The sequence below is a fragment of the Chelon labrosus genome (genome assembly GCF_963514085.1).
Source record: "Chelon labrosus genome assembly, chromosome: 10".
Lineage (NCBI taxonomy): Eukaryota > Metazoa > Chordata > Actinopteri > Mugiliformes > Mugilidae > Chelon > Chelon labrosus.
In genome coordinates, this window is record NC_140360.1 from 19,380,142 (window position 1) to 19,452,230 (window position 72,089).

General features: G+C 39.6%; 2 protein-coding genes across 3 annotated transcripts; both read left to right on the forward strand.

Moving 5' to 3' along the window:
- Positions 1–17,615: 17,615 nt before the first annotated feature.
- LOC311493811 (immunoglobulin-like and fibronectin type III domain-containing protein 1) lies at positions 17,616–36,334 on the forward strand (the record flags this gene model as incomplete). Its single annotated transcript, XM_084552595.1, has 24 exons — positions 17,616–17,646; positions 18,717–18,776; positions 20,006–20,128; positions 20,294–20,433; positions 20,566–20,693; positions 22,246–22,417; positions 23,476–23,695; positions 24,319–24,591; positions 24,714–25,199; positions 25,610–25,723; positions 25,814–25,966; positions 26,298–26,420; positions 26,559–26,675; positions 27,589–27,713; positions 29,662–29,803; positions 29,897–30,190; positions 30,849–31,145; positions 33,749–33,928; positions 34,014–34,142; positions 34,287–34,595; positions 34,774–34,859; positions 34,979–35,171; positions 35,272–35,568; positions 35,647–36,334. 24 exons carry the CDS (start codon positions 17,616–17,618, stop codon positions 35,979–35,981), a joined length of 4,527 nt encoding a protein of 1,508 aa, XP_084408721.1. The 3' UTR covers positions 35,982–36,334.
- Positions 36,335–37,123: 789 nt separating this feature from the next.
- On the forward strand, positions 37,124–44,539 carry LOC311494530 (uncharacterized protein). Of its 2 annotated transcripts, none has more exons than XM_084553617.1 (5): positions 37,124–37,970; positions 39,310–39,797; positions 40,327–40,393; positions 41,262–42,171; positions 42,281–44,539. In XM_084553617.1, coding segments are annotated over exons 1-5 (1,746 nt in total). In that variant the 5' UTR covers positions 37,124–37,691; the 3' UTR covers positions 42,283–44,539. The 2 variants fall into 2 exon arrangements, with proteins under 2 accessions (XP_084409743.1, XP_084409744.1); XM_084553618.1 differs by having other exon boundaries at positions 37,125–37,970; positions 39,313–39,797.
- The last annotated feature ends 27,550 nt before the right edge of the window (positions 44,540–72,089 follow it).

Below are 72,089 nucleotides of genomic sequence, written 5' to 3' on the forward strand. Positions count from 1 at the left end.
TGGTAATTTCCCATTGCCTGTGATTGTGTGTTCACTATCAGCAAGCCCTGCAAATTTAATGACAAACTACATTGTTTTCTGATTTGAGTCCCCAGCAGGAAGAATGACATGATCTATCTGGGACCACTAAAACCATGACACATCACAGCTGTGACAACATTATACTTCAGTTTTGGTTTGTTTTAAGAAAAAATCAACTTTGCAAAATTTTACAGAAAAAACGACTCATTGGTTAAGATTATGAGCCGTTAGTCAACACAATAACCATAAGAAAATGCTGTTGACACATGGAGAAACAGCTGCTGTTGCCATAATAAGATGTTTTCTTGATCCAGCTGTCCTCCAGCTCCTAATTGTTTTGACATTGTTCCCTTACGTTAATGTCACTTCCTTACTTTGTTGCTCCACTCATAGTCACTGTGGCCTCGAGCTGTCTTTTGAAGTAAACATGCCATTATTTTAGGGTGCTTAATGAAATGACTGATTTTCTATTATTCTTGGAAGGTCCATATATGGCCCAGGTTGAAGAGTAAAAGTATCCTGTAATAGCCGTCAATTAAATAGATAGATGGGTAACTGTATCATTTGTGACTTTGTTCAAACTCCTGGCTTTTGTCGTAAAAGTTAATATACAGTGTGAGACACTTTTTTTTTTTTTTTTTTTTACAGATTTGTGCCAAAACCTTCAGTTATATTAGACTCATCTCATCCTGCCAAGATATTAAGGATCACAGTTCACCCACTGAGACTTATCAGGTCTCATTTATGCCCACACTCTCCTGCCTGTCAGTTCAGTTAGAGAGGCATCTCTCAGTGTTTGGATGAAAAGCAAAACTCCCATGGGAATGCAGCAAAGAAAAGCAGGGAATATATTGTGCATTGTTGTTAAGTGTATTCTCGATGCAGTTGCAGCAAGAAATATGGAGCCCTGACATTACTGTAAATCACTTTCACCCACATTTTGTTTACATGTGTGAAGGTGGCACCTTTGAGGCACTTCTCTCTTCTTTCATTTTCAACTCTGATCAGCAGGGCATACTAAAGAAGGCGCCTCACAGGGCTAAGGCATCTTTTCACTTCCTAAACTGCATTTCAACTGGAGGTAATCCACTTTCTTATAAGATCCTCATTCAAAGCACTTTAACTTATGACCTATGGAATATACACAGTAGTGGTACAACACAATCTCCTTGAACATCCAAATTTCTAAGTTTCATAAAACTGCATCACAACTCCAACAAAACTATATGCCATATCACTATTTAACGTTTGCTTTGATTTGTGCACAACAAAAACACTTGGTTAAGGTTGACTGTTCATAGAAAAAGGAAACAAATGTCTCTCAAATTACACTCCAATGCTTTTTTGACCATCTACCACAAACCCATTGGACTCTATGATAATGTCAAAATACCTCCACACCTGAAAGATGAGAGTTATATTTACTATGCTGCTTCAGAGCTTTTCCCTTTGAATATGAAAACATGTAAACTGGGACATCTCAAACAACTGAATTGTCACAAATCACCACAAAGGGCACTAATCATCATCAGTATGACTGTTGATGTTATCTGAAGCTGAAAAAGTTTTTGACTTCTTGCGTTCAGCTGCTCATAAACTTGAACCTCTTTCTGGACTATGGACTCACAGGTTATGTGGAGAAAAAAAAAAAAGTTTGGGGTTGTGAAAGCCTTCATTGTTGGTCTGAATTAAATTGCACTTTTACTTCCCTTCCGTTTTCCCTTTGCTTGTCTTTTCTTGTTAAAAGATTAGATCTGTGAGTCCTGACCACGCTACACGTTACATGCTTTATCTTCATGTCTTCATTGTGCATTTTCGGTAATTGCTAAGTTCTTTTTAGTTGGTGTTTGGGATGTTATAGAGTTGTTTTTCCTCCGTTATGTTTTTTTTTGTTACAAGTTCCTGTTTTCTAAAGGCAACATGGTCAGTTCAAATGTATTGTTTGAATTTTCTTTAATGCTTGAAATGTTGTTTTTTTAAAATACTTTAAGGAAACAGATTTTCTTTTAATTATGTTATAATGTCAAGGAGATTTTTTTTTTAATTATTTTTGGTTTAAAGTATTTTGTGTGTGTTTGTGCATCTAGCCAAAGAAAGGAAAGAGAAGGAGAGACAGAGGCACTGAGGTTAAACACTTCTTAACTGCTTCTGGGTCCTTGTTCAAGCTGTTGTCACATCTGCAGGATGCTTTCCTGACTACAGATATTGGTCTTTAGTAGTCACCAGTGCTTCGTCCAAAAAATAAAAAATTATTTTCCCTGCGGGTCCCTTTTAAGGTTACAGCTGAGAAATTAGTGGGCATGTGATTATGTGTTGGTGAACAATGACAGACACATATTTCCCTCATGATTGGCTGCTGACACATAGAAGTCTCTTTCGTTTTTATCACCATCAAATATTTTTACAACATGCTCATCTATAATGAATAAACTACAGACCAAATGATCAGCATGATTCAGGAGAGGCCAGCTCTACAAAACAGTCTGTAGCTCTTCCTAGTATCCTAGCCTGCCAGCTAATAACAGCTCTTCCAGTTTTTTCCTTCTATGTACGATGTCCGTTTGGTGTATCTGAACCTCAAGATGTGTTGCAAAAATATATACAACACACTATATGATGCAATCCACAAGAATCCTACCAGCAGTCATTGACAAACAAATATTAAGAACCAACGTTTTCTTGTGCAGCAGTAATTATCTTGTTCTAAATTAGAAATTCTGTTCAGAATCGGATTGTTCTGGTTCGCAATGTTTTATAATAGGGGTTACATGACCTTTAGTTTTTTCCACTATTATGTGGTGAAAGTCAAGTCGAAACTGACTAGTTGATCATGATATCACTAATAAAAACACAGTAGAAAGTAATGCTTTGCAACAATGAAATCTATATTATTGAGCTGAATACATATGCTGAGGACTGACAGCTCATGCACTACATATTGTGTACTGCAGATATGTATAGCCTGTATAAATCGGCACCGTCAATAGCATTTAATAGTACTCCACAGCGCGTTGTAAGGTGGGATTGTGTAGCTGGTTTAAAAAAAATGCAGTATTTCTCTGAAGCTTTCTCGATGTACTGCAGCTAAAGGCCTAATAACTTGGGAAATGACAATGAAATTCACCAATACATTGTTGATTTACAGCCTCCCTCTCTCTGCTACCACAGGGCGTTTAGAGAAGTTGTTAATTGACTGCTGTCCAGAGGATTTGGACCGTTCCTCTGTTAGCCTTAACGGATGCCTTTTCAGATGAGTGTGCACTGCATTCGTACTTTTGTCGTATTTCAGGACTGACGTACATATTCTGCATGTCAGGTTAGTATGAGCTTCATCGTTGGTGAATTATTTCCACACACCTGATGAACCGCTGCTGGTTTGCTGCAATGACCCACTGGGCTCCTCATCTGTGTTCTCGGAGGTGTCTGTGTCGTTATCACTATGTGATCAGTGACTCCTTGACATGATGCTTAATGCGTCATGGCACAGCAGTGAAGTTGACTAGTATGTACAACCCCTATTTTACATGTGATAATGGAAGGTAATAAGATACTGCTGTGATAATAACAGAAACTGTCACATGTGGTTCAGTATTTTGCAGTATTCCCGTAATTGAATACCTTTTACACAGCAATAATCACTGAAGAAGCACTGATTGAATTAAATATGTCCATATGTCAAAGTGCATTGACTATCAAATAAAATCCATTATGCTGCCCTTTATTGGTGATAAAATATTGCAAGGGATATTCCTTAATCAAAAGCTGCTGTATGTCTGAATTTAGGGATGCAGGTGGTGGTAAGATAATAATACAATTTTTACCTACATAAGCAGTATAAAATCTTCAAATCAGAAAAATAATAATAATGGAATTTGTAGAAATTTCTCCAGAAAAGCACAAGGTGACACATTAAATGTAATTATGTCTGCAGGCTGGAAATTTCCCACAGCAGCCCACCGCAAAATAAATTCTGTGATGCTAATGGAAGTTGTTCAATCAAATGAAAGCTTAAAAATGCACTTTTATGAGGGGGTTTCTTTCATCATCATTGAGGAGCAGGGGCCCATTATTATCACAGGATTATTTATTTCCATCATTCCTCAGCATTGCCTACTTAAGGAAGGAGCTGTAAAGAAGAGCTATGGTCTCTAAACGGGGAGATATACAGCAAGCAGGGCTTCACATGACAAATGAGAAGCTTGGCCCACGCTTATTTATGGCTACTTAAAGCTGTCAGTTGGAGATGATAAAGGGTGACCGCTTGATTAGAAAGTGTTAGATCGGTTCAGTCCTTGTGACCCATGACAAGAACAGATGAGCAGGGGAAACGTGGCGATAGAGGTGGTGAAACTGTTTTTTTCTTGACAGGTTCACTGGTTTGAGATTTCGGTAGAACAGAAAGGGATGACAGAGGAGGATGCGGATGACAGGCTGTCTTGAGAGGTGTGCCTGTGTCTGTGTGTTTTTTTTCAGTCTAACATTTACAATGAATGACATCAAGAGAAGAGCTGAATCGAGTGTCATAGAGTCATTGTCAAGCTAAATGATTTTATGGTAAAAAACAGAAATTGCGAGATAAAATGGAAGAGTGCAGAATGTAATAGGAGGGTGGCTGTAGTTCTCCTGGGTGACAGGTGAAGAAATCGATTTAAAAAAAAAAAAAAATCAATTTTGCAATCACCTTCATTACTGTATTATGACCTTTGCTTGAACATTTCAAACACGGTCCTTGGGGCATACAGTTGGAGTGACATGGTGGGGTAGTGTAGTTTACCTATTCAGTTCCCTTTGCCTTGAAAGAAATCAACCCCAAAAATAAAAACACTATGCAATCCGGTGTTTATTCATAACACCGTTGTCTACATCTACTGAAGATTACACTTAACAGGCCAGTTTAATTCCATTCACATGGCTATACCAACAACCTCAACCTACATACTCCAAGAGAGCTTTGAAATCTGAGACTATAAGCACATCATGAAGAATACAGAAGATGGCTTATCTGCCATCTTCTGTATTAAGTGGGTCTCCTGCTGCAATGCAGTTAAGCAGCAGTTCTGACTGATAGGCACTCTCAGCCCTTTTTTTCTAAATCGCTGCTGCTGTGCCATCTTGTTAAGTGGATGGTTAAGTATCATGGTCTCGCTGAAGCGTGTTCTGTTGGCTGATGGACCAGGATTTGCTGAGAGATAGGGAGCCACAGATACCACACATTACCAGCAACAATCTCACCAGTGTGATCACAACTTAAACTGCCACATGAGTCTTCACACCGAGCCGTTAAAGAAAGATTCAACCTGTTGTTTCTTTCTTGTTGTGGGGAAACCGTGCCAGTCTTTAAGTTCAAGAGGAGGATGTTTGCAGAGACGTAAAATAATGTGTTATTTGGTCTGCAGTTAATTAGTAAGCCATCTACCCTTGCCATCTATTTAAATGGTTCCAATATATCAAGAGTTAAAGTTCATAGTCTCTGTCGTTTATGAGTCTGTAATAAATAGTTAACAGCATCCATTTCAATGTAACTAATAAGAAGAAAATAGCCCACTGTTTTATAACAATAAACCTTTTTTTTTTTTTTACTTGCATGACTTCATTTCAAGATGACTGACATTGAGACACAGCAAAATACTGGTGGGATGTGGTTAAGTAACAAATACAGGATGCCCTTGAACAGCATACGGCAGATACCTGTGGCTGCTGCTTTGAGTGGATTACCAGTAATAACCTGCTCTCTGGCTAATATCAGAGTATCTACTTCAGCGAATATCAGCCTTATGTACACTGCTCTCGCCATGTCAGTGAAATTGTCCAGTGTTTCCCCTACCATTATATTGAGGGGCGCGCCCCACCCCCCCAACGGGATCCCGTGCCCCCTCTGAAAGTCAAGTTAATTTCATTTATACCACCAAATCACAGCAGAAGTTAATTCAGGTCATTTTTCCTAAGAACACATCTGGACCGTGTTCTTTTAATAAATAATGATGTTGCTGATCTAATTTAAGCAATTTAAGTTCATTTCATTTTCTTCATCGTCAGGCATCTACGCTTCTCCTCTGCTCTCTGTTTTACAATGGACGGAGCTCTGCACCGACGTACACACAAACAAGCACGTGAACACACACCTATAGCCAGACAGAAAGAGAAGAGGACAACATCTCGCGTCAACCCCCACTGCCTGAAAACCAGGCAAAAATATCCACGTTTTTTACGCACACCATAAGTGATTCTGGCAAGGCAAACATTAGCTCTGCTACTCGTAGTAGCCAGAGTACCTCTGCTGCTACTGGTTCAAGCACAGAGTAGAGCAGTGGATGGATGGATGGATGGATGGATAGATAGATAATGATAAAGATGGATAAATAAATAAACAAAAGCAAGTAAGCAGATAGATAGATACAACACATAGAGAATGAATGGGAAATTGTTTCAGTTTTCTTTAAACAGCTGGGCCAGATGAGACCAATGTTGCATATCAAGAGGCACTGGAAATGTTCTTCCAGAAGCCGAGAAAGATTCACTGTAGCAACAAAAGATGCACACTTTGTGGATAAAACCATTGCAAATAGTTGTAATTGTATCTGTAATTTGTACATAAAAGAAGGATTTTGTAAAAGTTGTTGTAATTGTTGGAGAGTGTTCTAAAGCCGTATATCGAGGGGAAACACTGTTGTCATTTAACTAATGAAATACAGAAAACATTGACGACATACTTCTTTCCTGTCAAACGAAATATTTTGTATAAGCATTTAAAATAGTGTGTTTATGATATTGAGCTTTAAATAAGTGTTGGACTGCGACTAGTTATGATTTTTGTTGACCAACTTTTGTTTTGGTCTATAAAATGTTGGAAAATTCATGGGTTTCATCAGGTCCCTTTCCACAGGTGTTTTAATCAAGCACCATGCAGTCTACATTCATAATCTAGGTGCTTGATTTTAAACACCTGTGGAAAGGGACCTGGTGAAACCCATGAATAATCAAATAAAAGCTGATTACAGTTTCCCAGAACATAAGTTAATGTCTTAACTTGTACAACCAAAAGTACAATATTAAGTTTACAACATCCAAAGGCTTCAAATACCACATGTGAAGCTAAAAAATAAAATAAATTAAATAAAATAAAGACTTGAATGGCTTATCATTCACTGTCATTTAAAGTAAAGGTTATGAAACTAAAGAAAGATGGTAAAAATCTGTTTTATATTTTGTTATATCAACATTAGATTAAATTTGCACTGTCCTTATTATCAGTGTGGGTCAAAGCTGGTGACCATAAAAGCGGCGCAGATGTCATTGGGGACAGGAGGCAGACAGAGCTCTGCATGGCTGCTGGGTAAGGAAGCAACAGTATTTTTATTTCATATGTTGAGTTTTAACCCTGCTCCTTGAGAAAGACAGACAGTGACAGCGACTGTTCCTGAGGGGCAATGCTATGCAAATGTTTTCGTTTTCCAACACACAAAAATAAATGCGGACCAATGAGGGTCAATGGGGGTCTAGGAGCCTCAAACATAAACATTTTAAAGATGAGTTAACAGGATGTCAACAGACCAGATAATCGCGTGTTCTCTTTAAAACCTTCATCTTTCATTTGACTGATTATTTTTTAACACAACTAAATTCAATATAAATTGGTGTTAAAATTCAACAGTAATTAATATTGACCAGCCAGAAAACACTGTTACATTGGATAATACTGCACATCAGAGGTGAATATGGCTTTAGCTCAGCTACACAGTCCCCCAAGAACCCTTTTCCATTTATCTCGGTGAAATAGCCATGGCATATAATCATATAGTGCCTTTCTCATATCCAGCAAAATGAATCCATTCACTGGATTGAAAATAGCCTAAAAATCCATGAAGAAAATTACTGAATTAAACCTGGATTTCATACACAATATAATTATATGTCTACTTTCTTTTTTGCAGTGGCTCAGGTGAATTTATTTTCAGTTTCACCCGGTGGAGTAAAAAGCACTGAACCCACACAAAGAAGAAAATAGGTTTTACCACAAGACATTGATCAGAAAGCCTCATGTCACAAAAATATGGAAGCATCACAGTTTGGTTGATAAATACAATAAAAATGCCAAGAAAAAGTCACAGTATAGAAATAACAGACATGGTTAGTTAAAATGTTTCATACAATGCTATAAAGACTGCATTCATTCATTCATTCATTCATTCATTCATTTTCTGTAACCGCTGATCCTGTGGAGGGTTGCAAGGGGCTGGAGCCTATCCCAGCTGTAATTGCGTGAGAGGTGGGGTACACCCTGGACAAGTCGCCAGTCTATTGCGTCGCTAACACAGAGAGACAGACACTAACACTGACACTAATTCCCCTAACAAGCATGTCTTTGGACGGTGGGAGGAAGCCAGACTACCTGGAGAGAACCCACGGAGACACAGGGAGAACATGCAAACTCCACACAGAAAGGCCGATGAATTCGAACCCTTCTTGCTGTGAGGAATCAGTACTACCCACCTCACCACTGTGCCACCCACAAAGACTGCAAACCAAGGAAATTTACTGCCATCTTGTGGAATCAATAGGGAAAAGGCCAACCAGAAATTAAATTGCAAAAAAGTCAAATCCTATAAAATAAAATCTGTCAAATGATTAACACAACAACCTTAAGCAAAGATAACCTGCTAATTGGAGTTTAATTAGGCATGAGCAACAGAATAAAGTAGCAGAAACCCAGCATTTAACTATGCTGCTCTGAGAGCATCTACTTCAGACTATTTATTCCTTTGCAAATTGTAAAACTGAGGCAGCGGCAGCCATTCACTGATGTCTAATATTTATACAGTCCAGACTGAAGTATGTAGTGAGACTACAAGCTCGATATTCTATCTGATGTTGAAGACTGCGTGGCATGTTTGTGTCAATCCCAGGCTCTTTGATATCACTGTGGCATGGTGTTGATCCTGGCTGGACAAAGAGAAATGCCTCCTCTTAGACACATGTTTAAAAATCCTAATATTTTTGCAGAGGAAAATTGCACTGAATGCCTCTCAGGCTAAGTATAAGCTCTCAAGTATGCAAAGCTTTGTTGTGATTGGTCAGCTCTTAATGGGACTAATTCAAATGTAGTTGTACTAAGGGAGCATGCAGGCAACGATCAGAACGCCAGAGTTAAAGTACACAGATTATTTGTCAGTGAGGGGAATTAATCAAGCTTGGAGCCTTAGGATCTGTGAGTAATGAGTATGGAGACGGGCCACTAGGAAGATGTGATGAGGATTTAGGAAGCAATTCATGGCAGGGAAGTACGCTTCGTCAAAGACAATGCTGCCTTTTGTCTTCTCCTTTTTTTAGACAGTGATAATTCAGTCAGATCCCTTTCCCATGTGACTGAAGTGAAACCAGTACTATTACCACAACTGTGAATGTACTTAATACAGAACATGACAAGACTAAAACCTTGGAGAAATACAGTGAGAGTTTATTTTGTGTTTCCATTTGCTGCACACAATCTAAATTTGAAGTTCTAATTTTTATCAAATTTAGCTTTTTAGGAATTATCTACAGTGGTACATAGCATCACGTAAGAACCACTGCATGTGATTATCATGATAAATAACAATAATAAAACCTTAACATGGGAATCTGCGGAAAGACCAGGGGGCTGATGATGTACAGTCTAAACACAAATGCACAAACTGAATTATGTTTGTCTAAGGATCGAATATCTGCAGTTTTGACCTTGCACTGTTGAAAATGGAAAAAAAAATGAATTTTCTGAACAATAAAGAATGGGTTTTATTAATTTTTATTTGCTTTAAACTAAACATCTGGTGTCACTGTTTCTAAACAACAACAATAAACTGATAGCAGAATTGAAAATGCTCCAGAATAACAATAATCACTCTTCTACTTGGTGAGACACATCAGGTGGAAACCATTATTATAAAATGGAGATTCCAACAGCTTTACATTCATATTGTAAAGTTTTACTTGCACCAACAAACTGATACTCCACCTGCATCATTTTAATGCAAAATATAAACTGACACAGCATTGGACATGTCGTTATTTACAAGCATGTTTTGGGCTGAATTTCTTTGACTGGATTCTGAAAATATTTTTGCTACAGCTATGTTACGTATAAATACAGGGTTAAACAAAAAAGTAGCACTTGTTTAATTTCTTGAAAATAATAAAAGTTAAATAAAAAGAGCTACAATGCATTCAAATCCACCTAGTTAATATACAACCAGGCTTAGTATTAAAGCTACATATTTCCACAATCATCTGAAGATGAAACAAGAGAAGTCACTGCTCAGTGAAGAAACAGTTGAGTTAGCTAAATCTATTAAAGCTGCTGGTTGTTTTTTAATTTTTCTTTTAACAATTTGACCAAGCCAAGACAGATATTTCTCCAGTTTCCAGTCTTTAAGCTATGATGAGCCAGCAGCAAACAAGCTTCTGGCTCACATTTAGCATGCAGACATGAGCTGGTTGTTGAATGTATTGATCTTCTTGCAAATGTTTCCCATGATGTCAAACTATTGATTCTAGTGACACATTAATGTATAAATAATCACCAGTGACACATGTTACAAATTCAGACTGGGATTAAATTTGTATGTCTCATTCCTGATGCATTATTTCTCAAAATTCCTTGCTAAGCTACACCAACACACTATAGATCTGTGTCCCAATTTCAGCTGCATAAGCCATTCAAATCAAAGCTGCATTTGCCAGGTCTGTTCTGCTGTGGACAGCACATCACCTCTTGTTGTTAGTAATCTCATCAAAAATAGCTCTTCATTACTGAGCAAAGATGCCTGGAGTGTTCTGGTCTGAAGCCCAGAATTGATGGACCCAAAATACATTTGTACAAATTTTATTCACCACCTCTCTAAGAAAAAAAGCCTAAAAAGTGCAGTACATGCCATAAATATGGCAATTCTTATCTTGAGGATCTACAACAAATGCAAGTGTCTCAATCACAACACCTTCATTGCTTTCTTCTACACATGGTATCATGAGTTCACTGTGATTTATCGGCGTCTGTGCTCCATCAGTATTGCATGGCCATGTAAGAGGCACCTGACATTTCGAAGCAATCACAGCTCTTTGAGTAGACATGTTAGGTTACCATATAGAGTAAAAAACAAGACGTGTCAGGCAGCTGCGATAAGAGCCGATCACTCAAACAGCGGTGGATTGGTTATCAGTAAGGTATCCAAAATTGTTATTTCTCAGGAGCAAGAACATATTTTTGTTTTTTCGACTGCTATCCAAGCCATCCATTTGGCTCAAAGAATCAATTAATGAGCTGTAAAACAGCCATGAAAACTTATTAAAAAGTAATTCTACCAAATAATTTACTCCTGGGATAACCCTGATGTAAATGTGATATATTATATATCCAAGTATGAGAGTTTTGCCCTAATTTCTTGTTTGAAATATCGGATCTCGGAGTCAAGTGGTCATGGCTTCATAGCGTTATATTAGGAATGAAAATGTACCATCTTCTGCCAATGAATTCCAGCAACTCAGTGCCTTATCAATAAATATGCTGCAATCATCTAGCAAGGAAGCTTATGCCCAATTCATTATTTTTAAGTATTTTATATTTTATTTTTTTAAGTATAACTAGTTGTGTGTCTCCACCAACCGGTCAAGTTACAATTTACTACAATGTCTGTTGTTTTTAAATTGTGATCACTTAATCTGTATTATGGCATGGTGGTGCAGTGGTTCACACTGTCTCACACCAAGAAGGTTCTTGGTTCGAGCCTTGCTTGTGCTCTGGCTTCCTCCCACAGTCCAAAGACATGCATGTTTAGATTGTCTCTGTGTATTGGCTCCGTGATAGTCTGGCGACCTGTCCAGGATGTCTATTTTTAAGTGACCCGGAGCAAATTCTAAACATATAATGGACTATGGCCCACACATGGAACTTGCACTTGACTGTAGTGTCTTGAACGCAGCAGATTTTCCACAAAACAAGATTAATCAAAGACTACTTTTGCCACACTTGACCAGAAATGGCAGTTCCAAAGGAGCAAGGTAGCAAGTAAGTGCAGACAATTTCAGTCAGTGGATTATGGAAAATATTTCTTCACAGAAAACAAGGGGAAGTGTGTGTGATTGATATGCAATGAAAGCATATGAAAGAGTATAATATACAACAACAGTATGAAACCCAACGACAGACCTACACTGGTGCTGAACGAGAGCAGAACGTTAAGCAAATGGAAGCTTGTCTGCTCTACCGAGTATCCAGTCCTCAGTGAGTTACCATAGACACTATAGGATTTGTACCCATATGCTGCCAACAGTCATTTGATGGCTTACGGCCGTGGGCCACGTCATCAGTGGGCAGACAAACCATCAGCAAAAGCATAAAAACTGCAAAACACTATTAATTTCAACTGATCCGATCATTCTCTAACCATTCCTACCAGTACCAATACTCAAAAACCTGATCTTGTCTAGATATATCAGTTCTGATTGTGTAGAAGCTAAGATCCTTTGCAGCCCAATTAGGAATAACTTCACTCCTTGTTGAAGAATGAGTGACAAGGTCTTAGCTGATGTACTGTTGAGGTTTCCGTCAAAAGAGAAGTCTACACTTCAGAGAGCCAGGCCAAGCTGTCTAGTTAGCACCTCAGCGGCAGCTTTCTGTGGTTCCCCATGACTGGAATGGAAGCTATGCGGCGTGACATTTCATCAATATAAGGAGGGTAGGCTGAGGGGGTTTAATTCCTAATCCAGCTGGTTTATGTGAGCTCTGGCCAATTCAAGAGCGTATTCAGATGCATTACTGCAAGTAGAAGGACAAGCATGACAGGACACTGGCACCGCTTGGACCTTGTGCTTGCCGATTCTATGTCTGTTGAGACACAGACATCCTACAAGTCGAAGGCTTGCACTTCCATCTATTATTCAGTCTATAAGTTGTTGCCATGGTGTACCATTTCACTGAAGCAGGTTTGCTGGAAATGCCCCTCATGTTTTCTTCAAAATCAGTATGCAGTGTAGTTAGTTACAACTAGGGTTGCAAAGGGGTGGAAAATTTCCGGTAAATTTCCGGTAAATTTCCAGAAACTTTCCATGGGAAGTTAAACTGGGGAATTTTGGAAATATTCCAAATTAGAAACTTTCCATGGGAATTATGGGAATTATGGGAATTATTGGGAATTAACTGGAAATTGGGGGTAATTTAAACAAACTGTATCATATCCAAACATAAATGTAAATATTTTTTGTCATAAGCAGACATCCATGCAAAATAATACAAAAACATGACATTTCAACAGCCGAGATTTCAACAATCTCTTCTCCAGAGAGAATGCTCCTGTCATATATAACAACCATTGGCTGTGCTGCCCATACTCTTAATCTTTCATTTAGCACCTAACTTACCAGATAGTTAGCTACTGTATTAATACATTTTTATTTAATATTTGCAAGTTAAACATTAATAACGTTATAGATCAAATATATTTACCCCATGATATTATCAAAACTTACTTGACTTTATATAGTCCGCGGGCTCAAATGTGTGGCTTCAATAGTCTTGTGCTTTGAGCTTAAAAGTGTGGCCTCCAGGCTTCAAGAAATCACCTGTCCATGTGATGGAGGAATGCACAGTGCATGTAGGGGGCGTGGCCTCAATAGCCCTGCAGTAAGCAGTGCTGTGTGCATGTGATTGAGGAGTGTACTTGCATTAAATCTGGTTGTTTTAGCCAAGACTATGCTACAATATATTCCCCCCAACTATATGTAAGTTCCCTGTTAAGGGCCAACCTTCAATTTTGTAAATTTCTTATTTATTGCTGTTTATTCCCGTTAATTCCCATGGAAAGTTTCCAACTTTGAAAATTCCCGGAATTTTGCAACCCTAGTTACAACAAATGGATGTATCGTCTGCACAGTATACATATTAAGGAACTTTGCATTAACAGACTTTATCAATTTAAACCAGAGGTCTTCAACAGGGGGTCGGTACTGCAGAAGGGTCGTGAAAGTTTTGGTTGATTAGACAGTTTTTTTATCCACAAATTTAAATGTCTTTAAATACACATATACATAAGTAGGGGGTCCCCGCTCCATCTCTCCATCAGTTTGGGGGCCCTTGGCCTGGAAAACGTTGAAAACCCCTGGTTTAAACTGTGCTATGTCAGCCATGACTGTTGAGCATAGAAGTATCATAATACTTGCGTGGTCACATGTTTACGACAGGTGTTGTGTTAGCGTGGTGAGATGCTAATAATGTATCTAGAATAGTGTTTACAAGCATAGTGTTTACTGCTCATGTTAGTATGTTATGTGACCATTAACCAACAAATGTGGCTTAAGTCAGCTCATTGGGTAAGAGGGTATTCTGTCATGAGCAAAAGTGAAAACTTTGAATTTTTGCTCACACTAAATCACCAGAGTCATTGGAAGTAATTTTCTGTGTTTATATGTGAATGTGTTTATCACACTTGATGGTAATCTGTTCAGTAGTTGTTTCTCCAGTACAGAGTGGTGAAACCAGAGAACCAACAGGCTGACAGACGGGACAACACTGCAATTCCTAGAGCCATGCTGCTAATGTGGCAAAAAAACAAACAGGTTTCCATGGAGAGAACATAACAGGAATTAAATATAGTTACCTCCAATTAGGGAAACAAAATCAGCAACTGCAAAAACAAAGTGTGTTAAAGTCAGCCACTGACGTTTCTCACCTTCAGTCGTGACATTTGTTTTAGGCAGTATTTTCCTATGAATTAGAAGCGGTGCCTATTTCACCTTTCAAAGACAGACATAGTTATACACAGTCGGAACTGTCGTCTGAACATGTGACGAATGTGACTGACCTTGAGAGCATTAATGGCTTGTTCTTCATTTGATGTTCTGTTTCCAAAGTCACAACTGTCTTCAAGGCACAAGAAGAAGAGCTTGTACCACATAAATGCCACAACCTTGATTATGTAATATATCGTAATATAAGAAGTACACTGAAGACAAGGGGATATGTTCCTTGTTTACTAGATGTGATCATCACTAATTCCAGACAAGGCTCAGGCTCAATCCAGAATCCAACGGAATTTGCTTCAGCATCAAATCAAATTAATAATAAAGCCTGTCTGTGCCTTGTTATCTGCCAGCCATCACTAAAATCACTATATTCTTTTCTCTTTTTCAATTCTGCACATTTTAAATGCAGCCTGTGGCAGCTCAAACTCTGATGTGTATTTTTTAATAGCATGCCAGCTATATGCATAAGCTATTAACACACCATACTGAACCGGAATTGAAATACCTACTAAAACAAACGTCTGCCTTACTCTTTCACACTGACAGTTATACGTGTTCGTAAAGTGATATCTGCAAGAATCAGGAACTACACAAACAAAATGAACTCACCAATCATTTTCTTGTCAGCAGCTGTTCTGTGAAAGATGAGTAGGCTGTCATCAGTAATTACTGCCGTGAGAGATAAACTTCACCACTAACTTGTCATTGGTAGCCCTTCCCTCTCCCCCTGGCTATTCATCCTGCCTTACCTCATCCAGTGACCCCTCCACCACTTCTCCCCCTCACAATAATAACCCACCCGCTTTGAGCATCCATCTGCCTAAACAGAAGAAGCCTCTCTTTGACAGACACTCTCAAGGCACAAGCTTGCAGGCAGCAAAATTACACTCATTTTCCTCAGGGATAGGGATTCATACCACACCTGTAAACGAGTGGAGTGAGAACAGAGCTGTAGACAGGTAAACCACTCTTCTCTCTATGTGTTTCTGTCTGTGTGATCAATAGTACATCCTAATCATGATTCAGCAATCACTTATTTAAGATACCCAAGTGGATTACAATTTAGGAATTGATAGAAACTGAACAACTTGGTGTTTACAGGATCCTCTTGAATGGAATCAGAGGTTTCTGCTTAAAAGAAGTTCAGATCAAGGTGCTGTTTTTTTTTAACCCTTTGCTTCTTCCGATGGTGACGCATGAAAGACAGATTCTGTCCTTTGGTCTTCTGTCCTTTCATTTCACTCTCTCAGACCATAATCAATGTCAAACTAGTGCATTGGGTACAAATATCACTGTGTAGATAGAGGTCAATCTACAGTACATAGCATTTAGTTACGCACAAGTACCACTGACAATTATGTGTGCTCGCAGCATCAGTGGTCTGTCTCTTTCTTCAAATAATATCAAGCATTTCATTGTAGATTGTTCCCTGTACAGGATTCTACACACATAATAAATACAACTGAGGGAACTCATTCAAATGACTCAGACAACATGTAGATCTGTACACTCTGTCCAATTTGTGGCAAGTGGGCATATTAATTAGATATTGTCCGGTCTAGAGAGCTTTAGCCACAGCATGGAATACTAGTTTATTGCTACTGAACCAGCCAAATGTCACAGTACCCGAGTCTCAAAAGATTATTTAACAAACACAATAACTGTCATCATGTTGTTTAACAGACCAACAGCAGCTAATGTTACGGGGTAAGCAAGTGGCAGAGGAAGAAGAAACATACACATACACGTAAGAAAAAGCTAACAGGAGTAAGAGATTTGTTTGTTACCCATGCAGACATCTGCATTAAATCTGTATATAAATGGTAAATGGTCTTGTTTTTATATAGTGCTTTTCTACCTATTGATACTCAAACCGCTGTAAAGTCATAGTGAGCCACTACTGAGCCACAGCCACCCCTTAAATGTTTTTTTCTGTATTTATTGTTGGCATTAAGTTATTTTTGAAAATTAAATGCATCTCATTACCATTACAAATAAACACTTAAATGAATAATAGATTATGAATCTTGTCCAAAAATGGTCTCTGGTTCAAAGCCAACTATAGCTTATGAGCTGTGCGTCATCCATATTTATCGTGAACTAAGTATGCCTCTCAATGATCATGGTCTTAATGTTTGTAAGCCCTCAAATCCATCCTAAATATATGCACAGACTTTCTTTAAGAAGCCTTTGCTCAATTATTATTATTTTTTTGTTACATCAAGTAACTGCTGCCATCCTTATATGAATACATTTGTGAAGGTATTCAATACTTCAGAGAGAGTAAAACTATTTACCAAACAGAGTACATGTATTCTTCACCACATGTGCTGCCAACTGGAAAGTCATAAAAACATTACAGTCAACCTTTTGACTGCATCCCATGAAAGCTGAAAATAATAAACAAGGGGGATGTAATAGGTTTGGCAGTTTTATATGAGACCCTGTTCTATGCTTACAAGCATTTTTTGGCTATTCTAGTACAAGCAGTTCCTGTAAAATGCAGCAAACAGTCTTTCGGTGCAGCAGCCTGAAGGCACTGTAGAAATCAGATTGAATGAGGCTTTGCTGAAAAACTACGAACTGAATAAAAATAGAAACAGAACTGTCTTGCCTTGTCACTGGATTAATGACATTGTTCTTTCTGTTTGCAGGTCACGGTTAACTCTCGCAAAAATGTGGAAAAGAGCGAAAAACACCGGTCCAATGGGGAACAGACAAAGTACAGTGCCACAATACCTATATTTCCTGCCTATTCCTTTGTACTGAATATGTTACAGACCTACAGTCTGCTGTGACGAACGGTGTCAAAGAAACTTACAAACATGACCAGTTATGTTGATTCAGAGAAGACATGTCAGTAGTGTCAGAGTGGTCTGTCCCGTTATTCTGAGACACATTTCTGACATTTTTTAATGTTAAAAATAGTTTTACTATGTTTTCAGTATGCATTTTATGGGAAAGGCTTATACAAATAGTACAAATGTTTGTTAAAGCCTGAAGGTCACATGTAATGGCTGAAACCTTAACACAGGTGGAAAATATATATAGTGAGTGAATATTTTAAACAAAAAAGGCTTCTAACTTTATTTTGCAGTCACCCCTCATACAAACCCTACATTAGTCTTTGAAACAAGCAAACTTGATTAATGTCTCACATACAGTAAAGTGTGTGCAACTTAATTCATCACCAAAAGCGGTGGGAAATGAGCTGCCATTAATCCTACCATAGTACAACATATTGCTGAAGTCAGCAAAACAATTATGAAGTTAGAAAACGACTCCTGGCTGTACACATTGATAGATGAACTACGCATTAAGACAGAGGTTGATGATGAACATAGTTGAAGATTCAGCTGCTAAAACAGAGCCAAACTAAAGCCGAGATTGGAAGTACACACATTTATGTTGCCACAAACAGGCCTTTATTTATCCTGTGTTTTTTCACGTGCAAAAAAGATCAACACAGCAACCTAATTTCTGCATTATTTTATAAAATTCATGAGAACTTTGAGAGTTTGCTCACTTGGACAGGCAGCTGAGTGAAGGTCTTCTCTCTCTTCAGTGATAAATTGAGGATGAGAATAAAATACCCTTGGATAAAGGGTGCCTGTCTTCTGCTCTTTACCCTTTTGGTGTTTCATTCAGGCCTCTACGTGCTTTCCTTTTCCACATTATGCCAGACTAGGTCTTCACTTCCAGCCTTTTCGCCCACAGTTTAATTCAGACTCTCAATTATGTTGCTGTGTTTCTCCCTCTCCCCCCTCATTCTGTTCACATCCATCTTTCACATACACAACTTGTAATTTCACGGAGGCAACCAACACCAAAGAGCTTCTGTCGTATACCACTTAATGTCCTATCGCCTTAGCACAGCCTTTCATCGTGTATTTCTGACTGATCTTATGTAATTTCTGTCCACACAGATTTCTCCATGGTTCATCGATATATTCAGCATTTTAATGAAGTGTCTGGCACCAAGTCAGGTGAGAGAAATATTTTATTTTCTAACAAATTAACAATGTTTTCTGTACATTATTCTGAATAACAGAGAAAATATTTTATACTACGTATTACTGAAGATTGTGACCCATCCTATATTTGTTGATAATCTGAAACATGTAATTACTACATTGTCAAAGCACTAACATGTTTGACACAATGGTGACTATTTCCATCCTTGTCAAAATAATCATTAATCCCAGGATTGACATTATTCTTTGCTGACTCGTGTGTGATCCTCTATCTTTCCACATTTAAAGCCTGACAAGAAAGAAGTACTCTGTTCAGCAGATAACCAGATTGGTAGAGGATCATAGAGTTGATTTCATGCACTACGGCGTATTTACATACCTTTATGTGCATGTTTTAAATGTGACTAATTATTGCAACCTTTTTGATGGTTAATTATTTGTGGTTGTTTTTTTTAAATTGCCACCTCAGGCTATTCTCATGTGATCAATGGTTGCTTTTCTCTAAATTATATCATGTTAAGGGGAATAAATTTGGCTTGTGGGAAGTTTGCTCTGCAAAACTAAAAGTTTATTCGGCTAACAATCAATGAATCACAATTCTTGAGCAAACAACAAAAATTCACCCTTACAATCAAAGATGTGTGTTTTATCAAAGCAAAATAAATCCAAATGGCAATTAAAGGGTGTTTATTTTCTACCATGCAACAATTCAACATTTCCAACAACTGAAAAAAATATCCTCATTCAAACTGACATTAATACGCAGTGTGTCTACAATTATTTGATTATAAAATAATAAAGCTGACCTAGACCTGGCACAAAAAGAAAACAACGGATCTGGAAGCAAACTCGAAAAACAGGCATATAATTGGCTTGTGTTGTTACTTTTCAAAGCATATATACTGTGCATATGTGTGCACAGTACTTCCCATTCATACAGATGCCAAAAAGTTAACATTGCTGTCAACACACAAGCAAAAGCATGAGCACACACACACAAACCTCATTAGAAATATATTTGACATTCCTGACATCTGCTGGTAGGAAAAAAAATAAATAAATAAAAATCTGCTCAGTTCCACCAAAAGCAGCACTAGGTGTTAAGATATATATATCAGATCATAGAGCACTGGGTTATTTTGTTGTTGTTTTTAGGTGATAATAATTTACTTACGCTCATGGTTAGTGTTTCTTGTTGTTTTGTTTGTTTGTTTTTGTTTTTAATTTCTGACTTTGTTTAGCAGCTATCCGGAGAAAATCTAAGACCCCTGGGGTGATCATCACGCAATATGTAGTGAACATGCCAGAGGGAAAAAGCACCCCAGACTTCCAGTGTAAACCAACTCCAGTAACTACAGAGGAAGGTTGGCTTTTCTATATTATAACAAAAACTGATGTGACTTATTGTGATTATTGTCAAGTAAACACAATCAACTGGTTATGTTTCCGCTGTATACTTCTAATTCTGAACTCCAACAGAAGACAAATTCATAGATGTGAATAAGTTTTGTTTTTTACATATGCTTTAGGAAAATTAGCAGTTTTCAAGGCTGTGGTTAACGGGGATCCCAAACCAGATGTGTCATGGAGACGGACTAAAGGAAATATTTCAGACAAAGAAAAGTTTCGTTGTAAATATGATGAGTCAACTGGGGAGCATATATTAGAAGTGAGTGAATAAATGATTATAAATGCTGTAAGGTATGCTCTAAATAGTTAATGATCATACTTCGAACATCAATGAAATGTACTAATCTATCCCACAAGTTGTAGGAGTTCATACAGTTATTTATGTTTCCAGATTCACAAAGTGTCTGCTGCAGAGACAGACACATACAAATGCTCTGCTGTGAATGAATATGGCAAAGCTGTCTGCACGGCAACATTAAATGTGATTGACGGTAAGAGTCATGCATGCAATAGACTTCTATGATTACAGGCATTTGTTGTTGAGCATGGAAGTGAGTCATACAGTCTGAGTGCCTGTGTATACTCTATCATTTACACTGGAGTGATAAAAAAAAAAAAAAGAAATATTCATTTCTGATTATTTTATTAGTAAACAAAATAATCCTAATTGAGTCCTAAGTGACTCAATTTGTATTTATAGCTTAATATAACTTACAATTTGTTGTTTAAATATGAACATTTGCAAAAATACCAACATGAATTGAATTTAATGTTTTCAGCTTCAACAAATCCAGCAGATTTCAGAAAACTGCTCAAGAAAAGGTAAGTATTGTAAACTTTTCATATTCTGCTCCAGCCAGTTCTACATGAGTGTGAGTATTTTACAACCAATTGTCTTATCACATACACTACCAGTCAAACGTTTGGACACACCCTCTCATTTAATGTTTTTTTTTTTATTTTAAAGATTATTTGCATTGTAGATTCTCACTGAAGGCACCAAAACTATGAATGAACACATATGGAATTATGTAGTAAACAAAAAAAAGTGTGAAATAACTAAATATGATTCATATTTTAGATTCTTCAAAATAGCCACCCTTTGCTTTGATTACTGCTTTGCACACTCTTGGCATTCTCTCGATATGTCACCAGAAATGGTTTTCCAACAGTCTTGAAGGAGTTGCCAGAAATGCTGAGCACTTGTTGGCCCTTTTGTCTTCACTCTGCAGTCCATCTAATCCCAAACCATCTCGATCGGGTTTAGGTCAGGTGACTGTGGAGGCCAGGTCATCTAGCGCAGCACTCCATCACTCTCCTTCTTGGTCAAATAGCCCTTACACAGCCTGGAGGTGTGTTTGGGGTCATTGTCCTGTTGAAAAATAAATGATGGTCCAACTAGACGCAAACCGGATGGGATGGTATGTTGCTGCAGGATGCTGTGGTAGCCATGCTGGTTCAGTGTGCCCTCAATTTTAAATAAATCCCCAACAGTGTCACCAGTAAGGCAACCCCACACCAACACACCTCCTCCTCCATGCTTCACGGTTGGAACCATGCATGTAGAGACCATCCGTTCACCTTTTCTGCATCGCACAAAGACACGGCGGTTGGAACCAAAGATTCTAACAGTTGTCAAATAGGGTTGTCAGCTGTGTACCAACCTGACTTCTGCACAATACAACTGATGGTCCCAACCCCATTAGGAAGACAAGAAATTCCACAAATGAACCCTGACAAGGCACACCTGTGAAAAAACAATTTCAGGTGACTCTATCATGAAGCTCATTGAAAGAAGTCCAAGGGTTTGCAGCGCTGTCAACAAAGCAAAGGGTGGATACTTTGAGGACTCTAAAATATGAATCATATTTGAAGTTATTTCACACTTTTTTGTTTACTACATAATTCCATATGTGTTCATTCATAGTTTTGATGTCTTCAGTGAGAATCTACAATGTAAATAGTCATGAAAATAAAGAAAAAACATTAAATGAGAGGGTGTGTCCAAAATTTTGACTGGTAGTGTAACTTACATTTAATTATTTTTTTTAATACCTTAAAATTATACCAGTAAGGCAGAGAAAGCAGGTGGAGAAACTGATGAACGATTCTGGGATGCAATGCTGAAGGCTGATAGGAGAGACTACGATAGAATCTGCTCTGAGTTTGGTGTTTCAGACTTACATTTGATTCTCAAGAAACTTGAGGAGAAGAAGAAGGAGAGAGCACAGAAAAACTATAAGGTAAGAAAACACTTCCACAGCTCCAACACTAGATACACTATTGTCTGCTAAGAAAGCAAGAGCAGTCATGTTTATTCATTACACTGACGAAGCCATTACTGTTTGTTTGTTCTACTGCGATTATCTGTTAAAATTAGCAGAGGATCTTCATTTGAAATATTCACTCACAGAAAATCATCATCTATTTCTGTTGCTCATTTAATTCATAATGTCTCTCTGACTCCCACCTTAATCAATCGTTTTCCTCTCATCAGTACAAAAAAAAGTAAAAATTGAGCTTAAAAGGTTGACAACATTATTTCTTCAACTGTTTGTTTGACTGTTCCCTATATTGCTATACTGTCTTTCCTATGTTTAGCCTTTGCAATATTATGGTAGGGTCCAAATTTGGTGACATTTTCTACAATGAAATTAAAAAAATAAAAATAATGTGAACTTTCTACTACAATTCCTTGAGCGTTAGCACTGACTTGGTAGTAATGATGCAATAGCAATAACCGATATAGTAAGATATAGTAAGTAACAGATCTTTTTTTACTGCTTACTAAGTACACTGTTGCAGCAGTAATGCAACCTCACTGGTTGTCATGACCTGCATGTGTCCAAATGGTTTAGTTTTACAATTATTCACTCTATGTATATTATAAGTTTGGAAAACACTCTACTGAACTACTAGAAAATACTAAACTCCACAGGTAGCCTTTCAAACCGTTCACAGGTTGCCCAACTTGACTGCTGTACATGGACCAGGGTGTGATCTAGTATAATTACCAAAAAGGAATGAGACAGGGTGTTGTAGATATAAAAGAGCAACTTTAAATGCAAATGTAATGAAGGGCCTTTAACGACAGGAACAGTATAAGAAAACCGTAAGAAAAATTAAATCCTTTTCTCGTCCACCTCTTATATAAGAAGCAGTCAGTGAGTGCTGTATGCATCTTTCAACCTTATTTCAGATTCAGATGATAATTTGAAAATAATAACTGGACAATGTTGATCAATTTCGATCTTTTTCCAAACAAAACAATCTTGCTTCGTTTTGTCTATGAATCCAGCAGGATGGTGCAATTCTCTATGATGAAGATCCAACACAGAAATATGGCCTTAAGAGTAGGCCAGGGGAGGACAAAGGGAGGACAAAGGATTTCATTATTAAGGACCTAGTGCAAAAGGACACAGAGCTGTATCACGGCGAGGTTGAAAAGGTCAACCTCCACAACACAGGGCTGAATCAAGCAGATGCAGAGGAAGGCCACCTCCTCCCTACAGAGTTTAAAAGTAAGTTCGAAAATGAAAACGTGGTAATCAAAACATTACTCTTTCACGATTTTTTTCAATCTTGGTGTATACCATGTGTGAGATACACTGAAAGCATTTCTAGGTAAGTGGTATATCATTTGAATGTTATACAGTCATAAAATATTTGTTTTTCCCCCAAAGACTCACTGCCTTCTTCACTGCATGGTCACCTCTTTGCTCCTCATATTCACATACAACTCCGCCTTAATCAAAATGCTCTCTAAACTCTAAGCAACATTGTTTTGTGCACATGAAAACAATACATCTGCCCCAGTCATTTCTAGTACCCACCTGTCTTATTTTAAAAACCTTGACAACCATTTTGGCACTATTCATTAAAATGTACATGTCTGATATCATATTAAAGATGAGATTTGACCTCTTTATGTAGTGCCCATTATTTTATTTTAAACTGAATGTCTTGCAGAAAAGAGCATCCATATCACAACATGTGTAACTGTGCAAATACAGTCTGGACGGTACATTGATGTCTAACAATTTCATAGAGTGGAAAAGGTGTGGAAGGGAAGAAAGTACAACAATTCCCATGCTATTTATTCATTTACAAATTTAATCAAATTAGTTTTTTGTTTTTTTTCCAGTTTCCAACGTGGACTTTGTTCTCAAAATTCAGGAGATTAAAGCCCAAGAGAGAGAGGATGCCCTCTTTGAGTGTGTGCTGACTCATCCACTACCTAAGATCACATGGATGTGCAAAGGCAGCATCCTGGAGGATGGAGAAAAATATGGTATAACTGTGTCAGACCACAAACTGATTCACAGGCTGCTGATCAAGGACTGCAAGCAGCTGGACAAAGGAATCTATTCAGCTGTGGCCGGCATCGCATCTTGCAGTGCCTGGCTAGTTTTGGAAGGTAACGCCTTATGGTACAACATTACAATAATAAAATAATTAATTTGTCAACAAGCATCTTAATGATTGCCATGATAATGAGTGTCTTAACGTGCATGTATTCTGTATGATATAACCTTTAAGCTGAGAATAACTCATCTGGTGAAAAGAAGACAGCCCGGAAAACTTCTGTTGCTGGTGGAGTACGAACTGACCTTGAGAAAGTGGCCAGAGAGCAACAAATAAAAAACCGAGAGGAGATGGAGAAGATTTTAACAGCTGTAAAAGCCAAACATGAAGCAAGACAACTGAAAGGCAATACGGCATTAACGACTAGTGGAGGAGACAGTAAAATAACTGAAATCACTGGACCGGGTAAAAATGCAAGAGCAGTAAAAGACAAGTTGGCTGCCTCAAAAGAAGTGGGGAGCAAAAGCAAAACAAAGAGCAAACCCTCAAAAAGTGATGGCACAGTATCTCAATTAGATGTTTCAGATTGTGTAACAAAAGCAGCAGCACAAGTGGGAGTGGATGAATCCAAGATCAAGAAACATATCAAAACTGGAGGAGTTGATTTTGACAAGCCAACAGGTAATGTCAATAAATGCCTAAAAATTTTATTCACACCTTGAGGATTTCAGTCAGTACCAATGGCTAAAATATGTGTTTATGTTTAAAACATGCAGACTTACTGCCTCTTAAGCTTTGAGAAACAACAGAGGAACATTTGGTTTACCATTACATAGTGTCTATCCATCAGTGCTCTGACAGAGTGTGAGATAGTAAGAACAGACATTTGATATCACTTTTTCTATAAGAACAAACAAGATTTTCTCAGCACTGTATATTGTATACAGAAGATGCTAGGTTACATGGCACTATGTCAGCCAGTAAGGATCAACAAAACAAACCTGATCACGTTTCTAAATAACTGTAATGTCTCCAGCTACAAAAACACAATACATATTAAGGAATTAAAATTGTTAGCTCTGAATATCTCTGACTTGAGGCTAAGTATGTTTATTGTTGACATACCACAGATGCAAGTGAAGGACAAGATTCTGAAGAGAATGAGGACTTCACTGGAAATGAGATTAATTCAATTAATTCAAGACGCATAAAGCAGGGTCAAGCCCCAGAACATATAAAAATGGGTAAGAAACATTATGTGTTGCCACATCCATTCAAATGTGCTGTAACAGAGCATTTGTCCTCAAAAATGATGATGTTTTGTGCCTGTCCAGAGTCTGGTGATGACTGTGCTGATGTGGACCAGCCTGGAGTGTTTACCATGAGTCAACATGAGGTGGTTGAATCCAGTGGATATAGAAACTCCACTGGGTCTGTGAGACACCAACAGAAAACAAAGAAGGTCCAATGGAAACAACAAATATCTGGTACTCTGAGAACATACTGTGATGACTGTGTGGAGATGTGGTCAAAATTAGACATAACTATATCAGATATACTACATGCTACAAACAAATACACTCCAGTTATCTAGCTGAAATATTTTTGGTTTCTGTGCAATGTCAAAGAGTGATTTTATGGATTCCCATAAAATCACTCTTTTGATTACATAGCTATCCTTGTCTGTGATACATCTGCCGTCTTTTTGGATGTTAAAATAATTTGTGGTGACACTGTTTTCTATCAGATAAAACTGCAATGCAAAAGTATTTAAAATGTATTAAAATTTTGAGTATAAAAATTTGTGGTTGTGCATAGGTTTAAATGAACTAGCAAGTGAAGGTGAAATTAGTGACACTGATGAGGACGAGGATTCTTCTGGCCAGGCCAAGCATCCACAATGTTCAAAGCAAAGCCAAAAGCTAGAGGATGCAGTAAATGGTAAGAGATCACAAGCAGTGCATGACTCTGTGAAAATGTTGTATGGGTTACGAGCTAAAGAATAACTTTTGGAAATCTTCTACTGCATGATAAAATCATATTGCTGCACTCTGTGTTCTCTTGTTTTGATTTAAAAAGGTGAAGGTATGTGCTCTGAAGACAACAGTGAGTGTGATAAGACTGAAGATGTCACCGACTCTTCCCCACACACAAGGCGTAAAAGACAAGGACCACTTATAGAAGATCTGGTGATTGGTATGTGATCAAATAAGTGTGACAGCTAAAATCACGGTAAAGGCACACAGTGTCAAAACACAATTAATGCAAAATTAGATAGTTATTTTTAAGTAGCAATAACTAGTGGTTGTGTCATTTTGTGTTACGGAGTGTAATCTAACTTTATTTTCAGGAGATACAATAGACCAAGTGTTAAATCATATAAGACTGGTCTACATAATTTGTATTAGAAAAATGACTTCTCAATTCCAAGTTAAGACTAAAAATGTCATTAAAAATATTTAAAAATAAATAAATAATAAGAACTACTTTAGAAAATCCTACATCATAGTGTTATTGTAATTCCCAGCATCTGTGTTACACTTCTAATATTGGGCATTGTAACATCAATTTTATATTCACAGTATCATTGAATTTTATATTACTTGTGACTTTTATATTATTAACTTAATGCGAAAAAGACAAACTAGTCTTATATTAACTCTATTATAATTCTAAATATCAAGCCTTTGTGCAAAAAAAATTACAAATCCATTTAGGAAGAAGTTGTTAAAATAAATAAATAAATAAAATAATAATGCCACCACTGCGATGACTTGCTTGTGGATGAGAATACCTCTCAAGTTACTCGTCTAGTGGCAATTACCTCTGCATGTTGTTTAATCTCGTTCTTGCTGATATGCTCTTTTACCACAGCAGGGAGCCTGCAGTGTTTAAGGGTTTAGTAATGCTCATTTTTTGCACCTGAGGGATCTGTGTTTTACTACATGGGTAGTCCATTTTCATTCAGCAAAGAATACCCATTTAACAAGATTATTTCAAAAGCATTAAACCAAAGAAGGTACAAACAGTAACACATACATTGTTATGAATTTGAGCTCAAAACACTGATAATGACGGATTATTAGTTTAAACTGCTCCCTGTTCTTAGATCCAGGAGTTCAGTTCATCTGTGGTTTGTCTGATGTCAACGCAATCATCAATGAGACTGCTGAGCTGACATGTAAGCTCAGCAGTGAAGACTGTGAGGGAGCCTGGTTCAGAGACGGCAAAAAGGTTAGTCATAAAGGTCAGACTAATCAATGCTTTTGTACGGTGCTGTTGTTGGTCAAAAAAAGCGCATCATCGTGGTGTACAATCGATTTCACACATGTAACCTGGTTCACGGAACAAGAAATACACAGTTTCCTCTTTACTATATAATTTGTGTTCACAGTAAAAAAAAATCTATTCATACCCTATGGACTGACAAGTAAATAATTTGCGTTTTGAGTTTTGTTGGCAGATATCATCCTGCACCATCACCAACGTGAGAAAAAATAATTCCTGTAAACTTTGCTGCTGCCTCACACACTTCATTTCACATGTGACCATAAAATGCTATAAATATTTTAATCAAATTTAATTTGCATTAACTGTTGCAAGGCCATCATGTTTTGCATGTGTTATGTTAAATGGCAGAAGCCCGGAGTTCAACACACAAACTTTTTGAGTTTTTAATATTTCGCAAGACATATTTCAGCTCAACATTGTGACATCTATGTGCGTTACCATGGTTACAAAATGATCCTGCGTAACATAGGCCATAAATTGCTTACAGACCTGGGGCCTCATGTACGAACGTTGCGTGCGTACAAAAACGTTACTCGCTCCCGTAAAAGTTCAGATGTATCAAGAGTGAAATGTCCGGGAATTTTGTACGTGCCTACGCCAACGACGTGGCTGGCGTAAGTAGGATTCTACAGATGTCGATCCTTTGGCGACACTTAGAGGTGATGCCGGGAAACTGTCATAAATGTGTAAACTATTACTCTGACCGATCGGGACTGTGCCCGTCGACCCTGAGCAGAGCCATGCCAGCCGTGTGGGATGGAATTATCGGCATGTCAGCCAGGTATATCAGATTCCCATACAATGCATCTGAACAGGTCAACATTAAAGAGCAATCTGCAGCGAGAGACGGTTTTCTGAATGTAATCAGAGCTATCGACTGCACACACATATAAAAGCGCCATCGCATGAATTTGTAAATGTCAACAGGAAACATTTTCATTCGATCAGTGTACAGATCATACGTGATGCGCAAATGCAGGTAAACATTGTGGCAGCGTGTCAATTTTTACGCATCTCCACTCCAGTGAGTAGCGTCTCCAATTCGCTTTCTATGAAGTTTTTCTTCTTTCCCGTCTTACTCATTCTTATGTTTTCGTTTTCTGATCGCACAGAGATGGGAATCTCAGGTGCAGGGTCAATTTAAATATAATTTGCATATTTAAAATGGGCGTGGACGGGGAGTTGCATATTTAAAAGGGGCGTGGACAGGGAGGAGTCGGGTACGCTCGATTGGGATGTACAAAGGAAATGTGCTTTCGAAATCTGAGCTTACGCCACGATTTAGAAGGAAATCTACGCAACTCTTCGTACAGGAGGCCCCTGGAGATTGGTTTCTTAACAGTTCACCATCGGTCAATGGATTTCACAGAAATGTAAATGTATGTGAAAATGACGCATCTACTCTCACACAGTTCTTAAGTTGGGCTACTTTGCTTTTACATTTCAAATGACTGCAGCATTTGCACGAAGGCAGACCATGACCCTCCTTTTCAGGGGATCTCAATTCAACAGCATCAGGTAATGCGTAAAAAATGCTTTAAAATCAGCCCAAAGAAACTGTATTAAAGGGGTAGTTGCTTTGGCACAGAAATTGAACCAAACTGCTAGTGGCTGGTGACAGCTCACAGAGACATGGGTTATGTAACCTAAATCCAAAAGTCCCAGTCACTTCCTTCAGGGACAATATGTTGGCACAGTTGGTGCCTGGAAATGATCACATATGTTTTGTCTTCATCCTTAATTCACTTTAAATGTTAAGCAGTTTTTGAAACTAGGCCCATGTGGGACATAACACAGCTGGACCCTGCAGTACTGCTCATTTGAATAAGTAATTACCAATTGTCGTAACCAAGTTTGTTTATTTTGATTTGTTTGATCGCTTTCCTATCAGATATCCCCAGATGACAATTTCTCTATCACCAAAGATGGCTCAGTGCATAGATTAGTCATAATCAAGTGCAGGGAAGAACACTCTGGGAAGTACCGCTTTGAGGCAGACGGTCGTAAAACAGAGGCAATGATCAGCGTCAAAGGTTTGAGAATTTACCATGACCATAATAGTGAACACTGAATCAAATTGCAGATCAAAGTCATATCAGCATTAACTAACCCTAACGCTTTTTCAGACCCCCCTAGGTTTGCCCCAGAAGACCTCAGTGCTTTCACTGAGCCAGTGACAGTTAAAGTGGGGCACAATGCCACTTTCAAACTCCATTTTGTTGGCCACAAACCCATAAAGATTCAGTGGTACAGAGAAGGAGATGAACTCCAAGATGACAACAATACAAAGATAGAGAAATCTGAGAGTCACAGCCGCCTGCTCCTGAGCAGGTGCCAGAGAAAAGACACAGGAGAAATCAAGATCAAACTCAGGAACGAACACGGCTTTACAGAGGCAGTCTCACATCTTATTGTTCTTGGTGAGTGAATGATGGACAATGCAGAAATTAAACGCAGTAACAATAAACATACCAGGCCAACAACTTCATCAACATTCTTATTTTATAGATATGAGTTGCACAGAAAGCTGTGTGGTAAGAACTTCTTCTTAATGCACAAATGAGGCCAGTGTGTCAGAGTGTCTTATTTCACTGAAGCCATCTGCGCCTGGGCAGATTTATGTACTGTGCATATTTTCCAAATCAAATTCTCCAACTAATGCACTAACGACTAAAAAAGTTGTTCTAATTGGCAATACTCCAACATTAAGCGTTCTACAATAAATACACAGTTTAAAAATGGTTTTGCATTTATCCAAACAGCAGGGTTTCAAAGACATTTAAAAATGGAAACTTGTGTCCATGATGTACATAATATATACGTATGTCCATTACTGACATATGCGCATTAACAAATTATACATGTTTAACAATAACCAAACATAATGTCTTACAAATGATTCCACCGACAATAAATATAATCATCATAAGTGAATATCATAATATTCACATGATTACGTAGTAATCCACTCATAAACTCCTCCATCCTCAAATTTACCTCATTCAAGATTTAACCATGATTATCTGTCAGTCAAAGTAGTGTTTCCCTTCTATAAATAAAACTTTTTTGATGTTTCAGACAAACCAACTCCACCCCTGGGTCCTGCGGAGGTAACCGAGAGCTCGGCTACATGTATCGAATTTAGGTGGCGGCCTCCAAAGGACGATGGTGGCTCGCCAGTGATTAACTACATAATGGAGCGACAGCAAGTGGGACGAAACACCTGGAGGAAAATAGGGGAAATCCCAGGTGTGCCCAGCTACCGTGACAGGGACGTGGACCGTGGACGAAAATATTGTTACCGCATTCAGGCAGTGACGACGGAGGGTATAAGCGAGGTGATGGAGACTGACGACATACAAGCTGGCACACTTGGTGAGCCAATCTGATGCTTAAGTGACACAGTCTGTCAGAGACGTTTGTAATCCATCTCACTTAAATACAAATTAATGGTTTTACCATCAAAAGTCAAGATGTTCTGCAGTTCTGTATATTGATTGGAACTACTACTTATGTGCAGAGTTCAGGGATTGAAAACTAGTCCGACTTGTGAACTTTCAACAAAACACAACTAAAACAAACACATTCACAATGCCTGTGGGCAACATTAAGTTAAATTATCCCACGTTTCATAATACAGTATCACAATTATTTAACTATTGAGAATATTTAACTGACCTATAAATACATATAAAAACAGGTACTTAATTAAGAATGTCAGCTGAAGCTAAATATATAAGCCATAAATAAGGCAACACAATTCCACTGACCTTTTCACTGGTTAGAAAAACATGTCAAAACCTCACACCACTGACATAAAGTACAATTAAAATCTAAAGGTGACCTCCCATTCTTCTCTCCTACCATTAGACCATTATATCAAAATTTCATGTACACAAGCTTGATGATGGCACAGCGGCCAACTGAGAAAAGAAACCAAAGCCGGTAGAAAAGGCTTAAAAGGTCACAACAAGCACAAGGTCCTTCACAACACAAGAAAAACACAGCACAAGCGCAATGCAAAAAAAGATAGACTTACTGTTTGCAGGGCTTCTTGAAGAACAGTCCATAAATCAGAAGTCTATCCACAGAGATGGTAGCAAAACTTGAAGTCGTCCTCAAGTTTGAATAAGTCCTCGTCACAGCCCAGATCCAGTTGATTCCACAGGCTGTAAGAAAACATGTGGATAGCAGAATTATGCACTGCTAAAGGTTTAGGTCTGTCTGCAGATAAAAGCAATAGTGTTGTGTTTTTTTCACCCAATAACTGCTAGATTAGGTAGCTAATTTAGCTATTTGTCACAAAGCAATCAATTATAAGATGTAACTTTCAAAAGTGACTCACACAATCATTAAGATGTACTAGTAAAAACAAATATATTACAGTCTGGCATAAAATCTCCCTAAATGACTGTTATGATATCCAGTTATTATTATTAAAACAGCATAAGAAAGGTGTTAATTTAACTGTATGATCATTTTAGATTATATAGTCTGTGGTGCAGTTAAACTGCATTTCATTTAAAAGTGTTTCTGTTATTTAGCCTAGCCCACTGACTAAAGGTTGTTTGTAAATGCGTCAATAATCAATAGTAGCTACTACAAACCAAATGCATGGAAATAAATAAAAACACAGTTGACTCGACATCTCTCGCGGTGATTTAGGAGTTATTTATATAGCAATATAAATTAGCATAACAGCATAAGTAGACCAGTCAGGTGACTCGCCATTGTGCTAAAGTTTGTTAGCCAACCTAGCTTACAACCTATTTAGCTAGCTAAGACAGGCTAATGTGTGTTTGCGTACATAAATATTTTTTGTAATTATGACTAAACAATACATAAAACATGTAGATATAATGGGCATAAAAAACGCCGACACATGTCAAGAAGTAATTTAGACAAATTAAAAATGTTTATTTTTGACGTGGCTCAAGCTACCAAACATTTAAGGCGTTAGCACAGTCCCAACTTTGAAAAGCTCACAGGTTTTTTGACAATACTTGCCATTTTTTTGATGACACACAAGAAAATTTTCCGTTTCCTGTTCAGTAAAATATACATATTTCTAATTTCTCCGAAGTTTTGACCCCGAGTTGCTCCAACACCGGAACAGCGCAGAGATTTTCTTCCACTTAATTGGTGGATAAACTGCAGGTGTGGCTAAAGGTGTGGCTGAGTACATAAACTGAAGACAGAGATTAACTGTACACTTACTTGCCAGATCTTTAAGTACACGAGTGAAAACGAATGCATTATAATATAACTGTATTGGTATTCAACATTTGTTTAAAATTAGTTTAAAGTTTAAAATAACTCAGAGAGCTATATAGGTGTTTTCATTTTGGAGGCTTAATTGTATTGTGTTGTAGTCATATATGTTTCTGTTATTTTGTCAGCCCCATTATAATAGTACATATTTTTATCTTGACCCTGATCAGACAGTGTGATAATGAACCAAAGGAAGCGGCTAAACTGACGTTATTAATAATATTTACGGTTGTGAGTCTTCCTGTGTGACATGTCCGTGTCATTACTGCCCCCTGCTGTTCTTTACTTGATATGACATGATACATAATCAGTAAAGATGACAAGACAACTGGTTATGAAGTCAATAATTAAGTCAAATTTATTGTGTTTTTTACATAGGCTATAGGTATTAACAGCCTAAAACTCAAAATATATTTACAATTAATCAAGACAAAAGTTGCAAAAAAAAAAAATGTAAAATTGTTTGGCATCTTCCTCTTGATAAAACCCTCACTTAAAACATTTTTCTATGTTGTCAAGATATGGCTGATAAATTGAATAATCAATGTTAATTAATTGCAGGCTATTGTTTCAATGTATTCTGATTAATAATTAGAGAATAAATAAACACAAAGCACAGCTCTCTGAAGTCTAAATGTTAGATACTTTATCATGGTCATAAGAATAACATCTCTGAATACAGCCTATTTTATTTCTGCATCCTTCAGCTTTCCCTGGCCCTCCAGCGCCTCCAAAGGTGGTCAGTGCCTTTGATGACTGTATAAACCTTTCGTGGGCTCCGCCAAGCAACACAGGAGGTTCACGTATTCTGGGCTACATTCTGGAGAAACGCAAGAAGGGGAGTAACCTCTGGACGGCTGTCAATGCCATTGATGAGCTAATAAAAGGTAGGCATCTTTATTATATCTTAAACCAATAGTATTAACAATCATGTTTTTATCTATTATTTCTTTTTTCTAAATGTACTTCTAGAGAAGAAACATGCGGTGAAGGATGTTGTGGCAGGTTTGGAATATGAATTCAGAGTCTCCGCTATAAACCTCTCAGGACCTGGTGAATTTAGCAGCCCTTCAGAGTTTGTTTTCGCACGGGATCCTAAGAGTAAGTGTTAGAGCTGTTTCCATGCTGCACTAAATAATAAACAACAGACTGAAGAAAACATATTCTTGTATGTTTCTCATTTAATAATCTTATACATCTTTAATATTTAATAAAACTCAATATTTCTTATTTGTAACGCTCCAGAGCCTCCTGGTAAAGTCAGAGGCCTGAAGGTTACGGAGACATCTTACACCTACTTGGTCCTCACTTGGACCAAACCAGAGGAGAGGCCAGGTGTACAGGATGAAGCGAGGGGATATTTTGTTGAGATTCGCCAGGCAGATTGCATTGAATGGTCCCGCTGCAATAGCACCCCTATCATCATGACTTCCTTCAGTGTGAAAGGCCTCAAGTCCATGGACATGTACTGGGTGAGAGTGATTGCGACTAATGATGGAGGAGAGAGTGGACCCGAGGAACTGGCCAACTATGTCCTCGCAATGCCCTCACCTGGTATGTCTGGAAATTGAACGTTCTTGCTAGTCATCAGCACATGTGCGTCATTATTTTGAAGAATAGCAAATGTATGGTTTAAACTGACTGTATCTGTACTATCATCCAGCTTTCCCTGTATGATTTTCATTTTATTCTAGTCTAAAACAACTTGCACCATTTCTGTTCATAATTTTAGTGAGGCCAAAGTTCACAAATAACAAGATGAAGAGTTTTGTGGTGGTGAAGGCGGGAAACTCTGTGAGGATCACTGTAAACTTTGAGGTGAGATTTATATTTTACCATCTGAAGTAAACACAAAATGAAACATGACAGGAATCAAAAGGAAAGTGCATGCACCTGAAATACAGTAGAGATGACTATTATATGTATTTTTGTAACAGGCATCCCCAAGACCAGAGATCATGTGGCTAAAGGACAATGTGCCGGTCACAAAGCGGGTTACAATCAGTAACTCTGACGGCTCATCCCAGCTGCTCATTCCCTCCTCCGAGCGCTCTGATTCAGGCATCTACTCCATTCTGGTGAAGAATCTTGCGGGACAGGAGACATTCAGTACAGAGGTCCGGGTCACAGGTAAAACTCAAATCAACTAAAATTTTTTTTTCTTTTGTGACATCAGTTTTATTTTTCCATTAATGGATCTGATGCAAGAAAAATCTGACTGTGTTTGCAGACGATCCAAAGCCTCCTGGACCAGTAGAGCTGGAAGAAAACGTACCAGGCACTGTGACAGTGACCTGGGACCCTTCCCCCGATGAGAAGCGCGATGACCGCCTCCACTACACTGTGTCCAAACTGGACTCCACAAAGCACTCATGGACCACCGTGGCTGACAGACTCTTCAACAACAAGGTCACAGTCTGCAACATCATGCTCGGGAGGGAATATCATTTTCGGGTCTATGCCAAAAATGACATGGGCATATCTGCGCCCTCAGAGTCACCGACCTGGGGGATGGAGAAGAAGAAAGGTTTGTTCATGCATCTCAAATTTCAAATAGTCACTTTTTCCTGAAAAATATAATCATAATGTGTCTCCTCTAATGTAGAAAAGTTGGTGATAAGTGTCCCGACCACAAGGGACCGTGATTTGCAATGTGCTCCAGCGTTCATTGTACCTTTGAAGCTTCACACTGCACCCAAAGGCTATGAATGCTATATGAGCTGTGCAGTGAAGGGAAACCCCAAACCTCGCATCACGTGGTACCGAAATCACATCAGTCTAAACACCAACACCAACTATTACATCTCGAACACCTGTGGAGTTTGCTCCATGGCAATCCTCCACGTGAGTCCCAAAGACATGGGAGAGTACACCATCATCGCAGAGAACAGCTTGGGACGAGCTGAATGCTCCACCATGCTCAGCGTCAGAGGCGAGTAGGAAAACAACACCTACAATTAAAAGCTGGGTGGAATAATTGACGCTAATTCATTTTGTCTTTTTTTCATGCAGAGTGAAGAAACTAAGGACATCCCAGTGTTATATGAACAACACGCTTTATAAAGATTTGCTGTCTCTTGATTGAAGTGGTTGTGCTGCTTGGAAATCACGTACCTGCTGCACTGCTGTGTTGGACAGTTACTGGGATGAAAAATAAAACATTTTAACTGTTAAAACATTGCATTTCTGTAGTTTTTGAGAATTATTCCAGTGTGTCCAGTGATTCCAATCAGGAAATCGTGGCATGGAAGTAACAGTGTTTTGGGATATTGTTGATTGTCGATACATTGATACAACAGTTGGGTCTATATGGACACTGAAACTTTTCTTTTGTTATTTTAGCTGGTTATTAAAGCATATTTATTTAAGTTATAGTTAACAAGTTAACAAGGTCTCATGTTCTTTGAATGTTCCAATCTTTCTGATGGATTTGTTTTTGTTTTTGTAGCCGAAGGTCTGTTTAGCTTGTATTGAGAGCTCCTTTAAATGCATGTTGTGGTTTCACAGCATACCAGACTTTGAAATAAACTCCCAACCATGAAACAGCTTTCAGTGGAGACAACTGTCACTTCTTAGCCCCTGAAAATGGTGTGTAAATATGGTTGCTATTAGTACAGCTTTCCACCAATTTGAATGCAAATTAAATCTGAGAGTCTGCGTTTTAAGTTAATGTGCATTACAAAATGGTGACTTCAGCATGTTCTGGTAAAGAGTTAAAATAAAAATTGTGTCAAAAACACATGAATCTATATATAGATATATTTAAAAAATGTGTTAAAAAAAATCTATTTACGCTCATGCATCTCAAAGGATAGGTGAATATTTAAATAACTTATTCAGAATGCAATACATTTTACTAAATGCACTTTTACAAAAACATTTTTGTAAAGATAGAATTTAAATACAAAAGTTGCAGTAGAAAACTGTATAAAGCACTTTGTCTTAATGTTGCATGTGCAGATTAGTTTACTTTATGACAATATAAAAGTGACTAATGCAGCACCAGTAATAATAATCCAATAAAAAGAACTACATAAAGATATAAGAGGAGTTTTACTGGACCCTTCACACTGAGACTGAACATTGAAACAAAACTGAAAAGGCTGAGAAGATGCTGAATCATACAAACGTGAATGTGACCTTTAACAGAAATGTGCACTTTCCAAAGTCTGATCATAACGCTGAATAAGATACTTAAAAATGAATATTCCTAGCGTCGTGGCTGCAGGCCACATGCAGCTCTGGCCACAGCTGCAGTAAAAAATAGCGCACAGTAGCCTCACAGCAGACGTGCAGTCTTTCTATTAGATGACAGCAGCGCACATGGTATCTGGGGCTCAGCCACTCCCGGTGGCAGCCCGGCCCCCACTCCTCCTTGTTCTTCCTGAATGAACGAGCACATTACCTACAATCCACGCCTCCCTCTCTCATCTCCAGCCCTGCCTCTTCATCCACTGCTCCCTGCAGCCTCTCTATTTTATTGAGCGGTGATTGGAAGCGGGTCGATTTGCGCAGCGCCGCTTAAAGGAGCCATCTGAAGTCAATCACCGCTCACACCGCGATCCAGGCTTTCTGACCCACCGGCTCTTTGAATATCACCTCTCCGCCTGGCTGGGACATTGTGTCCTTTGTAGAAAAAAAGAAAAAAAAATGACAGCCAAACATCGGAAAGGGAAAGGCAACCACAAACATGAAGACAACTTTTTCAAAAATGAAGTTATGGAGACAGAAGTTCGCCCTGGAGGGAATAACTACACTCTTCTGCTGGTTCTACTTGGGATGATTGTAATTGGCGGAGCCGCTGGCGCATGGTTTTGTTTCCAGCAGCATCAAACTTTAACCTACTTAACAGACAATCTCACGGGCATGCAGATGAAGATAGTGAAACTGCAGTCCTCCCATGAAGAAATGCGACAGTCAGATAGTAAGGTAAGGACCTGATATAGTGAAGTGTGAGAATATGTCTCCTGAGCTTGCAGCCATCAATGCAACCCTTATCTGATGGCTAATATAAGAATAAATCTTAATTTTTATTCGCTTATAATTAAAACAAACTCTTTAACAAATTAAGAAAAGGCCCCACCACATGGTACATGTGCACTTGTCAGTTGCAAGCATTGAAAGTTAAGGAGTGCAGGCCTCTATCAGATTTCAAAATGCCAAGAGCCTCACTGGAGTGAGTACAAAACATGCACACAGCTGCTCACGTTTGTAATGAGGATTATTCTTGACCTGCTAATGCAGAAACTTTGACTTTTCCACTGACTCATATATATATATATATATGTGTGTGTATATTTAATATTTTCAGTGTCAAACGTAGTATAATACCAGTCAGAAACATGCTTCCAAAGTGGTGCAGAGGATGCTGCCAAAATAATAATAAAGCTAAATTTAGATTGTGACACACAACACCAGTTCAGCGGCTGTTTACAGGCCCTCTGGAAGATTGTAGGAGAACAGAAAGTCATGTTTACTTCATTCGAAAGGGTCCACGAGTGTGTGACTACTCTGAAAAATAATTGCTTCTAGTTAATGCATCAGCGTGATTGAGCCTGTTATGTCACTGCAAACTGAGGTCCATGTGTACGTGTGAAGAACATAGTTTTCCAACTATTTTTAATCTGCTGAATGCACCTATTGGTGGACAGGCAGATTTTTTTTTTCTCAAATACTTCAGCTCCACCTTCAGTCCATGTGGCAAAAACTTTACACGTGAAACAGCCCTGCTTGCTCAGTCTTGCTGGGCAAATAGTTTCTGTGTGAGCACTAAATACTTGTGTTCATCAGTGAACAAATGAACACATATTTGAATGCTATGGACAGAAAAATGTACATGATCAAACCTGTACTATTTGCTTAAAGTTCAGATTTTGGTGTGGCAGAATCCAAGATAGTACAGATATCGTGCTTCCAAGCATTTGGTTTATTGACAGGAGACGTGATTAAACAAGCCTTTAAAAAATGATTCTGAAACATGAATGCTGCTGCGGCACTAAATTAGTAGCCTTGGGCCTGAGCATATAGACTTGATTGGGGTTGTTTATCTAATTTATGGACAGTGTTACTTGTATTTCTAAACCCTACAATGGTGGAAGCAATGTCGTTGATTGCTGTAAAGCCCACAGAAAATTTAAATAGAACTCCACTAACAGCGTAAACCATAATACATTACATAGTTTTGGAGTGCACTTACAGTTAATAGACTATCAAAGCACCAATTCAGTGAATTATAGTCACTCGGCTTGACTCCTGTGTCTTGCTCCAGCAGCATTTTTCCGAGAGTGTGGAGTCCCGCCTGAATGCCCTCGAGGACTCTTATGCACTGGCCCAGAAACAGGTGGACATGGCCTTGGCTACAGCCGAACAGCTCAAGACGTCCGACCTCCCCGCTCAGGTGCTGTCACTCCACACCGAGATGAAAACCCGCCTGGCAGAGATGCAGCACGCCACAGTGTCTCTGGAGCAGCTGAGCCAGCTGCAGAGCATGCTGAAGGGGAAGAGTGAAGAGTTCGATGATGTCAGTTATCAGGTGCAGGGTCTGGCCACGCTGACCGGTGACCTATCCCACAAGGTTGAGGTGCTGAGCTGGAGCCTGGAGGAAGCAGAGTCGAAGCTGGAGGAGAAGGCTGGACAAGTCGGCGCACTGAGCACCACCCTGGAAGGACAGGCTGCTGAGGTGCTCAGACTGAAGGACCAGCTGGAAACCTATCAGGCTCAGTTGGAGGCCAGCATAATGGAGATGGCTACTGTCAGGTAGGTTGTGGGAAAACAAAAAAAAAAAAAACGGCAGATTTTGAGCAGCAGAAAATAGCTCACCTCCTCTGACCCATAACTTTATGTTGACTTTGTCAAAGCCCTCTTAGCTGCCACTGTCTGCGTCCCTGTGTTACTCCAGACCAGTGCTGGTATGCCTCATCTTCACATTGTGAGATTGTCCTGATCTGTGTAAACATTTCCTTTGTATTGATGAGTTTTGGAGCTGAAGTGTTTCTGCAAAATATCTGTTGTACTGTATGTAAAATGGGTACTCTTTGAAGCTAATGTAAACATCAGGGAAATGTGGTTCACAGGCTGTTGTTGCCATGTCGCGCTTGAATAATGTAATGAATCCATTGGGGTCTTCTGCCAGTAAGAATTTAGGTTTCATGGAACTAAACAATGAATACTTTATTATTATTATTATTATTATTATCTAACACTTTTTCAACAGTGTAAAATCTGAAAAAAGCACAATTTGAATCTCAATGTTCACTTCTTACCATGAATGTCTCCTGTCTTTCAGAGAGTTGCTTGAGAGTGAACAGTCCCAGCGGCTCCAGCAGGCCAGTGTAGAGGAGCAGCTGAATACGGTACGTCAGAGTCTGCGGGATCAGAACTCAGCAGCTCAGAGTCTGCACTCTGAACTCAGGGCTCAGCTGGAGAACATACAGAACCAGGTTACCAAGGTAACCAACATGTGTGTCGCGGCCAACCAGATTTAGCCTGATAATCCAGCTAAAATGCCACTCACTCAGTCTGATACGGTTTAATCAATTTGGTTAGGGCAAACCACGCCATAGTGAGTATCTGTGATTATTGGTTCACGCAGCCCCTACATTGCTGTATGTGGACTTAAAATCACTGGCACAAATGTGCAAAACCTGGTGAAATTCTCTGCCTTACATTTTTACTATCATGTAGTATTAATATGATATAGATGTTTCTTATCCAGTCAAGTAAAAATAGTCTTACTAAATCAGAGGTCTTAAACCATACTGCATTAAGTTTCTCTTCATACAAAATAAATATTAAATATCTAATCAAATGAGGACCCTAGGTGTATAAACTATATCAAAGACTTCTTTTTAGATATAAAAATACGTATTTGACAAGCAGTTGTGCATAATTGTGCTTGAGCAGTAACGGCAGAAGATGCCCCGACATGCCTCAGCACACACACTGTCACACGTGTCACATGGTCTCTTTACTATTTCTGTTCACTGTGTGCCCCATAGGGAAGCATAATTAGATTTTTTATCATCATTAATTTGAAGCAGCTAATTGCCTGGTGCTGAATCTCTAACGCTTTCCTATCTGCACTTACAAATTCATATATACTAGGTCAGTCTTTTGTGCGTCATTTCAAACCTATCAAATTTACTGAGACACCTGGAGGTACAGCTAGCCGACCACTAAATTCCTGTCTGACATTATCTAAAATTGCTTTCCCTGTCATAGCTGGTGGAAGACACTCAACCTCCTGCAGAGCCTCTGGAACAGACAGAAGAGGAAAAGGCTCCTACAACTCAAGAGGCAGCTGCAGGAGATGAAGAAGAGGGGGAAGCTGCTGCAATTAAAGAAGAGGAGGAAAGAGCTGCACTGACTGAAGGAGAAGAGGCTGAAGCAACTGAAGAAGAGGAGGAAGCTGCTGCAACTAAAGAAGAGGAGGAAACTGAAGCAACTGAAGAAGAGGAGGAAAATAAAACAACTGAAGAAGAAGAGGAAGCTGAAGCTGAAGCCACTGAAGAAGAAGAGGAAGATGAAGCAGCTGAGAAGGAAGCAGTTGCATCAACGGTAGAGGAAGCAACAGCAGCAGAAGAAGAAGAAGAGGCAGCTACGGCATCTATTGAAGCAGAGGCAGCTGCAACAGCAGCAGAAGAAGAAGCATCATCTACTCCAGAAGAAGAAGGAATAGAAGCAATTGATCAAGGAGAACCTGTGGCTCCTGTCGAACCGGAGGACTCTGTGACGGAAGAAACGATTCCTATAGAGGAGGAGGAGGCGGAGGCAGAAAAGGAGGGAGTAGACGCAAGACAAACAGAGGATGACGGACAAAGTGCAGAAGAGGAGACACCCGAAGAGGAGAACCAGAAAGCCGATGAAGAGGAGTTGTCTGAAGGAGAGAAAGTTCTGGAGGAGTCGCCCGTCCAAGATGAGAGTCACGAAACAGGAGAGGAGGAGGGAGAAGATGCAGCAGGGGAAGAAAATAATGAAGCAGAAGAGGAGATCGGGGAGTCACTGCTCGAGAAGGAGCAACTTAATGGAGAGGAGGAGGAACAGCAGGATGTAGCAGCTGAAGAGGAGAACCACAGTGAAGAGGAGCCACAGGAGGATGACGAAGAAGAGAAGTCATTAGAAGAGGACAAATGTAAGTTTTGTTTTCTATAAATGTCTTGGTTTACATCTATTGTTATTATTATTATTATTATTATTATACTGTTCTAATACACTCATATCCCTCTTAATATTTTTCACAGAGTCACTGGATCAGACTTTTTAAGCAGCAAACATATCCTTCAAGAATGGAAACTTTCTCAGACAAACACAGTCTATAATACGACAAATACTGTAGAAAGGCATCACTGATTGCTGTTGTTTAGGTGCAGCATTCACTACGTGGTCGCCCTCCGAAAGGCCGAACTCCTCAGAAGAATTCAGTCACCATGCTGGAGCCGAAACCTGTACCTCAAAATCTAAGATGGCTGTTAAGCAAGAAAAATGGGTCATTCAGGGTTTACCTGCCAATAACAACCTCAGTCGCCTTAATCCATAAATCGACAGAGTTTTCCACTCTTCATTACTCACTTTATTGTCGAGGTCACGCTCTGCCATGAACTGGAAAAACAAAAAGCCAATGACATAACAAGAAGCCAACGCATATACTGTTTCAATCAATGCACTTGAAGCCATAAGTAACACCTGTCTTTGTGACATTAATGTGTTTTGTTTTTTTTAGTGTCACTGCTTGAAATGTATCACAAAAACAGCTGCAGTAAGTTAAGTGTCCTACATGTTTACACAGGCAGAACTGCCAACTATAGCGCCTACAAAAAAAAAGAAGAAGAAGAAGAAGAAAAGCCTCTTTGATTAGATAATCAAGAAAATTTATTCCTTAATGTTTGGTGTCATAGTTATTAAACTTTTCTTTTCTTTTTAAAGTACATATTTGTGGCTGAGTGCTTTAAAACTGGATGCTCTCTTGTTATAGTTTGACTCATTGTTTTTATTTTATTTTATTTTTTTTGCACTTTTGACCTGATTACAATTCCAGCCAGACACAACACTCCTTTAGCAGTATTGTCGGATACAGGATGGTCGGAAAGCTTGAGCCCTCTACCAAGAACCTTTTGGTTTTATCATCACTGATCCACAACTTTATATGCAAAAATACGTCATTTTATTTTGAAGGTCTTTAACAAATAACAGCAAATAATCTATGCATTAACTTTGGGAAAGAATATGTAGTTTGCAGGGACCTCAGGGACAAATTGTTTTCCAGATGGATGGAGAGCTGAAAAGAAGCTAAATGAACATTTGTAAATCAGTCAGTAGCAGTATGCAAGTGGAGGAAATCAAATCACTTTAGTCCAAAAACATCAATCCGATCTAAACTGTGCACAGGAGTCAGTATTCAGTTTCAGGCCAAAATGATGAGTCAAAAGACTGAAGGTAGTTGTTTTTAAAAGCTATTTCCAGATCCAGCTTAAATAAACTGAGGAAAGAGCCACATGAGGGGTTAGTGTACAAAAAAAAAAAAAAAAAAACTCGAGCAATAGCAGAAATTCATGTGCACAGATTGAGCTACACAAGATCAAACAGAAATACCATTTAACTCTGCTGAGTAAGACTTTGGAGCTTTCGGTTGTTTTGTAGCAGGACTCTAAACACGGATCCAAACTACTTCCAGGAGTCAGAAACCTGAAGCATGAGCCAAGAGAGACGGTTTACCTCCACATTCTCTACCCTGCTGAGGGGAACACAAGGCCACATAGGAGGACTTAACTCTAATAATGTGAATCTTCAAGTAAAGCAATCCCTGCTACCCAGAGTACAGAGATGTTACAGATGTCTGTTACACACTTGTTTTAAAAAAATAAAAAAATAAATAAAAAAATGTTATTCGTGTTTTACAAATGTGGAGTATCTTTCTGATAAGCGATTAAACAGAGTTCTTGGTAGTGCAGTAAGACTTTTAGGCTCTGCTGTGCATTTTTACTAATACTGATATTCACTGCACTGTTTGTGTCAAGGCAGTGGTTACTGTCAGTATTGTCATGGTTTTGAAATAAACTTGATTCTCTGCCGTTGTGTCACATTCATTACGTTGGGTGCTGTTGCATTTCCTCTTATAGTGAAGGTATTATTCTGTGCCATAGTGCTCCATTACTGCACAAAACTGAGCCACCATGTTGCACTGTGTGACACGTACCGACATTACTGCACTGATTTATTTAGAAGAAGTCCTGATTGTGCAGTGAATAGTTAATATAGACTTGTTTGCTAAAAGCTAGTACTCACTTCTAAAGAAATAATTAAAAAGAAACTGATTTATGCGTTTTTATTTAGAGGGAAACAATACACTGAGTATTGTACTATACAGTAGACTGATCAGACATAACATTGTGACCACCTTCCTAATATTGTGTAGGTCTCCAAAACAGTTCTGACACATGGACATGGCCCTTCTGAGGGTGTCCTGTTGAATGTTGTTAGTGGGGGGCTTTGGGTCCTATCAGTTGAGGGGAGGAGGCTCTGTGGATCAGGCTTGTTGCAGATTAGTTTGGGATTTAGTGAATTTGGAGGCCAGGTCAACACCTTGTGCTGTTTTTCATGTTTTTTGAGTTGTTCCTAAACCATTTTTGTGTGTGTGTCTGTGTCAGGCTGCATCCTGCTGGGGATGGCTGCTGCCATCAAGGAGTGTCATTGCTATGGGGTGGGGGTGCCTGGTCTGGTCTAGGTGGGTGGTACATGTCTAAGTGACATCCACATGAATGCCAGGTCCAAATGTTTCCCAGGAGAACACTGGACTGTCACAAGATGGTCAATGTTAGCCCTGCGATAGACTGGCGACCTGTCCAGGGTGTACCCCCGCCTCTCGCCCGATGACAGCTGGGATAGGCTCCAGCAGACCCCCGCGACCCTTAACAGGAATAAGCGGGTACAGAAGATGAATGAATGAATGAATGGTCAATGTTATTCACTGCTCCTGTCAGTGGTCATAATGTTATGCTTGATCGGTATATATTACAATATGGCACAAATAATAAAGAGTAATATTAAAGTGAGCATTTAGTTTTCCCCTATGTACAACAGTTTAGAGGGAAATATTGTACTTTAACATCCCTTCAGATCTAATTAAATTCTGCCAGTGCTGAAAGAGCCTCTTGGATAAGTGATGAAACATCATCAAGGAACCAATCACGTCCAGCTGCCTTTCTTCGCATCGATACAAACGTACAGTATGTTTACTTCACCACATCAGTGTATATAAAGGATCTCTAAACTGACATGCTTCATACACATTCATACATATCAGGTATAGTGCAATTCATTCTGCTACAATAATTCTGTGCTGAAAATAATTCCGTGTTTAAGTACAGTAAGCCATTTTGGATGTGTTTGCAGCTCACATGTAGAACTGAAGTGTACATAAAGTTGCTTGCATCAGACCCTGGTCAACAGAAAGTCTGAATTGATTATGTATGCATCACTCAGACAGGAAGTCTCTCTCTCTCTCTCTCTCTCTCTCTCTCTCTCTCTCTCTCTCCACTCTCGCCTCATTTTCTCCAACCTCCCCAACTCATCACTGCTGCAGTGTCTCGGTGCCTCAGTCTCTGACCTTCCACAGGGACCATGCAAGCATTTGTTCCCAGGTAAGTATCAGAGGGCCTGAGTCATTCTGTTCTATTCCTGGATTCATATTTTGCCAATTTTCATTTTCAGATTTTTTTTAGTGTGACATGTGGGCGTTTTGTCATCCTAATGGAGAGTAACTATGTTCTGTCCAGATGCTGCAGGCCTATTAGGACTGATGTAATGTGAGCTTGGAGATAGTTAGAGGACTGAACATTAGTTATTGTCTTTGATCTAGTTGGTTTGCTTTTTTTTTTTAATGTATTAGTAATTGTTGTCTCAAAGCTGTTTTTCTTAGCAACTACTTTGGCCAGTTTATTATAAATGTTGTGTTATGTGGCTTAAGAGGAGCAAGTTCTTATAAATGGATAAATGGCGTTGGACAAAACTGACTGATAAACTGAAATATGAAACTATACAATTATTAATCTGACTGGATGGGTCAAAATATCTACTTTGTTCTTTTGTTATAATTCTACTTTATCATTAACGGTATGAGTCTAGAATCTGTGTGCAGTCATGGAGCCCACATCTCAAAGCTTTGTACATGATATACAGCGTGCTGCTGACCAGCCGAATGAATCTCAGTCAAGATTCAGGGTGACTCCACAGCCGAGAGATCAATACCAGTAAAAGCGTAGCAAAGGAGGGGCGAGCAGCTCTGGGGCTAAAACATGAGCCTCTCCACTGTTGCTTGCTCAGCTCTTTGTTTGTGTCTGTGAAGCCACGGGCAGAAGTCGTGCTTGCATGTCTTCAGAGAGGCTCGCTTCCTTAAATTGTACTTATTTCTTATTGAAGAAGGATTTCAGAGAGCTGCATAATGCTGGCAAAGATTACTCAAAAGGGTGCAGATTAATAGCAGGCCAAGCTTGCTGATTCAGCATGAGGTCAGAATAAAAGATTTACATGAGGAAGTTATGTTGTTTAAATTATTGGAAATCATAATAATAATTCATAATCTATACATGAGCATGCTTGCTGCATTTCAGGTGTTTTTAGGTGCTTTTGTGACACCTAAAGTACAACATTACAAACACTACCTGTGAATCATTACTTAATTCAATAATGCACGACCCATAATGATTATAAATAAACAAATTGTATTCCTTAATTTATGTCACATTTGAATTAACCTTATGATTAAATACGAAAAGAGAAGTGAGCACAGGGGAGCAGTGGGCAACCACACATGCGGGGTCCAGGAAGCAGTTTTGGGGATTAGGTGTTTTGCACAACAGTCTATGGGCTCCATGAAAGACTGTCTCAGTTTGAGGCCGTCATTATTTTAGTTTATACTGTGCTTGCTTGCTGCTCGGTAACTTTGTGATTGTAATTGACTCTTGACCTGCTTTATTTCTTACTCATTTCTTTATTTTTGATGCATTTTTTATTTCGTTCTTTGCGTGGTTTTATAATTGTTGATTGAACTTTCAGTCTTTTTATTGACGATAACTATTGTTGTCATCATTTCATTGTTTCTTCCTAATTTGCCCTGATTGGAAAATGTATTTTACACTTTTGTACTTAATGTTTTTAGACACACAGACACATTTGTGTTTTTTACTGACACAGGTTGTATCTGACTCCGGTCAGGGATGAAGAAGCAGAGTCTCAAAGGAAAGCCAAGTCTCGCCACGCCAGACAAACTCGGAGGTCGACGCAGGTAAAACCCGAACGCCTCGCGCAAGTTCAGGCTTCAATAGATTATGTTTCACCAGATGTGAAGCTATTCCCTGAATATCCTGCAGGGTGTGACTTTGACAGACCTGAAAGAAGCTCAGAAGACTATCAGTCTGCCTCTTCAAGACAGAGAGAAGGAGGAAGGAGGCTCTCCGGATGACAGGTCCTGTCTGAGGAAAGGCTTGACAGATGACAGAGTTCAGACTAGCCACGCGGAGGAAACAGCCGAGATCAGTCTGAAATGGAGGAAATTGGACGAGGTCACCAAAAAATTATTCATTCAAACATATAGAGGGTTATTCAGTTATTTGTTTTTTTCCATAGAAGTGGTTAACTTCTAAATTTATATGATACTTATGATGTTGTACAACATTTTAAATCACTGTGTTTTTCATGTACAGGAAGGGAACATTGATCCAAAGTTAGAAACTCTTGCAGAGTCTCCTAACCTGTCATATCTGGCTGCTGCTGCATCATCCTGTGGTGTGGCTTACAGCAACAGCTCCTTCAGTGGTAGGAAAAACATTTTTTAAATTTGTGTTACGTTGAGATTGACTGAACTTATGTATGTAAATAAGTGTTGTGTTAAGCTATGCTTTGTTACAAACTGCAAAAATACAGAAAGTCGTTGTTATTGCACAGAGCAAGAAATTATTTAATCCGCTATCAAGTGTTTTTAAGTTTTGGTTTTAGTTTGGTTCATTTAGACTACAGATAAGTTCATCTTCTCTTATGAGAAACAGAAATAACGTGACAATAACGACAACGCTTCCTCTTCCTCTCAACTTCATGTTGAGTTTCTGAGAGATTTTGGAAAGATGAAAACCAGAACCTGGTTGAAGATGCAGCGCAGCTAACCTTCGCCACGAAGCACCAAATAAGACGCCAAAGCTGTGAAGGTTTAGACTACACGGCGGAGGTATGTGGGAAACTTCATGCTCTTTTATTTAAATTATAATCAGACAGCTGCAGAGATTTCTCAGTATATTTTGATCCACTAGATGGAGCCAAAGGATTGTCCAATAATTTTTTTTACAGCTAGTTTTCTCAGAAGAACACTCACTGCAAATAACAGTTCAATACACAGGGATCCCATGAGAACACCTCGTGTGTGGTCGTGATATATTTAAGCTCTCTCAGGTGTTGAATACTTCACAGGTGAAAATCTCTCATTCCACGATATTGCTCTGTGGTAGTCAATATTCATTAGGTGCATTGTTTCATGTTGACATGCTGATTCTCCCTCACCCGAAAGCTAAGTAAGCTTCAAAGGCGGCTCCGCTCTGATCTCTGACGCAACACTTCAACATGCACTGCAATCACCACGAAGCCTGTGTTCTGAGAATCTTTTAACTAGAAGAGCTGGTTAATATCTCAAAGAAGGGCAGACCGGGAAGACGGAAACCCCCCACCACTATTACCACCCCTTGCTCCCTCTCCAAGTCCCTTTGCTTCTTCACATCACATGGCGGAGGTGTCTCAGCATTCCATACCATATTGGGCAAAACTGAGACGCTCTCTGCCTCGTCTCAGCCTTTGATTCAGAGGGATTGACTTTCTCTTCTCCCTCTCTCACGTTCTTAAATGAAACTGTTCTCCCCACCAGTGTGTGTGAAACAACCCGACCATGAACCTCACCACTAATTCCTTGCAATCTGCCATCTTATGTTGCAGAGGAGATAATCTACTAATTTGGGTCTTGAGACAAAAGATTAAAATAGATAGCAAAATGAAAGGAGAAGAGAAATTATAAGCTTTTAAAAGATTTTGTCAAGGAGATTATAGCTGATTATAGATGTCCTACATGTCATATAGTGTGAATGGAAAGTGATTTCTCTGTGAGTTGACTCCCGGTCTGCGGTTCAGCTGTCCCCCGTTCTGGAATCCGAAACAGGGATCTGTTAGAAACATGAGAGTCTCTTAGCGTTACCGAGAGGACTATATCTGTCTGTGATAATCATAAAGAGCAGCAAGGTTTCATTAGAAGCATGACAGGCTGCCTATCACTGGAGCTGACCCCTGCATGACTCCGTGATGATCTGAACAGATCTTTCCACATTTTTTCCCCCCGTGAACAACAGAGGAAAAGACAGGTGCGGAGCAAGAAACTCTGCTACTTGGTGACAACTAGCAAGAATACATCAGCAGCCAGTCTCTATTCTGCACACTTTAAGCTAGAGGGGATTAAGAAATGTCATCCTCCTCCTCTTCCGCATTTGCTCCAGGTGCTCTCTGGTAGGCATTTATTCGCTGCGTAATATCCCAAATGGAAATTGTTGAATCCGATTCTACAAGATAAATATGAACTCCAAGTTCAGTTTTGGAAACTTACTGTTCATTGGGTTTATTTTAAACCATCTGTCACGACATACATCACTGTATCACCGATGCTAAAAGCTTAGGAACCGAAGCTGTCTGCACTAACCTTTTAAGAAGAGCTTAAGCAGTGGTACCTGGGGAGTGAGGGAGCACCTCTACCTGAATATTATGTGTGTGTGGAGTATTCCTTTCAACCTGATCACCTCTCTGTCTTTCCATCGTCACCCCCTGTTTCAGTTCACTTCTTTTCGGTCTTATCTTCCCTCCTGTCTGTTTGCCCTGAGCAGGGATGAGATGAGGGAGCTTAGGAACAGCGTAGCGCTGCGAACCTCACTATAAAAGGAAGATAGTAGTGATCCGGCTTGGACGGAGTATGGGAAGAAAGTAAGGGAGTTTTGCGGGTCTGTTTTTAGTGTTCAGTGTTAACTTAGTGTGTTAAGCAGTTAGACTGGCATCACTAAATTAGTTTAACCTGCAAAAAAATGTGTTTTGAACTTGCACGGCTGCTTGTAATTTCATAACTTGTTAACATATTAATTAGAGGTTGATAGAAAGATTTTTTTACCAGTTTTTCCCTGCTTAAAGTCTGTTTACCAAGTTAACAGGCGGCTGGCTGCAGCTTCATACAAACATGAGAAAGTCATCAATCTTCTGACATAACTGACTGTGAAGAGAGATGGAACAGCAACATTTTTATAAACCTGTGCCTACATACAAAATAAAGTCAGCACAGCTGTGCAATAAAACAGATTTTTTTCTTATTAATCTTGGAGGGCTAAAGCGAGACGTAATAGATTTTAGGCGGAGGAGATAAGAGCCCCGTGCTAACACCATGTAGCACTCACACTAACAACATCTCCTCCTGGTCTCGCTGCAGGGTGCACAGTTACTTGGCACTTCACGGTTGTTGATGGCTCCTCAGGTAGTACTGTGTGCTGACCTTCCAGGACACAAACTGCTGCAGCCCCGACTCTTCACTCCCCTCTTTCTCTTTCTCTCTCTCTCTCTCTCTCTCTCTCTCTCTCTCTCTCTCTCTCTCTCTCTTGCTTTGTGCTCCACCTCCCCTTATCCCTGTTCACATCACTGGACAATTTTAGCCCTCAGTGCCGAGTCCGTCCATAGCAGAGCCTCTGGCAGGCCGCCACAGAAAGCTGCCAAAGCTGAAGAGAGCTGGGAGAGGCAGGGGGCCGGGGGGGATTGGAGGGGGGGGTGGTAGTGGAGGGACCGGGAGGGTGACCAAACAGTGAAGGGAGAAGGAGGGAGAGAAAGCAAGAGAGGGAGGGAGATGGCAAGAGAGTGTATAACTTTGGGAAACACAGGAAGAGGCAGCACAAACTTTTCTCTCTTGGTTGTGCTCTTCTGGACATTTCTTTTTTTTTTTTTACATTTCATACGGGATCTCATTGCTGACAGAGCGGAGACAAGGGATAATCATTTGTTTGCCTTCCTTGTTAAACACTTGTTTTCTCTGTTTTTGTGATCTACAGAGATTATTTTGTTTTGTTGCTCTTTGCATTTTTATCTGATTGTTGCTTAACTGCCTGGGCTTTGAAGAAGACGTGACCGTACGTCCGAAATCCTTCCAAACTTAGGCGTAGCTCTCTCCAGGTCATGGGAGTGTGAGGCTAGACTGAAACACCACACACACACACGTAGATACACACAAACACACACTCACCTGTTGTTGCCGAGGATTCCCCTGCAGCGCAGTCATGGACAGCCGCGTCACTGTTGCTTGAGGGAATCTGTGCATCCGTTGCAGCTGTTATCTGGCGGCGGCCTAGGTGAATGTTACAGTAAAGGTTGACCTGCGTGTCCGGGGTCGAGGAAGGAGATGTCATCTTACTACCCACGCACCAAGGACCTGGCTCGCACCAGGAAATCACTGACAGAGTCCCCGCCGTCCTCTCCGTCCCCTACAGAGAAAAACTACAGAGTAAGCTTTTCTTAAAAAAACTATCAAACATGTACAACAGATCAGACTTGACCTGGTTATGTTTACTTTTTAAACTTCTGTCAAATGCAAAGCAAGGCAAATCATTTCTTTTCATGAAGCTGTCTATATCATTAATATCCCTATGTCTTGGTTGTATGAGAGTCATCTAAGACGCCTCTTTAAATTTGAAGAAAGGGTTTTATTTTCTGTAGATGTGGACAGATTTCTGCAACGATTCCAATAACTAAAGTAAACATGAAATTTAAACCAAACATGCAAAATATTCTGTGGTTTCAGCTCCCCCAGCATGAGAATTAGTTGCTATAAATAAAGAATTTAAAGACATCATTTTGAATTGAGAAATTATACGGAGAACTTAACTTTTAGACACGATAATGAACTGAGAACATAACTGATTAATTGATCAAGGAAATAAGTAAAGTATCTAGATATATGCTGTTGCTTTAATCATTTCAGGGTAAGAGTTGTTCCCTCATTTCTACATGGTAGCATGCATGCACATGACTAATTGAGACATGATCTCAGCATGACCTGCAGGCGTGTGTTTGCTCCAAAGCACTGAGCGTCTGACCACATATTTTGGAAAAGGCTTTCGGACTGAAACATTCCTTCTGTAATTTCCTGTTAATTTTTTTTTCCTCTTCTGTCTAAGTGGCTTATTCTCTCGGGCATAGTTTGACTGCTGTGTTTATGTCAGTGCATCAGACTGAGCTGAACGCTGTGTGACAGGCACATTTAAAGGGAAAGACAGAAACGAGAAAACACGTGACTCCGTCTATTTAGAGACACGCACAGTAATGTCATGCAACACTACAGATGTTCTCGTTGCAGCTCGGTTCCCAGCAGTGAATGCCTCCGGGTGCGTGTCGTGATTCTTTCGCTCGCTCTTCAGAAAGCGCCAGTGTCGCTCCGCTGTATCCACGGTGAAACTCGGGCACTCGCTTTCCATGATGTCAGCCCCATCTGAATTGGCAGAGTTTTCCTGGGAGAGAAATTCAAAGCAGAGGCTTGAGGAGTCAGGTTGATGCAGTATTTGCAGGAACTTGCTAAAATGTTTGGATGAGTCCCTGATTATCTTTAGTAAAATAGTGTGTTACACCCGGGTGCAGCAGGAAGACAAATAAACAGGAACACATTTTCGTGCATGGCTCAAGATTTGACAGACGTGTACAGTGGTGAAATGTAACTGAGTGCATTTACTCAAGTACTTAGTGCCACCTTCAAATAAGGTTGTGTTAGGAGACATGTGAGGAGACCTAAAGAAAGACCCCTTCTTGTGGTATTCACAAGACCGAGTTCACGAGCTGTGACGTGTTAGCTGACGTTTTCTGAAATGATAGATACAGATGTTAAATTGATATAGTGTCATTTCATTTAGCAATAATTCTGAGGATAATGTAATGATGTGCCCAGTGGTCTTATCATTTCATTATTCCTTTGCACTTCACTTTAAGGTACGTAGTCATTGCTAAACAGTTGGTGACCAGACGCAAACAGTTGCCTGGCTGCGTTTTTTTTTGTTTTGTTTTGTTTTGTTTTGTTTTGTTTCCATGAATTGTGATGCGACATTACATCCTGAACGCCAGTCATTTTGTATACACACATCGTAGTCCGGAGTTCCATTTGAAGGCAGAATCAGTAGAAGTTTCATGTGACTTCTACCACCGCATTTATTTTGTAGGATCAGACACTAGTTATGTGTCACATTAACATTTGATATTAAAAAGACATGATAAGCTTTTTACAGTGATTTTTTTGTTACCAAATGTTCCATGTGCACACAAAAAGGTAGAATTGTTTAATTCGTAAAACCACCAAATAAATGAAAAATTAGGTGTACATTAATAATTTCACAACTTTATCTTGTGGTCTTCTAGCCTGGGAACCACTGGACGTAACTAACAGTATAAAAAGTAATTCAAACTGCTTGTTAACTTCTATGCAGTTGTTAGAGCAGAAAATCTGAGTACGTCTTCCACCATTTGATGTAGGGCATTATGGATAGGCGATGCCTGTAAGGAGTTAAAAGAGAATGAGCATAGGCCGAAGTAAGAAAAGGTGAGTGAATGTGGAAACGTCTTTTTATGGTTGCGTGTGCAGATTCAGTTCCACTGTTAAGAGTGAAGAGGGAGTGGAGGAGTGTGTGTAGCTTAGGGTTTCCGGCTGCAGTCATCCAGTCATCTTTGAAAGAGTGATACTGAGACAGAAAGAGGGAAGAAGGAGGAAGAGGTGAAAGGGAGTCCTCTAATGAGGGTTTCATTGGCTCCTGCAAACCACTGTTAATATTATCATTTACACACTGTGACTCATGCAGCCAGGCTTTTTGTGACTCCCGCCAGAGTGTACGACAATGTTGGCAAGGTACAAAATTGGACGCAGTTGTGTTCACACAGTTTTCGTGGTTCAAGCAAGCACTGTTTCAGAGGCAGTTTCCACCAATCTAACACCCTGCAGTCGATCATCTTCTCCTACATCCGTTCGGCCTCAAATTGTTCGCCGGACTACATGTGCTGCTTCTAACTTCCTCATTTTCTCTAACAAGAGAATCAAGTTTGTGCAGCTGCCGTCAGAATTTCTGCAGCAATTTCTAGCTTCAGTTCAGCGTGAATGTTACGCACTTATTAGGTGTAAGGACTCACTTTTTAACGAAATCAGGTCCTATAATCCCCACAGGGCAACTTTACGATTTCACTGGAATTAAATTTTAAAAAACTAATTTCACCCATTTCCTAAGCCTTTACTGTGAAATAGGTTTGCGTACAGGAACTAATAATCCTGAAATAGTTTGGTTCCTATCCCGACTGGCAGGCTTCGTTATAATTTATTCATGCAGACAGGGGTCCAATCAACCCCGTTGATTAACGAATGACTGTCAGATCTGACTGAGGAATCTCCTCGGTTTTGCACAAAGAGATCAGAGTGAGTGAGAGCTCTTCTTGCCTCCATCCTTGGCCCTTTTTCATGTGAGGTCACAGAGGTCTGTTTTTTCCTGGAGAGCTCTGCTGAAGCACATGACCACATAAGGACAGGCAGCGCTGGCTCAGTTATGTAAACACTAGCTGAGGAATAGCTCCTGTGACGCTGCGTGAAATATCCCCTCGCTCGCCAAATGTGTACGCAGGAGTAAGGGTTCCTTTTCAAACAAATTGTCCTCCTAAACTGAAATATTCTGTTAACCGTGTCTGCATCTGTTTCTTGTCTGTAACAGCTCACCCTGCCACACAAGATGTTTATTGCGAAGCATTTCTAAACAGAGGTGTTTAAGGGCTTCTTACCCCGGCGGGAGAGCTGCTCCAAATCTTTGAATTTAGGAGAAAAGTTTACGAAACTGCAGCAGAGATCTTGGATCGGTCTGACCTCATATCATGGCCACTTCTCTCCCTCACTCTCATTTACAGTCATATATTAATCACAAACACACAAATTCATCATCCTCTCATACCCCTTCCATCAGTTTCAGTTTTGTTCAGTGTATGTAGGCAATATATCGATCAAGCGTGTGTAGGTCTTCCTTGTGCCTCCAGAACAGTTCTGACTCATCAGAGAATGGACATGGGTCTTCTGACATTCTGCAAAACAGAATGTTGTTAGCGGGGTCCTTTGAGTCCTATGGGCTTCGGGGAGGGGCCTCTGTGGATCATCCCACAGATACTTGATCAGTTTAGGATCTGGTAAATTTGGAGGCCAGGTCAACACCTTGTGCTGCCATCAAGGAGTGTCACTGCTATGTGGTGGGGGTGCCTGGTCTAGTTGGTCTAGTGGTCTAGGTGGGTGGTACATGTCTAAATAACATCCACACGAATGCCAGGACCAAACGTTTCCCAGCAGAACATTGTACACACGATGGTCAATGTTATTTACTTCTTCTGTCACTGGTTTTAATGTTGTGGCTGGTTTGGTGTATATACAGTGCACATGGTGTACTAAAAAAAAAAAAAACACGGAGGGTGCAGACTAACATAAATTAGAACACAACCCCTCCTGTAGCACAGTATACAGACTCCTTATTGTGCAATGGAAGCAAATACAGAACGTGGTCACAGTAGGCCACTTGGCAGCTGTGTAGACTGGACTAGCAAAAAAATAAAAAAACAACTGCCAGGACAGTGCGATATCAGCCTGTTGTCTGAGGTCAGACGGTGGAACGTCACACAGGAGATACTTGACTCCTGATGTCATGTCATCTTTATGCTGCAGGGCATTTGCATGGCAGCCGCCTATTCTAAAAGATTAAGAGGGCTCACTGGGGCAGTTTGACCTGTGTGAACCCTGTCAGTGCAGTGTTGGGGTGAATTATATCTCACTTCTGCATGCACTTCTTCCCTCGGGGACTACAGGCCACTGCGATAATTCAATTGGAAGTTTTGTTTTTGCTCTCTACAGTCTCAGAATGGAAAATATTTCTCTGCACAGTCTTTGTTTGGTCTTATCAAACAAATATATCTGGACCTTTCAGTACACTGTGTTGTTTCCATGCTGTGCTGAGTGACTGAACTAACTAACTATGATTTATTCTTTGTTTTTCAGCATGACAGACTGGCAAGGTAAGGATTTAGCATTTCCCCCACATCTTGTATAAAAGAACAGTACTTTCTGGAAGAAATTAAAAAATAAACTGTCTGCAGCCTAAAAGATCGATGATTGTGTATTGACTACGAGCTGTGCTGCCTCTTAGATATGACTCCAGTGGAGACAGTGCGGCGGACAAACCAACGGGCCGCACGGGCTCTTACACGCGGAGGGAGACGAGGCTGGCTGCTCTAAACAGACAGGAGCAAGACTCCACTGGCAAGGACTATAAGAAGGTAGTAAGTCTTTCTTCTGTTTAAACAAACACATTCCCTTACAGTCTGACTGATTTATGCATCTATTTTTATAATGTTCCTGCTGCGGACGTCTTGTGAGCATGTTAACTCGTGCTGAAGGACTCTCAGGAGGCTTGCATGTCTTACCCAGAAACATTTATTGAACAGTTCAATCGAGGAGAATTAAGATGGCACAACTGATAAGTGTCCCTCCTAGCAGGGAGCAGGATCTCAAGATTGGTGCTTGAGACACAGATCTGGCCTCAGAGCATTCTTTCTAGCTTGGCACCAGCTCTGGGAGGTATAAATTTGAGTGCAAGTAAACTTTATCCTCAACTGCATCTGAAAGAACATCACATCTGGATAGGAAGAAGGAACATTCCTCCATAGTTCCAGTAATTAAATTAGACTTTAGGAGAATAATCGTAATCTTTATATGATCTTTACAGAATTTGCACATATAAAGTCTCGGTCTAACTAAAATAGAATTTTAAAAAAAGTAATATGAGGCTGTGAGGTTGCTGGCCTACTCTGTACTAAATCTGACAAGTTTCTGTGGGTAATCTAAAATACTTTAAAGAGTTTTAATGCCTGATTTAAATAAAATAGAACCCAACAGTATATACTCTACAATTACTAACAATTTAACACGCTATTAAAAGTAGATTAATAATTGAATGGTTGAGCTAATAAAAAAGTACTTTGTTTAAGGTATAAATATTTTAAATATGAAATCTGGAACAGTAACAGTGGGAATTTGGGAAAAAGTCAGTTTTTGTTTAAATCATTGACAAAAACATTTTATTTTTAACATTAATGTGCACAGCAGACTAAAATACTGCAGACTTTTTTATGCATTTATTATATATGTGTCTGACATACAAACAACCATAGGCATAGTGTTGGACATTTGGAAATGTTTTGCAATTAATAAGCACCTAAAGTGTTGAATGATTATAAATAAATAATTCTCTCTTACTTACAGATTAGCTGTGCTCAGTGGGAGCAACTACTGCTGAGAAGAAAGGCTTAAATTCATTAAAACCCAAAACGACTGAAATTGAAATTGTTTGCTTCTGCTTATTTGAGTTCTCCTAAATCAAGTCAAACCTAAACATTCGTACATGACAAATACATTTTTAAATTCAGTGCGACTTGAATTTTCTAAACATACCGAATACCATAACAAATAATCTTGCAAAAATCTTCTCAGAAACACTGGACGCTGTAACGGAACAGGGCCGCAACCGCAAAACGATAGAGCCGGGTCTGGCCCGCATCCGCCTCACGGACTCGTTCCTGAGTCCAAACGCACATCGGGCCGAAGCCGTTTCTGGTCTGTTTTTAGGGGTTGTTGCGGATATGTGCCAGCGCCGATCCAGCACCGCCTGATCATCCCGTTACAGATGCGTAACGGGTGCGTGAAACGATTCCGCCTACCGGAGCTGTGCCGGATGTGTTACGATTCCGCTTAAATCACCACTGGATTGTCCTTTTGCCTTATTTTCGGCAGGTTTCAGTTGGAGCAATGCGTATAGGCTATAGCTGAAATAAATCGTTTTAATGATTAAAACGCATAGCCTACTAAAACAACGTGAACAAAGTTAACAAACACAGAGTTAATGACCACGAATTCATAGATTTAATTATAAAAAACGAACAACAAAGTCATGAACAAAGTCAACAATTAACACAGAACACAGAGAACAAACACAGAATTAATGGATAAAAAAAAAACGCACAGGCTATTAACACAACGTGAAAAAAAAACAAAAAACATGCACTTAAACAAAATCACTAGGTGGGTGCTGCAGCTGTTGCTGTTGCTGCTCCTGCTGCTGACGCCCTCCTCTCCTGTCCGCCGACCAGATGTCCGAGACCAAAACCGGGGACATAATCCCAAAATTTTGGAAAAAACGGGGACATTTTCAGTTTGACTGTCAATCGGATTGAAATACATACAAGTTTTATCTTCAAAAAACAGGGACATAGGTAGTTTTTTCTGTATTTTCCCGGAGGCAACCAAAAACGGGGACTGTCCCCTGAAACCGGGGACGTCTGCTCATCCTAAGCTAAGACCACCTTTTAAAATTCAGCACATTAGTGCAAATATATGTCATGATATTAAAAAGTTGATTCGGTTATCCTATAATTGGGTCTATTCTGTGCAACACTCATGCTAGCCTATTTGTATAGCGCAGTAGCGCTATAGATGCGGCTTTAACATCAAACGGCTAACACAGACTCGTGGTGCGCAAATAACAGCCTGTAACTGCTATCTACAAAGCAAACAGCATTTCACTTTCACGTTTAAGTAATAGTAAATTAGAATAAACACATACAAATAGATGTACATAATAAACACATAGAATAAACACATAAAAACTTACGTGTGCATAGCTGGTCAGATAAATCTGCGTTGACAGCTTGGTTTGATGATATTTTTTTTATTATTTTTTGGCGCTTCTGGCTGAAGTCCGTAGTACGGATGTGGGCCGTATCTGCAACACGACAGTCAAGCCAGACCCAACGTTCACTTGGCACTTTGGGCGCTGTCGTAAAACGGACCTAAAACGGAGCTCAAACGGACCTGTGCTGTAACGGACCTTATAGCATCACAAAATGTACTGTATAGTTTTTAAACACTGATAATATTGCTCAGCTTAATGACAATGCATTTATCTCATGCTAACTGACAAAAATGCCGAAAATAAGGCAAAAGGACAATCCAGTGGTGATTTAAGCGGAATCGTAACACATCCGGCACAGCTCCGGTAGGCGGAATCGTTTCACGCACCCGTTACGCATCTGTAACGGGATGATCAGGCGGTGCTGGATCGGCGCTGGCACATATCCGCAACAACCCCCTAAAAACAGACCAGAAACGGCTTCGGCTCGATGTGCATTTGGACTCAGGAACGAGTCCGTGAGGCGGATGCGGGCCAGACCCGGCTCTATCGTTTTGCGGTTGCGGCTCTATTCCGTTACAGAGTCCAGTGGCTATCTGTCTCTGTCAAAACAGTGTTGGCTCAAATCCGTTTTGCAGATATGGGCCAGAGCAGTTTTTAGCCCTTTTTTAAATGCAATCGGCTCAGATATGTATCACAGATTCGGGCCACACCAGTGTAGCCTATGTGAAAACAGTATCGGCTCAGATTCATATTGCAGATCTGGACCAAATCAGTGTCAGACACAGCTAATGTCTTTCGGTTACCTATGGGAAAAGTGATCTGGGCCAGATCTGTAAAATGATATAAATACTGAACTGATGGCAGTTAGAATGTTTAAGCTGAAACCTCTATCTGGCACGGATCTGGTTCACAATCAGAAAACGTCTCTAAGCTAGAAACGGAGGCAAGGGGCTTAAAACGGATCCGGGCCAAATGTAATGGCTATCTGGGTATAGAAGAGGCTCCTTAAAGCTGCAGAACTTGCCTGTGAATCCTCGGATTTTTAGGCTTTCTTCACTGCCAGAGTAATCCAGTGATAGCTGTCTGCCTAGCTATGGCTGAACGGCGAACAAGAACTCTTAATGTTTAATTCGGCATATTTATAACGTCGCCATATTTGCCTTATATCTTGCCATAAAGTCCGAAGCTACATCAAAGTAGCCAAGATACTCCAAGACACTGTACTTCCTGTTTACGTCCACCAAAGCATTATGGGAGGTAAAATCCCAAAATTTTGAGAAAATCTGTTTGAATTTCCTGTTACATCACAAAGGATTGCTGAATTAATTACAATTATAAACGTTTATTTTTGGATATGTAGCACATAATATGTGTTTTTTTTTTGTTAGTTTTTTTTACTTTCACCTTTAATAATGTTAACATATTTAGATATTTGATGATCAAAATATGAAGGTTTTGACACTAAAAGACCAAGAATTTAAATGTATTTCTTAATCTTCTTCTTTTTTTGTTTTCTTTTCTTTTCTTTCAGATGTATGCAGATGCTTTGCATGAGAATGAGAAACTGAAGTCCAGGTTGCAGGACAGCAAACAAGAGTTAACCAAGATACGTTCCCAGCTGGACAAAGTCACCCAGGTATACCTCTCAAACGCGTTTCAAAAAACTATGAGACAAATACCAAAAGAACTTAAACAGTAATTTTATATCTCGCTGTTTCACCGTCGTCCTTTTTCTTTTGTGTGGAAATTAAGCTATTTGCATTACTTTCCTGTAATCACAATCAAAGTTAATTAGAATCCCGTAGATATTTTCTCCCAATAACATCACCCCTCTGTCATTTAGAGGCAGGACAGGATAGCAGAAAGATCTACAGTACATGAATCTGAGAAAAGGGTGAGTGTCTGATACTGATGGATAGATGTCTTTTTATTTTCTCCAATTGTCTTGCCTGTTTCAAATTATAGTCCTTTGCCTCTTTAGGTTTCTGCGGGACCATAAAAGTATATTAGTTTCAGTTGTTTCTCTGTATTCACAGGAAAAACAGGTTCTTCAGAAGAGAGTGTCAGACATGGAGGAAGAAATAAAGGTCAGTCCATGCACCCTGGATTTAAATGATATATATATTTTTCTCAGACACAAGTTGTGCTCTATTTATCTCAGAGTTGTGATCTCCAAATGCCATTATAACACTGACAGCCCTTGAAGTTACACACCTCCAGCCGAGCCCATTTCACTCATGCTAAATCAAGCACACCTAAAATGTTTTTACAGTGCTGAGCACACATGTAGCACACTCCAGGGTTGTGGTTAGCCAGGTGGATTTGGAGTCAAGGAGAGGGAAGGTTAATGCTTCAGGCTCATTAGCCACAGTGTTCTGCTGGTCCACTTCCTGCCAGGCTGAGGAGGAGTCTGCACTGCTGCTCCCCTGCTCCACTTATCCCACTGTTGGGGTGAACATTGTGACCTAGTTCCAGCTGAATACCAAAACCCGTCCAAGAGCAAAAGACCTACTTTTGTGAGACATTCCTGTGCTGCTCTGTGTGCATTCTGCTCCACAAAGAAACAGAGGACACAGCTACAGAGAGATCTCAGACCTGACAAGATGGAGTCTGCAGTGTATGTGCAAGCCACAACAAATAAGATAAATTAATCATAAAATAAACCCGTGGCTCCAGTCTGAAGAAATATATGATATATATTTAGAAGTGACGAGGATATTCCAACACAGAACAGCGTGTCCTGCCAGCAGCTGATGTTTGACCCCCTTGTTGTCATGGTTCCCTCAGCAGGACGCCCCAATGCGATTCCGCTGTGGGTACCAGCCCTGAGAGCGCGCTGTCTCAGGGGAGGGGGGATGGTGAGTGGTTGCTATGATCTAGAAGAGTGATTGACACCTGCCTGTCACGTCACACGTTTCTGTTCCGTCGGAAACTGGGGCATGTTTACACGTGTGGATTCATTATCCTTTCAGAAGTACGTCAGAGAGTAAAGTAGAGAGCACAGGCACAAGACCTCTTAGTTTTTATTCTTCAAGATGCTAAGCACCTCAGGAAACTGGCTTGTTCTCACTCACAATCGCTCGTTCACATTTAGCAAACTCCAGGATTTCCACAAGGGGGAGCTGTTCAGTCAGATTTGTGCCAAACTGCACCACCTAGTGGATGGGGAAAATATCAGCAGCTCTCTGAGACCTGAAGATGTATCAGTGTTGTCTTCTACAAGCAAACAACAGCTGGAATCAGTTTTGTAGCGATTAAGAAATACACAAAATGCAGATGTGATGCTCACTGAGCAGAAGCGTCACAGTGCATTAAGCTGTTTCTCTCTTTGCTTATACATGGCACGCACCAGCACATCTTCATCTCCAGTTTGCTCTTGCTTTTCCTGTTTATAGGGGGTGCAGTTTGGGTTAAGGACAAACTCCTCAGCTTTACAAACGCTGGCTCTGCAGCCCTGTGTTTCACTCTCCCTACTGTCAGGTGTCTCATGTCAGTATCACTGTGTGTCCTAGTTTTACCTTTCCAAGTTGCACCACTGTGGCGATATCTAAAGTGCGAGATTACTTTCTTACATTTCTTACAGAAAAGCTGAATTATTCTTGACAGATTGTAAAACTTAATGAGTGGAAAGTGTGCAGAATTATCTGCAGAACCCGAGAGTGTGGTCAGATCTGATTTAATATCAAAGAGCTCAGAATTAAGAGAGTGTAATAAAGGATACTGGTCATTATGCATTCTCGCCTCACTATGTCCTTTTCTTCTCCGTTGCCAAGGGCACCTCTCCAGAAACTGCACCGTTTTATTCCAACACCAAGAGAACATTACATGCATGAAGACCCAAACACAGCCTGCTTCAAATTGCTCTTTAGAAATGTTTTTGGTGTCATAGGAAGCGGTTGGTTTTCCTCTTTATACATAATCTGTGGCCACATTCACCTCCACAAACTTGAGCCTGGGTGGCTTGAAACACTGTAAGTGCCCCATGTGTGTGTGTGTGCGCTTGTGTGTGTTTTGGTTCCGTGGCTTAACTTCAGGAATCGCGTCAAACCACAGACGTCTCAGCCCAACCACTCTGAGGTTTACCTCAAACAGCCAGGCCAAGAAGAGGGAGGGGAATGAATCATTTCCATTCCTTTGACTTTTAGTCTCTTGTGCAAAGTCTGAAATAGAGTAGAGTGTTGGGTTTGGTGAGTTTCTATGAATTTTAATTCCCTCTTTTTGTAAAGCTATGCACAACTCCACATAAGGCCCAATTTGGATGAGCACACACCCAAGGAGAACTGGCTTAATCATTTCCCTTTCTTTCTTACTTTGCTCTTTCCTTTCAGAATATCCCTGTTGTGTAAGCATTTGTTTGTACAAGTATTTTTCTGATAAATCCCTCTGTTCTTTCCTGTGTAGGTGTGTGAGTGCATGCCTCTATGACTGGATGTGAGTCTCTTCGCACATGGCCTGCCTCCTCCCCGCATGCTTTCTCTGTCAGCCCCCCCTCTCTGTATCTCTCTGCTCCTCTATGCAGGCTTTCCCCGCTCTGGCTCAGGTCCAGGCCTTGCGGAGGGTGAACGAGCGTCTCCTGGCTGAGAATAGAGCCATGCTGCGTGTCCTCACCCGCCTCTCTGAGACGGCCTCCATGCCGGAGACGGAGGACCTCTGATCCTCTGAGACCATCTGCCCTCCTTTCCTCCCCTCCTCCCCCCTTCCTCAGCCACATAACTTCTACACTCCTCTTTCCTTCTGGTGCCTCTACAGCCCCCTCGTCCTCTGCTGTGTTCCTCTCAGGCAGGTCCTGCACCCTCTCAATGCTCACTCCCTCCACTCTGCAACGCATCCTTCTCTCCACTCTGTCTTTTCATTTAACCCAATCTCCTTTATCAGAGGGCAACTCTACTCCCCCCAAAACAGTTCTCGTAAAGCCTTCTTTGAAGTGTATTTATAGCTCCAGTACATTTATGCTGCATGCTGTTTCACATGACAGAAACACTACATTAAGAGGACTCTGCATCATAAAACATAAAATCATTTACCGAAGCTGTTGATTCCGCATCTATATGCAGGTCCTGTGCAATGTGCTGTGTAATCAATGCAAAGTTGTTTTCCAAAGGAAATAGCCATTCTGGAAATGAAATGTGTGAGATCATTAGCTTTCAAAAATGAACAAGAGACGTGTCACAGAGTGAGACACGGGCACAGGCACACAACTGATTTAGTGTCAGTGTGTATTTCTGTTCATGAACCGTGATTATATTACTTTAAAGAACATTTTGGGCAGACACACAGATTTGCCGATTGATAAATGCCTATGCGCCAGACATGACACTGCGACGAGCGTCTGCAACGAGGCAAGAGGAGGCGACTGGCTCTAGTTGGGTGATGGTTGCAGTTTGTTAAAGCCTTCTCATGGAAAGACATTAGATTCATTATTCAAGTAAATGTTTTAAAGAGGATGACATATTATTTACTCATTTGAAAGAGTTCAGGGGTGATACATTTCTTGCTTTCATTCCAAAGGTTTGATGAAAAAAAGAGACGATGAAATATTCAATTCAGTGTCTCTGTTATGGCCAAGAAATAGCTAACTCCCATCATGTGACTGTCCCTTGAAACCTCAGCCTACAACAGATTAAATAAACACCATGTTAAGCAGTGAGTGTTAGAGGTACTTGTAGGTAGATGTGTTTATTTAAAGACAGAGCCAGCTGTTTCCCTATGTTTCCAGTCTTTCTGCTAAGCTACGCTAACAAGCCACAGCTTCATATCAAGTGTAAAGACATGGGAAGGCGTCAACGTATTCATCTTGCATATTGCCAAAGTGTCAGACTATTCCTTTTTGACTGTATTTGTACATTGCTGTGGTACTGCAGTGGGACTTCTACACCGGATTATTGTGGAGCGTGACAGAGAAAACAGGACAGAAAACAGCCTCCAAACATGTGATTTGCCACAGGTTAAGAACATGTTGATGCCATGTGCCTTTGCGCAGACACCAGTCGCAGCACCGTGTCCTAGCTCGAGCAGAGGGTTATTGTTTGTCACCAGCAGAGGGGAAATACTTTGACAAAGAGGGTGGTTATTTTTAGTCGTTTGCTCCACACGAGAGACATGACCTAGATTTTGGGAAATTGACCCTCTCTCAGTTGGTTTCTTTCGCTCTAACTTCTCTGTCACTTTTCACATTCAGAACAAGCGGTCGACGTCACTCATCACTGCATGATCGCGTCCTGCAAAGCATGTCCTCATTGCTTGGCCTCAAACTTTAGTGAAACTGAACTTGTAGTTCACTTGTTGTTAGTGGTGGTCGAAGATATTTCAGTGCATTATCCTACTGGATTTTCATTGTATCGCCTGAAGCTTTTAATAACTTATCCAGGAGCCATTTAAATTGCAATCAAAATGATTTTCTAATATCATTCCTGTCCTTCTGTCGCCCCAGATCTTAACAGAGCTCAAGTCAGACAACCAGAGGCTAAAGGATGAGAACGGGGCCCTCATTCGTGTCATCAGCAAACTGTCCAAATGAAAAGATGTCTGAAGCTGCTGTTCTGTGTCTGTGGATACTCCAACCCCAGTGCGGCAGTTTAATTATCCACAAGGTCCCAGGTTTTGACTCCTCTCTGCGACGGTGATGAGCATTTTTCGGAAATAGATCCTGATAATGCCCGCTGGAACTTGTGAAGATCCAAAGAGAAGTGTTAATTACTTTCTGTCTACTTTCACAGAACGAGTTACTACAAGTGTCTCTCCTAGATATGTGTTTTTTTTTTTTTATATATATATATATATATATATATATAGATTAGTTCACGTGTACAAAATAGGACCAGATGTTTCCAAAGGTCTAGTTCAACCAGTTGCAGGGTTTTGCATGTAGATACTGTACCTGATATTATACCATCACATTGAGACTTCACACTGCTACATTGTGCACTGCGAAAAAACAAAACATAGCAAGTGTTTTGATATTATCTTTACTGACTGAGACTGTTCTGAGGAGAGGCATAAATCTTCTCTCGTTCATTTTTACATTAGCTTAGTTAGGGCAACTCATTTCACATCGAGGTATGAACATTTTTCTCTCCATGACAAAGATATTGACGCTTCATGAGATGCGTGTTTCGGGTTGTGTTTGCCTTGACTGACAACTTTCTCAGGTTTGTCACTCAGCTGTTCCTGCTGGCCACAATTCAGTGCCTCTTAAATGTGGATTTTATAGCGTGACAGTAAACCCCAGTCTTCTTTTTGGAAACCCGTGGGTGTGTTTTTCTACAGTTTTCTTATGCAACTTATGGTCCAGTGTATTTGGGCCCATGGATACATAATGAATTGCACACAACAAGCCTTTGGTAAACCCACAGTTCCAACTGGAAAAAGGTTTCACTCCAATTTGTAGCATTTTGAATATTACTTTTTGCTAGGATTTGAGAAATATGTGTGTTCTTATTTGATTTTTTATTGTCTCGCAAGTGATAGTGTCCTTACTATATTCAGTATTTTAAAGAGACAGTACATTAAACCTGAATGTCAGAGTACTGGATAGAAGAATGCGTCACATTCAGAGGAGTGCAGTCTCCATGAGAACATGATTTAGTTTTACCACATTGCCACGCCTTTGTGTGTTTTCGGGTTGCCTTGCTTCTTTTTTTTTATTTTTTTGTCTGTGTGTCCTTCATAGAGGTTCTTATTTTATTTTTTAATTCAGTAGCTTATCTTTAAATCATCAGAACAGAGGTGAAACTCGAAGTCTGTGCAAATGAAAATGTCCTTATGTTTTGTCATAGAGATATATTTATTTATTTATGGATTTATTAGATTTCATCTTCATTCTTGGTTTACTCGGTTTTTGTTAGGAATGCAGTGAGCGTTGGTGGTTGACTTGTTGGCCGTCTCTTTGCGTCAGGTGATGAAAGTACAAATACCAAAATCATTGAGTCATCTCTCTCTAAAGCTTTAGTCATACCAGCCTTTGTGGGGTCTTAAATGTACAATTCAAAAAGGACAAGTCTAGGGTGCTACTACTTTAGTTTAGGTGACTTTTGAATTTCCCTCGGGATTAATAAAGTATCTATCTATCTAAATATCTAAATATCCAAGTACATAATCCAAAGTACTGATATATAAGCTACAGCCAGCACTTTTCATTAGGTGGTGAGTACTCACATTTCAACCTATTTGCATTTGTTTAACAAATTGACTTACAGGGTTGTTGTCAGTTTATTATGTGCTCCTTGCAGCAGCTAATGCGATCTAATACTACAGCCCCGTAATAAATCAGAGAGTCATTAAGATAATAGTTTTTCTGTTGTGGTTATAATGGTTGCTGCTTGACTGAGGCTGGGACCCACAAAATATCAGCAACATCAAAAATCCCTTAGTTACATGAGAAATAGTAAAACTATGAAAGACTGTGTTGTTTGTAACAGTTCCCCATGAACCAGAAGCAGATAGATTTATTATAACTTATGAATAAAACTGCATTGAAATCCCTTTAGCTGCAGAGTCTCTGGGTGGGGTGTGACAGAGACATGAAGGGTTTTGGTATCTGTCTTCTCTTCACCTGATTGGTGAGTTGACCAAAGTCCTCAGTGTTTCATGTATTCCTTGAACAATGTGATGGTTTTGGAGTCCAACCAGGGCTAGCACGCTGCAACACTAGTGTTATGTTTGGCCACATCCAGCAATGGATTCACTCAGAACTACGAATGAGCTACAGTATGTGTGGCTGCTGCAAATATATTGACTTGTGCAGAATGTTATACTGAACGGTTTGAAATGTGTTGAATGATAACTTATAACTGATATGCACACGTTGGTTTATTCACTTTGCTTATTAAAGTGCAAAAGGATGAATGTGTTTCTTTGTGCCTTTAATACATTACGCATCAGAGGCAGCAGCATATTGAACACAAAGCAGTCATGGTAGTTAAAAGGCCTTTATTTCCTATTTGTTTTTACAGAACTGGTAACACATATGATAAATTTGTAATAAGTTGTTATTTGGTTCCCTTGATAACTTTATAAGGATCCCCAACGTTTGTCCACATAAGGGTCAAGAGGAGTTTGTGAGCAACGTTTGTGTCCAGTCAAGGGCTAAAGCATGCGATCCACAGTAGGCACAAGTACTGACATGAACACGCGCACCACGACACTAGACACGAAGAAACACAGCTAGAGGACACAACCTGACCGTCCTCCGATGGTTTAAAAGAGGATGGAGAGTAAAGAGGTGACAAAAGGAAAGAAAGAATAGAGTCTTGAGAATACAGCTGCACCAGGGATGAGAAGTGGATTACTAAGAGGGGAGTTTGGTAAGGTCTTGCATGTTTGGCAGTATACAGTATGTCCATGTTGTAAACATGAAGGCCGGCATTCTTTACACTCAGCAAAAGCAGATTCATTGGGGAAATCAGTGAGCCTGCTTCCTATTCAGCATAATGATACTGATGGTACGTAGTTGGTCACGCATAAACAAGACAAAGGACACAAACGGAAAATGTGAACGAGTATGGCGACACATATCTGACAAATACAGTCCTACATTCTACATTAGAGGTACACATCACAAAAACTAACCGACAAAAAAAAAAGAAAAACGACAGAAGAAGTGATTACACATACGCACAAGAATACAAAGAAGAAACACAGCGAGCAATAGAGGAGACGTGTTTCAAAGTGGCGCCTTCACCTGCTGAGAGGCTCCTCAACGCATTTTTGACAAGATGGGGTAAATGATCTATTGAACTTTGGATGGTTTCCCTTTTTAAATCCCAGTCAAACAGAAAAAATAAACAACAACAACAAAAAAAAAAAAAAAACTGTCTAAAACTGTCTCTGCACAGTTTCAGATGCGCTTGTGCATAAGGTTCAATACATCTACACAGCCATCAACAGAAGAGATGAATCCGCATATTTAAACCACAACTAAGGTTGTTGTTTGAGTATTACAGTCATACACACGGAGATGTACATTTAAGGATGAGTAATGAGTCCCACGCATGCAGACCTGTACTGTATATTGTGTAATCCAGTGCTGTGCTGTTGCACCATGTCTGATAAAGGGCCTACACTTCTTCTTCTTCTTCTTCTTCTTATCCCACATACACAATCACACGCAGCTCCCAGTCTCTGTCCCCCATAGAACTTGTCCGGTGGTCATGCGACCCGAGCAGGAAACAGAAAAGGAAAATAAATATCTCTTGAATGTGCTATAAGGTCACCCGTCATCACACTTGCCTTCACATCACCTGGCGTATTCTGAACGTGACAGAGGTGGTGACGAGTGAAGGCAACTGCGATCAGGTGCTGGCAGTATTTTTGAAACGCACTGAAATCCTGTATTTAAAATTCAGTCTCAGTGCATCATTTGGTCACAGTCAATAGCATTAATGGGACAGCGAAGAAATATAATATTGCATTAGACAATGTGCAGCATCAGCGCAACACATTGGAGATTGTTGCCAGTGGAGGTGAGGCAGTTCGGAGAAAATTTGGTGAGACTGAGGTGAACTTAAAGGAAAGGTTCGACGCTTTGGAAAAGTTGCTCATTCGCTTGCTTGCCAAGAATTAAATGAGTTTCGTATCGCCCCTTTGTCTGTTATATAAGCACAAAGAGTGGAAAACAATGGTAAACTGTGAAAAAAAATATACCTGCGAGTACCCCTAAAGCTCACCAGTTATCATATGATATAAAACTGTTTAAAGTCAAAATAGAAACGGGACAACTTTGACTTCCAATCTTGTCATGGTGGATTTAGATTTTAGAGGTGCTGGTAGGTGGAGCGTTTTTTACAGTTGGACAGAAAAGCTAGTCAAGCTAGCGCTTTCTCCCCGTTTTCCAGTCTTCATGCTACGCTAAGCCAGATATCTCTTGGCTCCAGCTGTATATTTAGCATACGGATGCGCGCTAAATACAAAGTCTCATCTAGATCTTGGCACTGAAGCAAATTCACATATTTTGCAAAACTTGGAACAATTTCTTTAATTCTATTTCATGTGCATGACATAAAACAAATACAGGCCTGTGCGCCTGTGTAAAAATCAGATGCATAGTTCTATGGGAGGGATTCAGGCTTAAAACTTGGGTTCCACTGTTTTAAGTTTCTCTCTTTTCACTTTAACATTTGTTGCTTGAGCAGTTTGCTAAAAATAAATAAATAAATAAATAAATGTCTGAGCCACAAACTACCAGGAGTGTGTTATTGATTGTATATGTAGTCACTAGTACATTCTTCTGCTAAACTGGAAGAAGAGAAACTCAAAGAGTGGCCCAGTTTGGTTCATAAATTGCACTCAGCCCAAGAATAGAACACACTCTCATATATACATATATACAAAGACACATATATAGAGATATATATGTATATATATGAGTGTGTGTGTGTGTGTGTGTGTAATTTTAGCAATATTACTGAGAACCTATTGTGATCTTATGTCTATTATTTATACTATCAAAACGAGGCATATACATTACTAATCACAATACTGTAAAATTAGCTACGTCTATGAAACAAGGACATCAACAGCTCTGAAAGTAGAAAAAGACACACTCACTCTACTAAACTCACAACTGTTCTCACATATACAGTAAAATGGATTTTGCCCTCTTGATGAAAAAAGACCCTTTGAAAGGAATGTAAAAGAGAAACACTGGCCAAGGAAAATGAAGACATTTTGGATTTTTTTTTTTTCATAAATAAACTCTAGCTACTCAGCTGAGCTCTAAAGAGTTAGTGCTTGAGTTTTATGGCTTTAGTTTTATCTTATTCATTTATCTTGTATACACGTATACACATATTGTATAATCAGAAAACACAGTAAAAGAGACACAGCCGAGAGTGAAGTGTTTCAGGTCATTTAAATAGAAGAGATAAATAAAAACCTCCAAGTAAAGACAGAGAGAAGAAGGGATTCCAAGTCATCTGTGTTCACTGGAATTGGATTATTCATATTTTGGCCCCTGGAAATGCGTTTTTATATAAAGATATGATCCAACATATTCCATCCTGGGTCAGCACTGGCACAAACACCTACAATCCACCTACAGACCATATAACTGTTCAGTCATTTTCAGAATAACACAGTCTCAAATCTGGTATTAGAAAATAGTCCTTACAGACTTGGAGATCCCTTATCCAAAACATTAAAAGTTAAAAATTTCTCTTTTTTCTTTTTGTTTAAAAAAAAAGCAACAGCAATAAAGTAACCTCAGATAAGTGCTGAAACGAAATTAATGGCACATAAATGGTATCAAATAAAAAATAATTTAGATCACAAGGAATTAGATAGCAAGCATGCGGCTACATTTTCATCCTACATGAACTCACACACGGTACTGGACGACACACTTGCTTAAGAATTTCAGGCGTGGAAAGGTTCTTATTAGTAATAGTACTCTAATATTTGTATGACATTCTCTCCAATGACCCTCATGGAAAATAAATACACATTTGATTCATTTAGAAAATATACAGTGCATCTTTTTTTTCCCTTCGTTGTGTTATTAAAATGACAAATGACACCCATTTACGTACACGAGATATTTTTGCTTTGTCTCTAAAACATGCTCTTATGTACAGTAGTTTGTATAAACATGCAGTATCACCGTGTATGAACTATGTATATAGGCAAAACTACACACCAATGGGTTGCTTGATTGCTTCCATGTTGCCTTTTCTTTAGTGTTGCTTTGTCAACTGAATAAAAAAAATAAAAATGGCACGAGATGACGAACAAAAATCTGGTCTACGATGGTTAGAAAAAACAAAAAGTCCAGCAGAGAGAAAGATACAAGAGCCAACATTCATTAAATTCCCCCAAAAAGCTGTGTGGATGTCTAAAAGCTTGACTGTGACACACACACACAGTCAATGGGTAGTTTTTGCTGTTGGAGCTCTCAGACAGGACTGATTTGAATTAATAGCTTGACCAGCAAGGAGGTACACCGGGGTCCACACTCAACGCACATCAGAACTTTAACTAACGAGTAAGTCTTTGCCAATTTATTCAGGACGGATGAGTTTGGTCAAACAACATTTTATCCTGCAAATTTCTCTTCAACAGAATTTGAATTTACAAATATAGAGAGCCGAAGTAAACCCGAAACTTCTGGGTTAATAAAGGAAAACTGCATTAAAAGTCCTACAAATATCAGTGGGAAAGAAAAGCCACTTTTCTACGTAACGTACGTAACTTTTAGTCCCAGGAACCGTTTTCCTTTTTTCTTTAGACTTTTGGTGTTCTCTGTTTTTAAACACTTCATTTTTGTGCT

Coding starts and splice junctions, on each gene's coding strand:
- LOC311494530 (XM_084553617.1), top strand. CDS start 37,692: ATGACAGCCAAACATCGGAAAGGGAAAGGCAACCACAAACATGAAGAC. Junction 39,798..40,326: donor ATGGAGATGGCTACTGTCAG/GTAGGTTGTGGG, acceptor CCTGTCTTTCAG/AGAGTTGCTTGAGAGTGAAC. Junction 40,394..41,261: donor TAGAGGAGCAGCTGAATACG/GTACGTCAGAGT, acceptor TCCCTGTCATAG/CTGGTGGAAGACACTCAACC.